This window comes from Macaca nemestrina, chromosome 13 (assembly GCF_043159975.1).
Source record: "Macaca nemestrina isolate mMacNem1 chromosome 13, mMacNem.hap1, whole genome shotgun sequence".
In the NCBI taxonomy this organism is placed as follows: Eukaryota; Metazoa; Chordata; class Mammalia; order Primates; family Cercopithecidae; genus Macaca; species Macaca nemestrina.
In genome coordinates, this window is record NC_092137.1 from 110,309,492 (window position 1) to 110,381,580 (window position 72,089).

Sequence of the window (72,089 nt, forward strand, 5' to 3'; positions counted from 1 at the left end):
GCAATATCATCTTCTCCCCTCAGGATTACAGGCAAAATATCAAAGGGGTTTTACAACTCGAGCGGTATGAGCAGTAATATCATCCTCTCCCCACCCAGATGTTAGGAACTATATCACAGGTGGCTGTACACTTCTTGCGATATTGGGAGTCATATCATCCTCTCCCATCGTGGATATTAAGAACAATATTACAAAGTAGGTGTACACCCCCTACGATATTGAGAGAAATATTATGCTCTCCCCTTCGGGATATTAGGAACAATATCGCAGGAGGTGTGTGCAACCCCTGCCATATTGGCAGTCATATCATCCTCTCCCCCTGATTGTAAGAAACAATATCACAGGAAGATGTACACCCCCTGTGATATTTGGAGTCATATCAATTTCTTTCCCTCTGGATATTCGGAACAATATCACAGTGGGTGTGTACACCCCCTGCGATATTACCACTGGCATCATCGTCTCCCTCCCAGGATATAGGAAACAATATCACAAGGTGGTGTACACCCCCTACAATATTGGGAGTAATGTCTTCCTCTCCCCCGCTGGCTATCAGGAACAATGTCACAGAAGGAGTGAACACCCCCTGCTCTATAGGGGGTGATATCCTCTCCATCCCTGAATATTATGAACAATATCACCCGACAGTGTACACCTCCTGCAATATTGAGACTATTTCTCTCGCTGGATGTTAGGAATCATATCACAGGGGTGGTGTACACCCACTGCGAAATGGGAAGAAATATCATCCTCTCCACCTTTGGATGTTAGGGAGAAGATCACGGGGGAGGTCTACACCCACTGCGATATTCGGAGTCATATCATGCTCCCCAACCCAGAATATAAGAAACAAGACCACTGAGGGGATAGACACCCACTGTGATAGTTTGAAAAATGTTATCCTATACCTCCTGGCTATTGGGAATAACATCATAGAGGGGTGTACACTTTCTTCAATGTTGGGAGTAATATCATCTTCTTCCCGACGGATATCAGGAACAAGTTTATTAATTATTAATATTAATAAATATAAAAATTAATAATAATTATGGATATTAATAATCATAATAACGATAGTAAAAATTAAAACTCGTTAAAACATTGATTATTAATATTAATAATTAATACTAATATCATTATTAATAAAATAATGATATCATCAATTAATGTCACTGAAATCATTACCAAGAGATGTTGGTAATAAAATAATGATTCTTATTAAGAATTAATATTGTTAAATGACATTAATATTAATAATTAATTTTAAGCGTGTATAATCATATACATAAAATAGTTATCCAAAATTAATAATGGTATCTAATTAATTAATAGTGTCATTGATAATTATTAAAATCGATCATTGATGTTTAATAATTAACCATATTATTACTCCTAATACCACAAGGGGTGAACACCTACCTGTGATGTCGTTCCCAATATCAACGGACGGAGATTATGATATTAGTTTTAATATCGCAGTAGGTGTACACTAAAGCTGTGATAATAATCCAAATATCTATGGGGAAAGAGTATGACATGACACCAAACATAACAACGAACAACAGCCACCTGATATTCATCCTAATAATAACGGAAGAAGCGTATGATATTGCTCGAAATAGCCCAGGGAGAGCACAACTCTTCTGTGAAATGGTTCCCAGTATCCGGAGGGGGAGAGGATGATAATAATTCCAGTGTCACAGACTGTGTACACACGACCTGTGATATTGTTATTAATACGCTGGAAGAGAGAAGATGATATGACCCTCGATAGACCAGGAGGCGTAAGCCCAGCCAGGGATAGTGTTCCTAATATTCATGGAGAGGAGAGGCTGACATTATTCCAAGTATGGCAGGGGGGTGAGCCACCCCCCGCGAGGTGGGGACCAATAGCCACCCCCTCTCCCCCCCTTGGCTATTGGGAGCCACCTCGCAGGGGGGTGAGCCACCCCCCGCGAGGTGGGGACCAATAGCCACCCCCTCTCCCCCCCTTGGCTATTGGGAGCCACCTCGCAGGGGGGTGAGCCACCCCCCGCGAGGTGGGGACCAATAGCCACCCCCTCTCCCCCCCTTGGCTATTGGGAGCCACCTCGCAGGGGGGTGAGCCACCCCCCGCGAGGTGGGGACCAATAGCCACCCCCTCTCCCCCCCCTTGGCTATTGGGAGCCACCTCGCAGGGGGGTGAGCCACCCCCCGCGAGGTGGGGACCAATAGCCACCCCCTCTCCCCCCCTTGGCTATTGGGAGCCACCTCGCAGGGGGGTGAGCCACCCCCCGCGAGGTGGGGACCAATAGCCACCCCCTCTCCCCCCCTTGGCTATTGGGAGCCACCTCGCAGGGGGGTGAGCCACCCCCCGCGAGGTGGGGACCAATAGCCACCCCCTCTCCCCCCCTTGGCTATTGGGAGCCATGGTGTTCCCACAGCCTGTTTAGAATATTATGAGTAGTAACGTCTCGTCCTCTGCAAATAATGAACTATTTCACTGACGTGTGTGCATCTTTAGTGTATTGCTCAGAAAACGATATAATTATTTATTAAATATCAATAATCAATTGTAATAATTATCAGTAATACTATCAATTAATATTTTACTGTTAATATTGATGATTTTAATTAAATGATGGATGTCAAAAATTAATTTTTAATAATTATGTCATTTATTAATATTAATTCGTAATATTAATTATTTTTTTCGGTATCACTTACTTTTGGTTTAAGTAACATTAATTGTTGATATCATTATTTTATTATTAATTGTGTTAATATTAATTATTAATACTAATATTAAAATTTTTAATCCCTATTAATATTTTTTATCTTTATTGTCATTGTTAATGTCAATGATTAGTATTAATTTTATTACATTCATTAATATTAATAATTAATGGACCGTTTCCTGATATCCGATGTGGAGAAGATGATTTTACTCCCAATATCGCAGTAAGTGTACATTCCTCTATGATGTTGTTCCTGATAACCAGGGTGTAGAGGATGATATAATTGAATCTACCGCAGTGTTTTTACATCGTTTCGGTCATTTTATTCCTTCTATCCAGGGTGCGAGAGGATGATATTACTCCCAATATCGCAAGCGGCGTGGACCTCCATTTTGATATTTTCCCTCTCATCCAGCCGGGGTGAGGAAGATATTATTAATAGCCAGCCAGGGAGAGGTAGATATCATCCCCAATATCACAGGGATGTACAACCCCTTTTGATATTGTTCCTTATATCCTGGGATGGACAAGATAATACTAGTGGCAATATCGCAGGGCTTTTACACACCCACTGTGCTTTTGTTCCGAATAACATGATATGACTCTTAGTATCACAGGGGGGGTACACCCTCCTGTGATATTGTTTTTTATATTCAAGGGGAGAGAATATTACCCCCAATATCGCAGGGGTTGTACACACCTCCTGCGATACTGTTCCTAATATCTGAAGAGGAGAGCATAATATTTCTCTCAATATCTCAGCGGGTGTACACCTCGTTTCTAATATTTTTCATACTATCCAAGATGGGAGAGGATGATAAGATTCCCAACATGCCAAGAAGTGTACAGCTGCCTGTGATATAGTTCCTAACATCCAGGTGGGGATAGGAGGATATTACTGCCCATATCGCACGAGTTGTAAAACTCCTTCGATATTTAGCCTACGAACCTGAGGGAAGAGGATGACATTACTCCCAATATCGAAGAATGTGTACACCCCCCTAAGACACTGCACCCAATATCCACGTTGGGTGACGATGACAATATGCCCAATATAGCAAGGGATGTACACAATCCCTGGAATATTGTTCCTTATATCTAGAGTGGGAGAAGACGCTATTACTCTCAATAACGCAGGGACTTTGGCTGTACACCCCTCCTGTGATATTATTCTTAATATCTTAGGCAATAGAGGATGATACTATACCCAATATCGCAGGGGGAGTACACCCACCTAGTGATGTTGTTCTTCATGTACTCCACCTCCCTCCACCAGGGATATCGTTTCTAATATCCAGGGGAAGAGAGGATAACATTATGCTCAATATTGAGGGGAGTGTACACATCCTCTGTGATGTTGTTCCTAGTATCTAAAGGTAGAGACGATGATGTTACTGGCCATATTGCAGGGGGTGTACACCCTTCTGTGATGTCATTTTTGACATTCAGTTGGCGAGAGGATAACATGAATCCCAGTATCTCTGACGGTGTACAGACCCCTGTGATGTAGTTCCTAATGTACAGGGGAAAGAGAAGAATATTGCTCTCAATATCGCAGGGGTTGTAACCACCCTGCCCCTTGTATGTTGTTCCTAATATGCAGCGGGGTGGAGGCTGATAGTACTCTCAATATCCCAGAAGGTGCACACGCACCTGTGATATAGTTCCTAATATCCAGCGGGAAAGAGGCTGATTTTACTTTCGATATCGCAGTGGGTGTACACCGCCCCCTGCCCCGGGGTATCGTTCCTAATATCCAGGCGGGAAGTAGATGACATGACTGACAATATCGAAGGGGGTGGACAACTCTTCTGTGATATGGTTCCTGATATCCAGGGGGTGAATGGATGTTATTACTCCCAATAACGTAGGAACCGTACAGCCACCCTGGGATTTTGTCCTTAATAACCACAGGGGAGAGGTGAGATTACTACCAACATTGCAAGGGGTGTACACCCTCCTGTGATATTGTTTCTTATATCCAGGAAAGGAGAAGATGGTATTACTACCAATATTGAAGAGATATACAACCCCCATGGGATATTGTTCTAAAGATACAGGTTGAAAGAGGATGAGACTCCATCCAATATAACAAGGGGTGTACATCCCGCCTGTGATGTGAATCGTAAAACCTAGAAGAAGAGAGAATGACATTGCTTCCAAAAACACGGGGTGTACACCCACCCTGTGACATCGTTTCTGTCATCTAAAGGTAGAGATGATGATACTACTCCCACCACCAGAGAAGGTACACACCCCCCTGTGATATTGTTCCTCATAACTTGGGGGAGAACATGATATTACTTCCAGTATGACAGTGGCTTGACACCCAGTCTGTGATATTGGTTCTGCACACCAACTCTGTGCCCCTCGTTTCCCATGCGTTCTCTCCACACTTTTGGAACCTCGGGGAAGGCTTTGTCTTTGGTTACAGATGAAGAGACGAAGGGTCTGAGAGGTTAAGCAAGTTTGTTACTGGAAAGTGGTTCCGATCCAGACCCCAAGAGAGGTTTCTCGGATCTCACAGAAGAAAGAATTCGGGGCGAGTCCATAAAGTGAAAGCAAGTTTATTAGGAAAGAAAAGGAATAAAAGCATGGCTACTCTGGCCGGGCGCAGCGGCTCACTCCTGGAATCCTACAACTTTGGGATGCCGAGGCAGGTGGATCACCTGATGTGAGAAGTTCGAGACCAGCCTGGTCCAACATGGCAAAACCCTGTCGCCACTAAAATACAAAAGATTAACTGGGCGTGGTGGCAGGTGTCTGCAATCCCAGCTACTAGGAAGGCTGAGGCAGGAGAATCGCTTGAACCCAGGAGGTGGAGGTTGTAATGAGCCAAGATCACGCCACTGCATTCCAGTTCGGCCAACAGAGCGAGACTCCATCTCAAAAAAAAAAAAAAAAAAAAGAAAAAAGAAAATAAAGAATGGCTGCTCCATAGGCAGAGAGGCACCAAAGGTCGCTGGTTGCCCATTTTCATGGTTATTTCTTGATCATACGCTAAACAAGGGTTGGACTATTCATGAGTGTTCTAGGAAAGGGGTGGACAATTCCCAGAAATGAGAGTTTCTGCCCTCCCTTCTGAGACCATGTAGGGAAACCTCCAGATGTTGCCATGGCATCTGTAAACTGTCGCGGTGCTGGTGGGAGTGTCTTGTAGTAGCTAATGCGTTATAATTAGCACATAATGAGCCGTGAGGACAATCAGAGGTCACTCTCGTGGTCATCTTGGGCTTGGTGGGCTTTGGCCGACTTTACTGCAACCGGCTTTATCAGTAAGGTCTTTATGACCTGTATCTTGTACCGACCTCCTATCTCATCCTGTGACTAAGAATGCTCAGCCTCCTGGGAATGCGGTCCAGCAGGTCTCAGCCTCCCTTTACCCAGCCCCCATTCAAGATGGTGTCGCTCTGGTTCACGTGCCTCTGACAAGTTGGCCTGGGTTGAGTGTTCCCTAGTGTGTGGTTGTTGGAGCTGTTCCTAGGAGTAAGAGGTATTGTCAGTAGGAAACAGGCCTCTGTTAGCCCGGGGGCTGGCACTCTGCCCCATTATATCGGCCTCATTTTAGTGGTGACAAAACTGGGGCTCAGAGACATCAACTCCCTCATCCCGAACCCCCAGACTGTCAGTGGTGGGCTGGGGTTTGAATGTGGGGCTTGAAGACCCATCATCTCCTCTGGTCCCCCAGTCTCTGCTGCCCAAGAGGAACAGGATCCCAGGATCCAGGCCCCTCATGGCACCAGCCAGGGTGGGCGTAGATGGGGAGGCAGAGTTCCAAAGCCCCCCGGACTCTGAAGCAGGTCAGGGACCAAGAGCAACCCGGACCTACGGGCCCCACTCCGAGAAGAATGGCTGCAGGCCCGGCCCAGCGGGCAGGAGGTCTGTGTCCTCAGTCAACGTGACGGCGCTTCCGGCTGCTCCAGCCAGGCCGTGCTGTCTTCACGTTTCCAATCATGCGGCCTCCCCTCCAATTCCCAAACCCAACCCACAGAGACAGCGATCTGGGGTCTACGTGAGGTTTGTCAGCAGCTCTGACCCGCTGCTTCCCGCCAGCCCCGTGGCCGGTTCTGGAAAGCTCTCTGCTGCCCCCTGGTGGGGAGGCTTAGGGTAGGGCTCTGGCTGCAAGCATGGGGTCCCAGAAGCTCCTGGCTCTGTCACTTCTGCTGGGTGAAAACCAACCCAGGACTGAACCAGTGACACCGGTGGCGCTCCCAGAACTTCCTGGCTCTGTCACCTCTGCTGGGTGGAAAACCAACCCAGGGCTGAAGCAGCAGATGGGTGCCTGATTCCTTATTATCAGAGCGCTGCCCACTGGCAAGTCTCTCTCCGGGCCTCAGCTTCTCCTTCCATTAAACGAGGGGCTTGGGGGATACCAAGGAGGGGTAACTGCTTAGTGAGGATGGGAGGTTTCTTCTGGGGAGATGAATACATTTTGAAACTAGATGGCGTGGGTGGTTGCACAGGACTGTGAATGTACAAATGCCACCACATTATTTGCGTGGAAATAGTTAATTGCATGCGATGTGAAAATCACCTCATTTAAAGTGTTTAAAAGAAGGGCCTGGGAGAGTGCAGTGTATGTGAGAATCACGTGGGACACCCACAGTCTCTGAACGTCAGTTTCCTTGCGTAAACTGGCAAAGAGACCGTGTGAACTGTATTCCCTGGGGCCAAGAGATTCCAAGAAGGAAAACCTGGGATTCCTGGGACTGGGATGAGGGCCGGGGTCCGGAAGGGGAGGGGGTGGGTGGGGACAGCTGGGGGGCAGCCCAGATAAGGCTTTCAATACTGGGTAGCAGCGTCTACACAGGCGGAGATCCCTGCATCTCACTTCCCGCAGGGCTGACCAGTGGCCAGAGGTGGGACTGGCCAGGCTCGGCCCAACCGAGTCTGGGAGCAAAGGACACTGAGTGAGGGATCCCCGGGGCCACCCTCACTGGCCTGCGGCTCTCCTGACACCACGAGAGAGGTCCAGGAGCTGACCTTGGGTCCTAATGGGGGACACCTTCCTGGCTGCAGGCTGGCAGGGTGGTGTGGTGGTCAGTGTACTGGGCTCTGCGTGTCCACCTCTACCTGCTGTGTGACGGTGGGCCAGACACCTAACCTCTCTGTGCCTCTATTTCTTCAATGGCGAACAGGGACACTAGCAGCTCCCACATCCGGGCACAGTGGCCTGAAGGTTAAAGGCAAGGGTGGCATGAGACCTACAGCAAGAACTCTGAGCAAGGAGAGCAGGGAGCTGCCCAGAGTTCAATCACCATCTCCCCTCTGGCCGCCGAGGAAACCGAGGCTCATGGTGACCTGGCCCAGGTCTGTTGGACTCACGGTCCTTGTCATCCCCAAGATCAGAGGGCTGCCACCAGGGAAGGAGCTGGCCCCTAGACACAGCCCAGGAAGCACACAGGGAAGGATGCCATGGGGACTTCGGTATGTTTTTGCAAAAAAAAAAAAAAAAAACATTTATTGCTATTTGAACCCTGCTTTTATGCTTCCATTACCCAGAAAATGAGCTACGGGAGACACCAGGAGAGGCAGGAGATCATCCTCCTTGCACAAAACCCACTCCCTCGGATACTGTCCTCAGCGAGGGTGGCTGGAGGCCAACCAGGGGGCCCACCCGCAGAGTGGCAGAGGAGGTAGGTTGACCCTGTGGACGCTGAGCTCTGTGGCGAAGGTCCTGGCCTTCTGGTAGAAGAAGAGCCACTTCTCGCAGTCCAGGAGGAAGTTGTGGGAGATGGTGGCTGGCCGCGTGTAGATCTTCAGCTGTGCCTTCTTGTTGCCCAGGTCCACGGCGGCTGCCAGTGCCAGCTGGTAGTACCCGGCTGCATCAAACGGGTCCTGAAGGGGACAGGTCATGGTCAGCAAAAGGGGGACTCGGAACCCGTCTTCCCAGAGGCCGTTCCTGTCTCCAGGTCATTCCACATGTCCTTCCGATGCTGGCTCGCCCCAGGAGCCCCGAAGCCTGTGACACTGCTGTGGTCTCAGCTGCAGGAGGTGGGGATGACCCTGACACCCCTGGAAGCCTTCCTGACTGTCCCTACGCCCCACTCACCCCAAGCCTCCTGCCCCAGTGCCACCCTCTCTGCAGGCAGTGGCTGCTTTCCCCATGGGCTGAGGTCAGGGCAGATCCTGCCTGCTCTGAGAGTTCCATGCAGGACCCGTGGCTCCAAGCCACAGCAGGGGCACGGTGTTGAGTGACCCAGGCTCCCCTCTGGCCCCTGTCCATGCTGACCATTTCCAGGCCCTCCACGGGCCAGGCCAGGTACAAAACCATCTCACAGGTGTCCTCTCTGACAATGTTCCCCGAAGTATTCACGGAGCGTGACTCCCCAGACATCCACTCCCATTGTCAATGCGTCTTTGGCTCAAACTCACCATCCCTGGGTTGGGATGCCGCCTCCCAGACCTCCTCCTTCACCCTCCCATCCCCCACCCGGCTTCTCCCCAGGCACCTCCTCCACATGGCGGTCACCCAAGGGACCTCTCTAAGACCCATGCCTGGCCTGTCCCTCTTTACCATCTCAAGATGGCTCCCAGGGCCAATGACAAAGTCCAAGATACAGCAGTCCATTCCCTCACTGCCCCGCCCCACACACGGAGCAGGGGCGTGAGAAGGCCCCGAGTCACCGCCACTGCTCATCCAATGCCCCCTGGCCCAGCCGAACACTGGACTCTGTGCTGGGTGCATGGTTGAACCTAACGTCCTTGCTTCCAGTCTGAGGGACCTGGGAGTGAACACTGACCACACAGGGTGGCCCGGGCTGTGGCAGAGGGAAGCCCAGGAGGCCCCAGACTCAGCCGGGGGTGGAAGGCAAAGGCTTCCTGAAGGGGTGGGGGCTTCCCAACTAAACAGGAAGGAGCCAGGCAATACATATGTCTCTGCGTGTGCCTGTGCATGTGAATGTGCGTGTTTGTGTTCCTGTGCGTGCATGTCCCTGTGTGTGTGCATGTCTGTGCATGTCTGTGTGTGCATGTCTGTGTGTGTGCGCCTGTGTGTGTGTGTGCGTGTGCCTGTGTGCATTTGCGTGTGCATTTCCATGTGCCTGTAGTGTGTGCTGCAGCTAATGAGTGACAGCGTGAGCCAGTGAACACTTAATCCACCCTATTCCAGGGCTCACTCTCATGTGTAGACTACAGGGGACCCCATTTTAGAGGCAATTGGCAAAGATGCTCATTTACCCCTGCTTCTCTGCCAGCCTTCCAGGTCCCATCAAGCCTGGCTTTTTCTCCCACTCCTCTGGGCCCTGGGTCCAGAGCCTCCTATACAAGGAAGAGGGTGTAGCCTTGGAAAGACAGCCGCCCTTGGGGAATTCCAAGGGGGCCTCCCTCTGGGAAGCTGGCCTGTGCTGACAGCATAGTCACGATGAGGCCCAGAGGGCTGTGCATGGGAAGGAGGACTGTACATGGGAAGGAGGACTGTGCATGGGAAGGAGGGCTATGCATGGGAAGGAGGACTGTGCATGGGAAGGAGGGCTGTGCATGGGAAGGAGGGCTGTGCATGGGAAGGAGGACTGTGCATGGGAAGGAGGACTGTGCATGGGAAGGAGGACTGCGCATGGGAAGGAGGACTGTGCATGGGAAGGAGGACTGTGCATGGGAAGGAGGACTGTGCATGGGAAGGAGGACTGCGCATGGGAAGGAGGGCTGTGCATGGGAAGGAGGACTGTGCATGGGAAGGAGGACTGTGCATGGGAAGGAGGACTGTGCATGGGAACGAGGGTTGTGCATGGGAAGGAGGACTGTGCATGGGAAGGAGGACTGTGCATGGGAAGGAGGTGAAGGAGGCCTCTGTCCCTCGACCCCAACCGTGGACTTTGGCCTCTCAGGTACTACTTGGCGCTTTCCTTTCTCCTGGACAGGCGGAGTGGGCGGCAGGCTTGACCAAGAGAGATAAAGGCCTTTTCTGGGAGGTCCGTCCCCCTGGGTCCCTGGCGAGCCCCTGAGCGGTGAGCAGCGTCCCCCTGGGCCTGATACTTGGCACCTCCCTGTCTGGCTGGGACTTGGGAGGCCACAGAAACCACGCCTGACCACCAGGTGTCGCCAGTACTGGGCGGGGGCCTCCCGGGCAGCCCCAGGCCTGCGGTGGGGTATACGGGGCAGGGTCTTAGGGCTGCCCCAGCTCCTCATGTTGTTCTAAGGCCCCCAAGATCTCGGCCCCTGGACTGGAGTGCCCTGGCCCCTCAGCCCGTAAGGAGCACTGACACGAGGCTGGTGTGATGCTAAGGAGGGGCGGTGCCTGCTGGGCAGATGGGTGGAGACACCACAGGTCTCAGTCTGCCAATCCCAGCTCTCCACCCCTGCAGGGCTGGGGGCAGAGGGAGCACAGCACCTCCCCTCGAGACACACCCGACCTAACAAGGCCTCAGCCTGGCTGGCTGGGTCCCCGCCCCACTGCACCTGCCCTGAGCTGGGGTTTCCCTGTCTGTGAACCCAATGGTAAGACACTGGTCCCACCCCACCCTTCCTGGGTGATGTGAACATTCAAGGTGTTTCGGGACTCCAGGAAGGAGTTGCTCAGTGCAGGCTGGCACCCTGGGCAGGCTTCCTAGAGGAGGCGCCAGGATTTGGGTTGGATCTTGCAACGTGGATTCAATGTGAGGATGATGCCGTCCTCTGAAATGTCACTCTCCCGACCCTGTTTTGTTAAATGCACCTTGACACTTGACTGTCAAGACTCAGCTTTGGTGTCACCTCCTCCAGGAGGGCCCCCTGACTACAATCCCCCTTCTTTACCCAGAGGCCACCATTGCCCACTCATGTGGCAGCCTCCCTGGCTGAGACTGAGTTGAGGGTGGGGCCTGGCCATCTGGGGAGCTGGGTTTTACCTGCTAACCTTGCCGGCTCCTCCAGCTGGGTGTAGAGCTCGAGGGAGGCCACTGGGCCATTCCTAAGAAAGGCTGGAACCCAGGCCTCTGGGGTCCGGGTGGAGATCCCACTCCAAGGGGGCCAGGAACACCCCGAGCCCTGCTCCTCCCCACCCACCTTCAGGTCGTAGAAGATGATGTCACCGAGCACCAGGTACACCTTCACGTAGTAGAGGGTCTCCTCGTCGAACTCCAGCGGCGAGTTGCAGAGCTAAACGGCCTTGAGGTAGAAGTGCTCTGCCAGCTTGCCATGGTCCAGCCGGTGGTGCAGGGCGGCCAGCCGGTGGTAGGCCACGCGTTCGTTCAGCCGGTCCCCTGGGGTGCAGGCCAAAGGGGCAGGTGTGAGGATGTGGCTCCCTGGGGCAGGGAGGGCACAGGCCCCTCAGGAGCAGGTATACAGATCCCAGGCAGCACACCTGGCTTGTCTCCAGGCACCTGTGGTCACCCGGGCAGCTCTGGCCATTCCCTTCCAGGTTCCCAGACTCACTTTCCCATCTGCAAAGCAGAACTAATAAGGCCTGCCCCTGTCTACTGAGAGGCTTTGGCAAAGTCGGACTTGGATGGCCCAGTTCTGTGCCTACACATAGCCACCTGCCTTTGCTCACTGGTTTTAACCAGGGGAGCCCAAAAGCCATGCAGTGCAGGTGCTCCCGGGCTCCCCGGCTCCAGGCAACCCACAGACGTGACATCCGACTCCTCCTGGGTGTGTCATGATCAGAGCCCCCTACCTTGGGGAGTCAGCTGCACACCTACTGTGTACTGGGCCACGGGGCACAAGGTGCTGGGGCATGTGGCCTGCCTAGGGTTCCCTGTCTCTGGAGGGGGACAGACAACCCTGGCACAGCACCAGGGGATGCACGGCCTTAAGGGGCAGACTGCTGGAAGGGGAACTGGGATTTTATCAGCCAGAGAACCGTGTGGTTGATGAGGGTGGGAAGGGCACAAGGGAAAGGGAATGTGCCACTCAGTCTGGCACATACAGGGACCAACGAGATGCCTGGCATGTCTGGAAGGCAGAGGGCACACTGGACGGCCCTTGTGGTCAGCAGCGGGAACAGGCAGAGGAAGTAGAGCTCAGTCAGGCAGGGAGCTCTGCACTGCGTGAGAGACCTCGGGCTGTGCCCCACAGCCGGACGGGGAAGCCAGTTGGGCAGATCTGCCTGCCTGGACAGGAGACCAGGAAAATCCAGCAGCTGTTTCAGCTCCTGGCCTGCAGACCTGGAGGCTGGGCTCTGGCAAAGTGTGGGTCCTGGCAGGGCGGGGGCTCAGGGGACTTACCCAGAGTGATCCTGAGTGCTAGGGCCATGTAAGCAAACTCCAAGTCCTCCTGGGGCTCCTCCAGTGTGGCCAGCAGTGACACCAGCTTGTTGCACAGCTGTAGCTGCAGCTCCACCTTGTGGTTGCCCGTAGTCACTGCCGGGGCAGGGCCAGGTCCTACCACACAGGCAGGTGGGGTCAGGTTTCCCGCAGCACCCACCTTGCCCAGCGCCCTCCTCAGAGCTCAAACACGTGCTTGGAGCTTCCCACACCCCAGCTACCCCTGCACCTCGACACAGCTCTGTGCTCTGGGATAACACACAGTTCAGACATCCAAGTTGGGGGCTGAAGAGTCACCTGAGGCCCATCCAGCTACACCCGATAGCCACAGACCAGCCTCTCCCACCTGGGCACCGGAGGTCTGACTGGGGGGAGCCGGCACTCCTCTCTGCTCTAAAAACACCACATTGATCTGTGCCCAGGGCTGAGCCACACCGTGAGCTCAGAGGAAGGGAGAAGCCGTCCCACTTCGGGGTGCATGCAGACCTGGGCCTCCCACTGATATGCTGTGTGTCCTTTGACATGTCCCTGTGCCTCTCTGAGCCTCAGTTTCCTCATCTGGAAGATAGGGACAGGACTTCCCACTCATGGTTGCTTGAGGTCATCAGGTACAAAGGTAGAGCCATTATCACGTCCAGGCCCCGAGAGTTTGTCCCAGGCAGGGGCATGGTCAATATCATTCCCGGTCAGACCACTTGGAAACTCATCATGTGCATGGGTGGCCCTGCCTCCATTTGGGAGGCCTCTACCCTGCCACACCTGTGCCTCAGCCCTCCAGGTGCCCCACTGAGGCCCACCCACATCAGCCCAAAGGCCAGCTCACCCAGTAGAAGGACATGCCTTCCTCCCGCTCCCAGGCCCCATTGAAGAAGATGTCTCCAGCTGCCTCAAACAGCTCCAGCCCCAGGTTGGGGTCGCCTGTGTACAGGTCCACATTCTGAGCCACCTGAGAGGAGACAGAAGTTCCCTCAAGACCCACACCTGGCGAGGTGGCTATGCGCATCTTTGCCAGGCTCCTTCCTCTCACACAGTACAGGTACACTTGAGCATTTTTCAGAACCTGTGCATGAGGGCTGCCCCCACCACTGGCATGAGGACAATGAAGTGATGCTCCTGAGTGCTAGGAAGTGACTGAGCAGCTGCAGCCCAGGAGCCCGACACCTGTGAATCCTACCACCAGGCCTAGCCCTAGCCCACTCCCCCTGCACTCAAACCAGTCTCCGTGGCCCCCAGATTGCTGGGAGCCCAGCCCCTGGCTCCTTTCTGCGTTGCCACATCCCTGCCACATCAGCAGTGTTTGTGGGTGGGCCTGGTCCCCTCTTGGCCATAAGCTCTTCATCCCTCTCCTCAGCTCAAGGAGGTATACAGCAGGTGCTCAATAATGAAAGCTTCATCAGTCTCGTGGGCTTCACAATTTGTTCCAGATCACACTGTGTTTGGGAAAGCCTCTGAAAACAGCCACTATGATAGATTCATTTTGTAAGCAGATGTGCCACATGTCGCTTGGAGCAAGTTCTTCTGTGTGTTAATTGAGTGGTCACATTATTTGAGCATGTGCTGTATACCAGCAGGTGCTGTGCACTGTGAGGGGCCGCGCCTCTGCCCTCAGGGAGAAGATGCTGGCCACCGGGGGAGGATGTGAGGGAACCAGTTGGAGGAAGGGAAAAGGCACACAACAGGTGCTCAGCAGTGGCTTAGGAATGAGTGGGTGGATGGATGAATGGATGAGGAGATGTAGACACATGGATGGATGAATGGGTGTGTGGATAGATTAATGCTTGGATGGATGGATGGATGGATGGGTGGGTGGAATGATGTGTGTATGTATGTATGTATGCGTGGATAGACAATGTATGGATGGGTGGAGGGTAGATGATGTATGTACATGTGGATGGATAGATGGTGGATAGACGAATGTATGGATAAACAAATGGAGAGATAGATGAATGCAGGGATGGATTAATAGGTAGATTGGTGGGTAGATGGATGAATGATGGATGGATGAATGGACGAACAGCTGGATGGATGGGTGAAAGGATGGATGATGGATGGATGGAAGGATGAACAGGTGAATGGATGGATGATGGAAGGATGAATGGACGGATGGATAGATGAACAGATGAATGGATGGATAGACGGGTGAATGGATGGATAAATGGATGGATGAATGAACAGATGGATGGATGATGGATGGATGGATGGATGGAAGCATGAACAGATGAATGGATGGATGATGGAAGGATGGATGGATGGATGGATGGATGAACGATGGATGGATGGAAGGATGAACAGGAGGTGAGTGGATGGATGATGGAAGGATGGATGGATGGATGATGGAAAGATGAATGGATGGATGGATGTACACATGAAAAAGTGAATGGATGAATACACGGGTGAATGGATGGATGATAAAAGGATGGATGAATGATGGATGGATGAATGGACACTGGGATGGATGATGGATGAATGGTTGGATAAATGGATGGATGGATAAATGGACGGATGGATCGATGGAAGGATGAATAGATGAATGGATGAATGACGGAAGGATGAACAGGAGGTGAGTAGATGGATGAGGGAAGGATGGATGGATGATAGATTGATGGATATATGGACGAATGGATAAATGGATGGATGAATGATGGATGGATGAATGATGGATGGATGGAAGGACAAACAGGTGAATGGATGGATGATGGAAGGATGGATGGATGAAAGGATAGACGGACGAACAGGTGGATGGATGGTTGCTGAATGGATGAACGCTAAAAGAATGGATGAATGATGGATGGATGAGTGGATGATGGATGGATGAATGGAAGGATGAACAGGTGAATGGATGGATGATGGATGGGTGGATGGATGGATGGAAGGATGAGCAGGCGAGTGGATAGATGATGGAAGGATGGATGGTGGAAGGATGGATGATGGAAGAATGAACAGGTAAATGGATGGATGAGGGAAGGATGGATGGAAGATGGATGGAGGGATGGATGAACAGGTGAATGGATAGATAATGAAAGGATGGATGGATGGAAGGATGAGCAGGTGAGTAGATAGATGATGAAAGGATGAATGGATGGAAGAATGAAGAGGTGAATGGATGGATGATGGAAGGATGGATGGAGGCATGGATGAACAGGTGAATGGATGAATGAACAGGTGAATGAATGGATGGATGGACAGGTGAATGAATGGATGATAAAAAGATGAATGATGAATGAATAAATGGACAGGTGAATGGATGGACAGGTGAATGGATGGATCATGGATGGATGGAAGATGGTTGGATGGATAGAAGGATGAACAGCTGAATGGATGGATAATGGAAGGATGGATGAAAGGATGGATGGATGGACAAACAGGTGAATGGATAGATGAACAAGTGAACAGATTAATGAATGATAGATGGATGAACAGTTGGATCGATGACAGAAAGATAGATGGAAGGATGGATGGCTGGACGAACAGGTGAATAGCTGGATAAAAAGATGGATAGATGATGGATGGATGCATGATGGATGCGTGGAAAGACGAACAGGTGAATGGATGGATGATGGAAGGATGGATGGATGGATGGATGGATGGAAGGACCCACAGGTGTATGGGAAGATGATGGAAGAATGGATGGATGGATAGTTGGTGGATGGATGGAAGGATGAACAGGTAAACAGATAGATGACGGAAGGATGAATGGATGGATAGACAGGTGAATAGATGGATGATAAAAGGATGGATGAATGATGGATGGATGAAAGGACAGATGGACGGATGATGGATGGATGGAAGGATGAACAGGTAAATAGATGATGGAAGGATGAGTGGATGGGTGGATGGACAGAGAGTGAACAGCATAGGGGCCCTCCTGCATCCCTTGCCACTCACCTGGATGTACAGGTCTACCAGCTCGCTCTGCCGCAGGAGGTAATAGATCTTCCCTGCTTGCAGCCAGGCATGCGTCTCCTTCTCTTCTGGAGGTCAATGAAAATTCCCAGACTTCGTTTGGTGTAGTCCAGAGCAGATTTGTAGGCCCTGGAATCGCTGGAATCAGACACAGGTGTCAGAACAAGGGCTCTCATCCTCCTGGAACCAGTCTGCCTCCTCCCGTGGGTCTGGTGACAGATGAATCTGGCATGTGCAGACTGGGAACGGCCCTCTTGTGTGTGCAGTGTTCTGCCCTTCCCAGGCTGCTGGGAGGGCCAGGGTGAACACACACGGCATGGAAAAGATGAAGGATATCCTTCTGAGGGAATCGAGCATCATGCTGCCCTGTGGCAGGAGGAGTGTGCTCGTCCATCTCCCCTGCCTCCCAGACATGGCCTGTGTCTTCTCCAGACGCACCAGGAGCCGTTAGTGTTCAGAGGCTATCTAGGCCGATGGTTCTCAAGGTGTGCAGACATCACAGTCACCCGGAGGACTGTCCTTATAGCTTGCTGGCCCTGCCCCCAGAGCTTCCGGCTCCACAGGCCTGGGGCAGGCCCTAGAACTCCCACTTGCCACAAGCTCCTAGGTGACATGGATGCTGCTCTGCTGGTCCAGGGACTACACGTTGAGAAGCATGGCTCTAGCACACTGGCCCATTTTCCTTCTGTGAACCTGAGGCCAAGACTGGAGCCAGTCTCCCGGGTCCCCATGGAATCTGGCCCCTTCCCTGCTCTCTCAGTAAGTCCAACACTTGAGGGGCTGTGACTGCAGCAATGTCACCAGGCCCTGTGGGTGGGGTGGCCAGGGCCATGGTTACCCCACCAGGTCAGCATGCTCGGGGGAAGCCCAGTGGGCCACATATGGGACGTGAGACCTTGAAACCCTGCCCCAGGGAAGCAGGTGACACAATTGGCTCTGTCTTCTGTGGGAGAGAAGCCACAGGTGGCTGCTGTGGTCACATTTAAGGGGACAGATGAAGGCCAGGAGTGAAGACTCGGGGAAGGCAGAGGTCAGATGACAAAGGCCACCATAGTAGGAAGAACAGCCCAGTGTGCATGTACTGTCTCTGCTGGGGTTGAGATGACCTTTGACCCAACAAGGGAGACTCAAGCTGGGACTCACAAGCCAGCAGCAGCCCTGGGACGACCCCAGACCCACCAGCTCAAAGCATCTGATGCCAAGGAACCAAATGATCCAAAGGAAAGGGGCTGAGGAGGCCCTGGGCCAGCTTCCCTGTGCCCCCCTCCCAGCCCCCCCAACCCCCTTGCCCCCCTCCACACCCCCACCACTGCAAAGCCAGCCCTCACCGCTCGGTGCCCAGGGACCGGTAGAGCTGACTGGTGGTCTCCAGGAGCTGCCCCCTCCAGCACCTTGTCGGCCACCTGGCGGGCAAGGGAGAGCTGGAACTCGTGGTAGATGACACACTGGGTCTCACTGGGCATGACGACGCTGTAGAAGTAGCACAGCCGCTGGACGGCCCGCAGCTGGCCTGGGCAGAAGACAAAATGGAAGACGTCAGCCTCCCAGCATCGAAGCGAGGCTGGCTGGGTTCGGAGGCCCCTGCTATGTGCTTGTCTCTTTCACACCTCTGTGAACCTGGGCTCCATAAGCGGGGAGCCTGGGCTCAGACAGGCCATGCACTTGTGCAAGGGCAGGCGCCGAGCACACCGTGACATGGGCACAGCTTGGTGCACATGTTCATGGTAGAGGCTGGCCTTCTTTACAACTCCCAGGGCCAAGGTCCTGGCCAGGCTCGGCCCCTGCACCAGGCCATCTATTTCTGCTTCACAAAGCCCCTCTGGCCAGGACCAGGGCCGTCTTCAGCCTGAGATGATGAGACCAGGGGCACAAGTAGCCCCTGTCGCAGATGGAACCCTGAGAGAGCAAAGCCAAGCGTCATGTCTGCCACACATGGCATCATGTTGGGGGAATGGGGTTCAAAGCCGGCCCCTGGCATTTCCACACATGCTTCTCTCATGCAACCAGGCTCCAAACCCACAGGCTCGCTGGCCTCTCCCAAAGCCAGGGCGCTGGGAACGGTGGAAAGCTTCTGATTTTCTAGTGTCAGAAACATTCCGAAGATTAACACTGGAAACCAGGTACGCCAAATGGACATCTGTCACACACGCCCCCCAACAACAGCTGAATACACAGTCCTCTTGAGCACCCATGGGACATTCCCCATGACAGACCATGTGCCAGGCCACAAAATGAGCCTCGGTGAAGGGAGAAGGACCGAGACCAAAGCAGAGGTGTTCTTCAGCTGTACTGGCACGAAACTGGAAATCGACAGTGAAGGAAACGTGGGAAATTCAAAAATATGTGGAAACTACACACTCCTAAACAACCAGTGAGTCAAAGAAGAGACCATCAGGGAAACTGAAAATTAATTTGAAAAGAATACAAACAAATGCACAGCCCGGGCCAGCACGGTGGCTCACGCCTCTCATCCCAGCACTGTGGGAGGCCGAGGCGGGAGGATCGCTTGAGTCCAGGAGTTTGAGATCAGCCTGGGAAACATGGTGAAATTCTCTCTCTATAAAAAAAAAAATACAAAAATTAGCCGGGTGTGGTGGTGCACATCTGTAATTCCAGCTACTCAGGAGGCTGAGGCATGAGAATGACTTGAACCTGGGTAGAAGTTGCAGTGAGCCAAGATTGCACCACTGCAACCCAGCCTGGGCAATAGAGCAAAACTTTAAAAAGAAAAAAAATAGCACAGTGTATCAAAAACACCAAGATGTAGCTAAGGCAGTGCTGAAGGGGAAATTTATAACTGTAAATGTCTACATTCAAAGAAAGAAGAAAAATCTCAAATCAAAAGCCTAACTTTCCACCTTGAGAAACTAGAAAATGAACTAAACCCAAAGTGAATAAAAGGAAGAAAATAATAAACGTGAGAGTGGAAATGGGAAGTAAAAATACAGAGAATGGAAAAACAAAAGAGATAATCAACAGAACCAAAAGTGGGTTTTTTGAAAATAATAACAAAATTGACAAATCTTTCACCAGACTGACCAAGAAAAGAAAGATGGGGCACAAACGACTAAAATCAGAGACTGAGCACCATGGCTCACGCCTGTCATCCCAGCACTTTGTGAGACCCAGGGGGAAGGATCGCTGAGGCCAGCATTCAAGACCCCCCTGGGAGAACATGATAAGACCCCATCTCTAATAAAAATAAATAAACAATTACAAACCCAAGTTTCTAAAATCAGAAATGAAAGAGGAAACATTATTGCCGACCTGACAGAAATAAAAGGATTCCATAAAAACACTACGAACAATTGTACACCAAGAAACCAGACCATCTAGACACAACAGCCAAACTCTTAGAAGGACACAAACTACCGAAAGTGACTCAAAAATGACCCCAAGGAAGCATGTGGGGTGTCAGCCCCGCCCTCGGTCTCCTCGACCGTTCAGCGCAGGGTGGGGAGACAGGGAAGCATGATCCCCGTTCCCTGGCCTGCATTTCCAAGTCTGAATCCCCCAGCACCCAGGGGAGGGCCTCGTAGGAGGAGGTGCCACAGGCTATTGTGCCAGGAGCCACCGGAGGCTGCAGCGGGGGCTGGGGCGCTGGGTTCCTGGAGGGTCTCCTTCCAGTCACAGAATGCCCCTGGGGAAGAAACCTGGGTCTGAACCCCCCAACCCTCCTTGGGCAGATGTGTGGGACCGGGGCCCCTTCACACGGTCCTTTCCAAAATCTCATCCCTCCTAGGGCCAAGAGTGGGTACCAGGCCTGTGCTGGGAAATGAGCACATTCAGATTTGGGCACAGCCCCTGGAGCTCTGGTCCAGGCCACAGGAGGCACCTCTGAGTAGTCTCACTATGCCATGACAAAGCACTGCAAGGCAGAGGGGAGTCAACAGTATCCCTTGTCTCAGCCATTTCCCTGCACTCAACTTCCTCATCTATTCTCTGCGGCCTACATTTCGGACAGCCCTGCCCACCTACTGTCCGTTCACTGCTCGGTCTGCACTGACTGTTCGATAGCACTCCATGGCTCCCCAGTGCTCTTGGGGAAAAGGCCAAGCCACAGCCTGAGGCCCCAGACCCTGCTTAGCTCTCCAGAAGAGCTTCTCACTATCCAGCACCCAGCCCACCTACTCCCAACTCTGCACCTCCCTGCATAAGCCCTGCTCACTCACCCCCACTCACACCCCACTCATCCCCGCTCCCACTCCCGTTCACTCACCCCCACTCACACCCCACTCATCCCCACTCACACTCCCGCTCACTCACCACCACTCAAACCCCACCCATCCTCGCTGACTCACCCCCACTCTCTCACCCCTGGGCCTTCACACAGGCTACACCACCAGCCCCTCATCCACACCTATTACTTGACTAAATCCTCTCAACCCTCTGGTCCCAGACTAAAGAGGCTTCCCTCATCCGGGGCCAAGTGCTGCCCCGCCATCACGCCACTCACCCTTTTGTGGCTTCTCTGGCCTGAAGCTCACATTCCCACGCTCAGCACCTCCCTCCCGAGGACCCCACAAGCCCCATTTGTGGGTGTGGCCTGGCACACTCAGCACAAGCTGCTTTTGCGTGAACTGCTCTGTGGCTTTGGGCAATCACCCGCCCCGTGTCCTCTGTGAAGTGGGATGACCGGTACACAGGGCTGCCGAGATTCCAAGCAAACACAGGCACAAGAACTGGCGTTCAGGGCCTGGCTCATGGAGGGGCCCCAAGTCCCAGCTCAGCACAACATGCCTTGATCCCAGGGTTATGTCTAGGGATTCCCAGTATGCAGGACTTTCCATGCTCAAGGCAGGATGGTCCCTGGGCAAACCAGGAAAAACTGGCTGCTTCAGTAGGGCACAGAGGGCCTGGCCCTGCATGGGAACGGCCTGTCTCTGAAATTAGGCCGTATAAAACTTAGAAACTAGGCCTCATAAAATAAAAAAAATAAAAAAAATAAAAAAAAAACTTAAAAAATTAACACCAGGTGGCTCTGGATAGGGTCCCACCCTGCCTCAATAGGGTCCCACCCTGATAGGGTCCCACCCTGCCAATTCCGGGAAACAACCTCATGGGGTCCCACCCTGCCAATTCCGGGGGTCCCACCCTGCCTCGAAGTTCCCGGAATCAACAACTCCAGGAAAAAACCTCATAAGGTCCTGCTCTAACCAATTAGAACAAGACACCTTGCTCAGGCCATAGACAGACCCAATTACCACACGCCTAAAGCTTTGTTTGAATTTCGCGCCCTAAGCTATGTTTGAACTTGTGTTTGCCTATATAAACAGCCTGTAACAAGCAGTCGGGGTCCCAGGGCCAACTTAGAGCTTGGGACCCTAGCGCGCTAGTAATAAATAACTCTCTGCTGTGAATCTCGTGTCGGTGATCCTTCGCGGCGACCCCTGCCCAGGAAGGAATCGACAGTTCGGTTCCAACATTCGGTGCGTTGGCCAGGAAGTGGGGTCGTCCGAGGACCCCCGACCCATCCGGCGGAGACCCATCTGGCCCAGGCCACGGACTGCTGACTGAACGGACCTACCAGGTACTTTCGTTTTGTTCTGTCTTGCCGGCTAACTCTGAACTCTGGGGAGTACTCCTTCTGAATTAAGTGGGGAAGGGGGACAGACGTGTCCAGCACCTTCCCACTTCCGCCCCGGGGGACGCCCTGGTGGTAGTCTGGGAGAAGGCTGACGACTCAGTCAGCCTCCTCAAATCTGTAGGCAGGTCGCCCCTGCCGTCTGAATATTTTGTGATCTTGTGACGCCACTCTCTGGCCGCGCGACTTCTCCTTACTTGTCTGGTCTTTGTTTTTGTTACTTTCGTTTTGTCCTTGTTATACGTGGACGAAATAAGACAGACGTTGACGACTCCTTTGTCTCTGACCCTGACTCACTTCCCTGACGTTCGGGCTCGAGCCCACAACCTCTCCATAGAAGTCCGTAAGGGACGATGGCGAAAATTCTGCTCGTCCAAGTGGCCTACCCTCCATGTTGGGTGGCCCCGAGACGGAACATTTGACCTCCCAATTATCTTACAGGTTAAAGCAACAGTGATGGATCCTGGGCCACTCGGACACCAGGACCAGGTGGCCTACATAATTATTTGGGAGGATCTGGTCCGAAATCCTCCCTCTTGGGTGAAACCCTTCCTCCATTCCCCTTCCCCATCCCAATCTACCCTCCTTGCCTTAGAAGCCCCAAAGAATCGGAATCCGGACCCGCATAAGCCAGTCCTCCCAGATGAACCCCCTTCTGGGACCTCCACCTTACGCTTCACCCTTGCCCCCTGTCTTGTCCCCAGCTCTTTCCTCTACCGCCTCGGCCCCTACCCTTTCTCCAACTTCTCCCTCGGCCCCTCCCTCCACCCCGTCTCCTTCTCCAGCCCCACCCAAACTCACCCCTCGGACGCCGCCGCCGACACCTCCTCGTCTCCGCTTGCGGCGGACTGAGGACCCAGAAGGCCCTTCCACTTAGCAATCCTCCCTTTTTCCCCTCCGTACTGTCACTGTCCAGTACTGGCCCTTCTCTGCCTCTGACCTCTACAACTGGAAAACCCATAACCCTTCCTTTTCCCAAGACCCCCAGGCCCTAACCTCGTTAATAAAATCCATTCTCCTCACTCACCAGCCCACTTGGGATGATTGCCAGCAACTCTTGCAGGTCCTCCTAACCACTGAAGAAAGGCAGCAAGTCCTCCTGGAGGCCCGGAAAAATGTGCCAGGACCAGGAGGCCTCCCAACCCAACTTCCCAATAAAATAGACGAGGGATTTCCCCTCACCCGCCCAGACTAGGACTATGAAACGGCACCAGGTAGGGAGAGTCTCCAAATCTATCGCCAGGCTCTGTTGGCGGGTCTCAAAGGGGCAGGAAAGCGCCCCACAAATTTGGCCAAGATAAGAAAGAAACCCCCGAGGAAAGGGAAGCCAGGTTAGCGAAGGAACAGATAGAGCGAGAGAATCGTAAGAACCGAGTAAAGGATAAGCATTTAACAAAAATCCTGGCGGCAGTTGTGAGAGAGAAAGGACCAGGGAGAGAAGGAGAGAAGCGGAGGCGGCCAAAAGTGGAAAAAGACCAGTGTGCCTACTGCAAAGAACAGGGGACTCGCGGAGGCGTTAAGGACGAAAGAGGGCGCGGCCAACTCCCGGGGGGACGGCAGGCCGAGAGCGCGGCGCCCGGGCCTGGCACCGAGCCTGAGCCCGCCGGACGGGAGGCGGCCCTGCCGCGGGCTCGGCTCCGGCCCCAGCCCCGCCAGCATGGCCGGCCGGACTGTACGGGCCGAGACCCGGAGCCGGGCCGAAGATGACATCAAGAAGGTAATGGCGACCATCGAGAAGGTCCGGAAATGGAAGAAGCAATGAGTGACTGTGGGCGACACTTCCCTTCATATCTTCAAGTGAGTGCCAGTGGTGGACCCCCAGGAGGAGGAGCGAAGGCGGGCAGGTGGCGGGGCAAAGAGATCCCGTGGCTGGGAACGTCGGGGCAGGGGCGCCAGTCCCCAAGGGGGTGGCCCTCTCATCCTGCTGGATCTCAATGATGAGAACAGCAACCAGAGTTTCCATTCGGAAGGTTCCCTGCAAAAAGGCACAGAGCCCAGTCCTGGGGGCACCCCCCAGCCCAGCCGCCCTGTGTCACCTGCCGGACCCCCAGAAGGGGTCCCTGAGGAGGCTCAGCCCCCACGGCTGGGCCAAGAGAAAAATCCCGGGGGCATAACTGCTGGCAGCACTGACGAACCCCCAATGCTGACCAAGGAGGCCCTGGCAATGATCCAGCAGATGCATGCCTGGACACACTTGAGTAATCGAAAGCTAAAATTACTGATTGAAAAAACTGACTTTCTAATCCCAAAGGCAAGTACCCTCGTAGAACAAGTGACATCTGCCTGTAAGGTCTGTCAGCAGGTAAACGCTGGGGCTACCCAAGTGCCAGAAAGGAAACGAACTCGTGGTAACCGCCCAGGAGTCTATTAGGAAATAGACTTCACAGAAGTAAAACCTCACTATGCTGGATATAAGTACTTACTGGTGTTTGTAGATACCTTTTCAGGATGGGTAAAAGCCTACCCCACCCGGCAAGAAACGGCACACATAGTAGCCAAGAAAATTTTAGAAGAGATCTTTCCTAGATTCGGACTTCCCAAGGTAATTAAGTCAGATAACGGGCCGGCCTCCATTTCTCAGGTAAGTCAGGGGCTCGCCAGGATATTGGGGATTAATTGGAAATTACATTGTGCCTATAGACCCCAGAGCTCAGGACAGGTAGAAAGAATAAATAAAACAATAAAAGAGACCCTTACTAAATTGACCTTAGAGACTGGTTTAAAAGATTAGAGACGCCTCCTATCCTTAACTCTGTTAAGGGCCCAAAATACACCTAACCGTTTTAGGCTCACTCCATATGAAATCCTCTACGGAAGACCTCCCCCTTTGTCAACCTTGCTTAACTCCTTCTCCCCCTCCGATCCTAAAACTGACCTACAGGCTCTGCTAAAAAGACTCCAAGCAGTACAGGCCCAAATCTGGGCCCCCTTGGCAGAACTGTACCAACCAGGACATCCACAGACCAGTCACCCCTTCCAGGTGGGAGACTCTGTCTACATTAGACGGCACCGCACTCAAGGACTAGAGCCTCGGTGGAAAAGACCCTACATTGTTCTCCTGACCACGCCCACAGCCATAAAGGTTGACGGAATCTCCACCTAGATCCACGCATCCCACGCCAAGGCTGCTCCAGAGACGTCCGCACCAACACCACTTAAGACATGGAAACTCCGACGCTCCGCGGACCCGCTCAAGATAAGACTCTCTCGTATCTAACTCCTTGCTTATTGTTTGCCCTTCTTCCCTGCGCCGTCTCTAGTGTAGTTTTTGACGCTAACCCCCCACCGGCCATTTAGCCTGACCTGACAGATAATTAATTTTAATAATCAAGAGGTCTTAAATAAGACCTCCGAGAATGCTCCTATAAAGACTTGGTTTCCAGACCTCTATTTCAACCTAAAAAAAAAAATATATATATATATATATATATATATATATATAATATATATAAATATATATTATATATATATATTTATATATATATAATATATATATAAATATATATATATAATATATATATATAAATATATATATATATATATATAGCAGGAAAGATAAAAGACACAGGCCCCCGGTTTACTGGTCCCACAGGAGTCCTATTAGAGACTCCTCAGGATAGACAAGAATAGAAAGGACAGGCTAGAAAGGTGTCCATCAGCCGCGGGAAGCCCCAACTAAAAGCTCCTCAAAGCACCTCCCCGCCCTTAATCTCCCTCACCCTCGCCGACATGTTAAGAATTAAGGTAGCGGCTAGAGTTAAGACCGGGACAGCAGCCCTAGTGCATGATAACCATCATCTGCAACAACTTAAAGTAGCCATAGATAAAGACCTTAGAGCCATAAAACAATCTATCACAAAACTTGAAAAGTCCTTGACTTCTCTGTCTGAAGTTATATTACAAAACCGACAAGGACTAGAAATTGTCTTTCTGAAAGAGGGCAGGCTCTGTGCAGCCCTGAAAGAGCGATGTTGTTTTTATGCAGATCATTCAAGAATAGTTAAAGATTCTATGGCAAAACTAAGAAAAAGATTAGACAAGAAAAAAAAAAGAGAAAATCTCAACAAAGTTAGTTTAAAAATTAGTACAACCAATCCCCTTGGCTTAGCACCCTAATCTCCACAATCTTAGGACCCCTCATCCTGCTCACGCTCATCCTGACTTTCAGGCCATACATACTCAACCGCTTACTCACCCTTATTAAAAATAAAATAAACATAGTACATGCTATAGTTCTGACCCAACAATACCAGACCCTCAGGACTGAAGAAGAGGCTCAAGATTGAGCCTCTGACACAAAAAGAGGAGGGAATGAAATTAGGCCGCATAAAACTTAGAAACTAGGCCTCATAAAAAAAAAAAAAAAAAAAAAAACTTAAAAAATTAACACCAGGTGGCTCTGGATAGGGTCCCACCCTGCCTCAATAGGGTCCCACCCTGATAGGGTCCCACCCTGCCAATTCCGGGAAACAACCTCATGGGGTCCCACCCTGCCTCGAAGTTCCCGGAATCAACAACTCCAGGAAAAAACCTCATAAGGTCCTGCTCCAACCAATTAGAACAAGACACCTTGTTCAGGCCATAGACAGACCCAATTACCACGCGCCTAAAGCTTTGTTTGAATTTCGCGCCCTAAGCTATGTTTGAACTTGTGTTTGCCTATATAAACAGCCTGTAACAAGCAGTCGGGGTCCCAGGGCCAACTTAGAGCTTGGGACCCTAGCGCGCTAGTAATAAATAACTCTCTGCTGTGAATCTCGTGTCGGTGATCCTTCGCGGCGACCCCTGCCCAGGAAGGAATCGACAGTTCGGTTCCAACATCTCCAGGGCGTTTGCCAACATCTGCTGCTGGCCATGACTCAGCACTTTCGATGGTGGAAAAACCACCACTTGTTTCCGAATCACAAACCCTAGGTGTGCCCTGACCCAAGTGGTCCCAGAAGGCGCACAGGAGGAACTGGGGCACTCACTCTCCACGTGGTCCATCTCCACGGCGACCAGAAGGGCTCACTCGTAGTAGCCCTTGCACTGCTGGGCCGGGCCCTGGCGGGTGAAGAGGTAGCCCAGGAGTATGTGGGTGGAGTCCCGGCCACACTCCCCACAGGGAAGCCTCGAGAACAGACGTACAGCCTCCAGGAGGTAGTGCTGGGCCAGCCTGCTGGCACCCGCGTGCAGGCACAAGGTGCCAAAGTTGGCCAGCAACACTGCCTGGTTCCTCCGCTGGCCCAGGTCCCAAGCCACCCATAGGGCGTGGTAGTAGCCCTCGGCTGCCTGCCTCGTCCGTCCCGTCCTCTTCAGAGCCACGGCCACCAATGTTGGCAATCACACCCTCCTGGTCCTCGCTGACCACCACTGCATCCTGGACAGACTGCAGGATGTTCAGGGCCACCAGGCTCTGCCCATGAAGCACATGCAGCCAGGCCAGGGCCACCAGGGGGTCCACAATGGCACGGACTCCGGCAACAGCACTGGTTTCCACCGACTGTGTCATGAAGGTGATGGCTGGGCCATGGTAGCCATGGTGGCTGTACGGCTGGGCCAGGCTGGCGTGGAGAAGGCCGTGCAGTGCCTGGCCTGTGCCTGGGGTTAAGGAGGCCAGCGCTCGCCTGAGGTAGTGGGAAGTCTGGGTGGGGAGGCTGTGGGGCTGGAGGGCGTTCTGGAGCACCAGGTTCACGTTCCTCAGCGAACCAGCCAGCGAGTCCTGTGTCCTCAATGAGGCCACCTTGACACAGGTCAGCACCAGGTGGGGCAGGCACTCGCGGCTGTAGATGTCAGCCAGGAGTAGGCAGCAGTCTGAGAGCCACGCAGCGTCTGGGGCTCCCGAGTCCCTGTGCAAAAACAACAGCTGCTCTAGGAAGGGCAGGGCCTCCTCAGGCTGCTTGAGGTGTACGTGGTGCCTGGCCAGCAGGAAGCAGGCCCGGGCCTAGGCCTGCTGGCTCTGGCCACCCACCGTCCACTGCAGCACCAGCTGCAGGAGCTCCCCGTCTGCCTCGGTGCTGCAGATGTGGCCGGGCGTCCCCAGGAGCAGGGCCTGGGGGAACCACCTGTGTACACTTCTCCCGGTTCTGCTTCCAGTAAATGCTGGCCAGGTTGGCGTACACAGCCACCACCAGGAACAGGTCCCCAAAGCTGCCCTCCAGGACCCCCAGTGTTTCCTCCAAGTACACCCGGGCCTGGGACAGCTTGAGCCTCCTGCTGCACAGCCGCTCCAGGAGGAAGCAGAACCTGGCCAGGGCCATGAGGAGGCCACCTTTCTTGGCCGCCCCTGGGGCCTGTGCCAGGCGCCCAGTCAGCTCCTCCTCGTCGCTAAAGCTGCTGAACATGCTGCTCAGCCATGGCAGCGCCACGTTGTACAGGCCACAGAAGCTGGCCTTGAATCCAGAGGTGTTCAGGAACAGCAGCAGTGATCTCAGGGCCTCTGGATCCTCCCAGTTGTCCTCAGCTTCCAAGCAGAAGGAGGGCTCCTCGGGGTCCTGCAAGCTCACGTTGCTGGATGCTACACAGAGACCCCAGGACGCTGGCTCCTGGGGGCAGCCTGGGCAGGTCTTGCACTGTTCCAGAACATTCTTCACCTTCGGCAGGGTCTCCTGTGGCTCCAGGCCCAGGCAAGGTGGAGGTATTTCTGCAAGTCACAAAAACACCTAGACAGATTAGAGTCCAACAGTGAGCCCTTGGTCCACTTGGGGCAGGATCCCCGCATCCCCGTCCTCTGTGTCCCTGGCGCAGCTTGCCATGAGCCCTTGAGAATTATGCGCAATGCAAACCCGGGGTCTGGAGCACGTACGAACTCCGGGGACACAGAGAACACGCAGGCCCGTGGCCCGACTCTCCTACAAAATCACCCTTCTGTCCTGCTTTGTCGCCACCTCACAGCATGGTTTTAGGAGACTATGTCAGCTCAGTGATCCCTCAGAGATGCCTTTCCCTTTAGAAAGAATCAAAGCCTTCTAACTGGACCCATGTATATGCAGCACAACAACTACAAATGTAACTTTTGTCAGCATATTGGGGCCCCCCGGTGGGGTACAGGAATCCATGAAATCCTCAACAGCCAATCAGAGCTACGGATCAGCTCGCAAAATTGGTAAAGCCACCGACGGCACAGGACAGGGGTGTTGTACCCATGTACCCAGCTCCGTGCAGGGAAACGGACCATCCCTGCAGGAAGGATGGGAAAGCTTCCAGACCCCTGTGGCCACTTTCACCTTGGATGGTCTGAAAACCTGGAGCCCACAGTTCCCAAAGGGTTAACCAAGGCCAGACTGCTCCAGCAGCCCACTGGTGTCTGCTGGCTTTGGTGGATTCCTAGCCAAAGCCCCCTCCCAGAGGTGAGCAAACAAGCGCATTTCCTGTTGGAAAACCTGGGATGAAAGGAGGCATTACTGGGAAGGAAAAAACTAGATTTAAATAGACTCTCTGTTTCAAGCTCACATGTAAAAACTATTTTCAATACAAACTGTCTCCTTATTCATCTGTAAAGCCTTGGAATTAAAAAAATAAATAAATATGATTTAGAGGCAAATGTGACTTGACTACACTAGATTAGCTAAGAAATCTCCCCCACCCGGCAGAGGCACACAGCCCCTCCCAGCCACTACCCTGGCCTCCGGGGCAGCTGGAGAGCCACGTGCCTTTGCTCCAGAGACTTTGGCAGAGAGTGGAACCACCCCCTCCCCGAGGCAAACCTACAACAGCCTTCCCTTCCCCACTGGCTTCCCGGGCCTCCTCTGGGACCTTGTGCCTGCATCCCAAATGTACTGGGATGGATCCCATTCCCAGGGAACTTCCAAGGGCCCTTGGTGCATCCACATCACCAGGCTGTCCACATGCGGGCCCTGTGTGAGGGGAAGCGACAGAGTCACACAGGGGAGACGGGAGGGCCTCCCTGAATCAGCCCCTCAGGAAGGAGCAGACCCTTCAGGGACCTCAGTCGAGGCCCCTGCAACCTAAGGCTCTGAATTCTGCTCCCCGCTGAGGGCTGTGTGGCCTCCCATCTCTGAGGCAGAGCACAGGGCAAGCTGCAGCTTCTCCAGATCATGAAAAAGGAACCCACAGCTACGTGTGGGCCCCAGCAGTGGAAAGGATGCCCCACCTCGGTCGGGGACCAGGCGGGGGTCAGCATGTTCATTGGAAGAAGTGTGGGACCCCACAGCCTCCAGTGCCAGAGTAGACGGGAGGTTCAGGCCCACCTCAGGCGACGTCCCCCAAGCCCCCAGCCCGCACCACAGAGGGGTGACTGTCGCATCCAATGCCCACTGTACTCAGCTCTGTCCCCTCCCCCGGCATTACCCCAAGGCCCAACTCATAACCAGAGGAAGCCTGAGCCACTGGCAAAACCCACCTTGTTCCTGTGGCTGTTCGGTCTCAGCTTCCTCTACTGAGTCTGGCAAGGGAGAAAAGAGAAGCAATGAACACCCCCAGCCAGCACCTCTGCTCCCATGTCAGGTTGAGCTGGTGTCGGTGTTGCAGGGTGAGAGCATTGCAGGGTGCAACGGTTGAAAGTCATATCATCCTCTTCCCTCCTGGATCATGGGAACAACATCACTGGGGGGTGTACACTTTCTGCGATATTGGGAGTAACATCGTCTTCTGTGCCTTGGAATATTAAGGACAATATCACGGGGCGGCGTGTACATCTTCTGCAATATTGGGAATAATATTATCCCCTCTCCCCATGCATACTAGGAAAGATATCAGAGTGGGTGTTCACCTCCTGCGATATGGGGATTAATACCATCTTCTCCCCTTCTGGATATCAGGAAGAGTATCACACGGGGGTGTACGGTGTCTGCGATACTGGGAGTAATATCAACCTCTCAGCCTTGGAATATTAAGAAGAATATCACAGGGTGGATGTACACCCCCTACCATATTGGGAGTAATATCAGCCTCTCCTCTCCATGGATATTATGAACAATATCCCAGGCTGGATGTACGCCTCCTGCTCTATGGGGAGTCATATCCCTTCCAGGATACTCATAACAATATCACAGGGCGGGTGAACACAGCCTGCGATACTGGAACTATTATCATCCTCTCCCCATCCGGATACTGGGAACCATATCACAGAAGAGCTGTACCCTCCCTGCGATATTGGGAGTAATATCATGTGCTTCTTCCATGAATATTAGGAGCAATGTCACCGGGTGGCTGTCCATTCATTGCTATGTTGGGAGTCATGTCATACTCTACCCCCTGGATATTAGGATCAGTATCACAGGGTGAGTGTACACCTACTGCGATATTAAAACTAAGATCATGTTCTCTGTCCCTGGATATTAGGAACAACACCACAGGTAGGTGTACACCCCCAGCAGTATTAGGAGCAATAATATGATTAATTAGTAAACATCAATGATCGATTTTAATAATTATCAGGCTGATCTCGAACTCTTGACCTCAGGTGATCTGCCTACCTCAGCCACCCAAAGTGCTGTAATTACAGGCGTGAGCCACCGCGACCAGCCAACACTTCTTGACATCTCTTTTTGGACCTCAAATTTAGCATGCCAAAAACACACTTTTGATTCCCCCTGCTATAATCCACTCCTCCCATAGTCTTCCCGATCCCAATAACAGCATCTCTAGTCTTCCAGTTACTCAGGCCAAAATCCTTGACATCATCCTGAAAACTTCTTTTTCTCTCTCTTGTCATCCAACCCATTTAAACTCTCCTTTCAAAATATATGCCAGACCTAACCACTTCTCACTTTCCTCATCATTTCCAACCAGGTCCAGCCCTCATCATAGCACTTTAAGTTACTGCAAAAGCCTCCCAATCGCCAGGCACAGTGGCTCATGCCTGTAATCCCAAGCACTTTGGTAGGCCAAGGCAGGTGGATCATCAGAGGTCAGGAGCTCAAGACCAGCCTGGCCAACATGGTGAAACCCCTCTACTAAAAATACAAAACATTAACCAAGCATGGTGATGGGTGCCTGTACTCCCAGCTATTCGGGAGGCTGAAGCAGAAGAATCACTTGAACTCAGAAGACAGAGTTTACAGTGAGCCGAGATCGTGCCGTTGCACTCCAGCCTGGGTGACAAGAGCAAAACTCCATCTCAGGAGGTTAAAAAAAAAAAAAAAGCCTCCCAACCGACCTCTCTCCTTCCACCTTTCACCCTGCCCTGCATTCTACCTTCCTCTCTAAAACATTTCAGAAGAGAAAAAAATTATATCCACAGAGAGAGAAAGTACAAATGGGGTGAAATGTTTGGGGAATCTGAGGGAAGAGTATATGGGAATTCTCCGTACTATTTTTGCAACTTTTCCATAAGTCTGGATTATTTCGAATTGAAGAATTAAACAAAGAAAAAAAAAAAAAAACACTATCTCCCTTTGTGAATCCATCCTGTCTTTCCCCTGGCAACTTAAGGACGCTCTCAACTAACACATCTATTTTTTCATGAACACTAAAAGAAATGTTGCCTAGCTTTGACTTTCTGTGCTTGGCAGTAGAAGTGTGTGTGTGTGTGTGTGTGTGTGTGTGTGTGTGTGTGTGTGTGTTTCATATATATGTGTGTGTGCATATATATGTGTGGGTTGTATGTACATATAGAGAGGGAGAAATATATATGTGTATATATAAATACATATTGTATATTTACAACGGTAATGTGTGTATATATATAAATATATGTGTGTGTGTAGATATATATAATACATACCCCATAGCCTGTCCTTAACCAGTTCTAAACTTTGTCGGAAAAATACATACCTAAGCAGAGAATTTCAATTTAATATGATGAATATTTTGATAGAGGGATGTCTTGCTATGGAACACGTTGCTAAGACACAAAACTTCCTAGATGGGACAATGAATGAACGAAGTTTTCCACCTATAGGCAACCCCTCTGATATCCCCTCAAACCTTTTTAGTTATATGCATTTGCTTCCCCCAGGACCCTCGTTTCATAACGGTTAGTCCTAGAGCCTAGCAAGTTCCTACTACAGCTGGCAAACATATGCCATTCAAGAAACAGTGGCGGAGTGAATGACGAGTTAAGAACCATTTGTCAGCCAGTGCTCAGTAATACAACATGCACTGGTATGCAAATTATATTTTTGTTGAAAGCAACAGCAGGATCACAAATTATCTTTCCAGAGAAAGCAAACCTCAAAAGCTTCTTTACCCTACTAAAGCACGTTCTAAGAAGCTCCCCTTATATAAAAGAAAACCTCCTCATTCGTTATCAATGGCATGTAAACCTAATAAGCCTCCGCCTCTGATGACATCTCTTCCATCCCCAGGGCTAGATAAAGGAGGTTCCGGAAACCCTGGTAGTTGTGAAGGTGGCTCCCAGCTCTGACAGTCTTGAACCCTGCGGGCGCGGAGGTCACACAGCAGAAGAACAACCGAGGGAAGCATCATCAGGCTTCGAGTATGTTTGAACCAGAGACGGCAAATAGGCTGCAGCCAACTGAAAACACCAGAGATTCATGGTGGCCACCTGAGAGGTTATGCTCTTAAAAAACAAAAATAAAAAATAAAAATTAAAAAACGAAGAAAGGAAGGGGTCAAGAATCCATCAGGTCTGACTGAGACGTGTATCAGTGACTAACACCCCGTATGGCAAAAGTACTGTGGTGCGCTTTGGGTACTCACAGCTTCAGCAGTATTCAAAGGCGTGTGTTTCCCTAAGACTAAGCCACGGGAATACCCCCAGCAACACTGCCAGGAGAAACGTCTCCCATGGATTTGGTAGAAACACAGTTGTCTTTAACAAATTAACACTGAATAAATCCTGACTTATTAGAGCCTGTGAGAATGGCATTCTCAATGATAACAGTTATCACTACAATCTCCAAACATCTGCGATCCTGCAGGGAGGAGCTGTGACAGTGCAGGCCAAGTGTCCAGAATGCTTCCCAGACTGCCTGTTAAAGAATAAAAGAAATGAAACCCCCTGTAAGAATGTCTTCCCTCACATTTAGCCAGTTGTTCCTTTGTGTGCATCTCTGTGCTAACATGGCCATTCTTCCCCACAGCCTGAAGTCATATGCTAAAATCAATGAGACTCACATGAAGCCAGAAACGTGCAGATGCGAGGAAACCACCACAAAGGAAATGGGCTGGAGAGTGTGGCCAGGAGGATGGTACTTCCTAGGAAGCAATTACTTCATCTCTGCCCATGAAGCAGGCAGCTGTCATTGTCCCCCAGGCCCACGCCAGCCACTCGAGGTAGGTTCTAACCAAACTACCTCCAACAAGCAATGTAAATACACCACACAATTGGCTTCTGAAAGGACACCTTGCAACCAACAAGAAACTGTTAGCACAACTTTGACAAACTGTGCAACTAAAAACCTTGGAAAGGGACAAACACTGCCACATTTTGACTCAAATACTGTTACGTGGTAGCACTGCAATAATTCACTGAAACAAAAGAATGAATGAGGAATATGTTTATATAGGAATCAGAGGAAGTATGACTAATCATTTAAAGAAATAGGTCAAGAAACTGCTACGTTCAAATGCTACCGTGAGACACTGTCAGGGCCTTAGGCAAATTCACTTCTCTTAGTCCTGTTTCTAGGTTCATCAAAACCCAGCTTTGGACTAGGGAATCTGTTGCTTCCCAAAGCCTTCCTTCTGTGATTCCAGCCCAGATTTTAGGATTTTAGGACTGCTCTCCCACTTGGTAGATGAAAGCACTTTCGATGTAGAACAGCAAGAGTACATTTCTGTGTTGAATGCGGCTTGGGACCTACTCTATGAGGAAGAATATCATCATGTAACTTTAAGCATGATGCCAAGGCACACTCTAGATAAAGATAACACATAAGATGTGGCCACACACTTGTGCGTGCCTGGCAGGGAGATGGAGAAGTCTCATTTAATGAAGCCGGGGTGCCTGTTGCACCTGAACATCCTCAGTCCATGTCAAGTTGACAACGTCCTTCTGACATCAAACCACAGGTATCACATACTTTTCCATACTTTCTACCCAAGATTAAAATATGCAGAGCACCGTGATAAAGACGCCTCCATTCCCAGCATGTTGGCTCTCATTCCGTAGAATTACATACTTTCGGTGCAAAATGGTGACCAGGTTGCAGCGGCAAGCAAGACTGGGCTCCGTGGGGACAGCAGGCCCTGCAGGAGCCACCACTCCTGTCTCCACAGTCTGATGCAGCTGCAGAGAAGCTGTGGCTGAGGCCATTCACTTTGTGAGAGAACCGCACAGGAAGGAAAAGGTAGGGAAGGTCGGGAAGAGGGCAATGTCATGCTTCTGAGCCCAAGCCGAGCCATCGCATCCCCTGTGACTTGCACTTATATGCCTAGATGGCCTGAAGTAACTGAAGAATCACAAAAGAAGTGCAAATGCCCTGTCCTACCTTAACTGATGACATTCCACCACAAAATAAGTGAAAATGACCGGTCCTTTCCTTAAGCGATTATATTATCTTGTGAAATTCCTTTTCCTAGCTCAACCTGGCTCAAAAAGCTCCCACACTGAGCACCTTGTGACCCCCACTCCTGCCCACCAAAGAACAACCCCCCTTTGACTGTAATTTTCCTTTACCTACCCAAAACCTATAAAACGGCCCCACCCTTATTTCCCTTCGCTGACTCTCTTTTTCGGACTCAGCCCGCCTGCACCCAGGTGACTAAAAAGGTTTATTGCTCACACAAAGCCTGTTTGGTGGGCTCTTCACACGGACGCGCATGACAGGTAGGTGCAGAGCCAGGGAAGGACCTGTGATGAGAACAGAAAGGAATGCGTCTCCCTGTACACACGCTCGGATTTTATGACAATGTGCGCAGGGGACTGAACTGGATGCCTGAGAACATTCCTCCAAGTTCTTTTGCTGATTTTCTAAATATTGGTGTAAAATCTGAACTCAGACAAAATTTTTTAAAATCGCTTCAATCAACATCTTTGTCTAGTGCTCAGCATCATACCTACGTGATCATCTAGAAAAGCAACTTCTCTTCTAAGGCTCACAGCCTCCTATTAATTCTCAGGGATTTTACAAGGGAATGCACCTCTCATTCGCATCAAGAACTGTGGGGAAAAGAAAGAGAGGTCAGCCTGTTACTGTGTCTATATAGAAAGAAGTAGACATAAGAGACTCCATTTTGTTCTGTATTTGAGATACTGTTAATCTGTGACCTTACCCCCAACCTTGTCCTTGCAAGAGACATGTGCTGCGGTGACTCAAGGTTTAATGGATTTTGGGCTGTGCAGGATGTGTCTTTGTTAAACAAGTGCCTGAAGGCAGCTTGCTGGTTAAAAGTCATCACCATTCTCTTAATTTCAACTACCCAGGGACACCTACAGGGCCAAACGTCGCAGGGACCTCTGCCTAGGAAAGCTAGGTATTGTCCAAGGTTTCTCCCCATTATTACTGAAACAATAATGCTAAAAGGTTTATGGAGATGTTTGCATATGCATCTCAAGGCACAGCATTTTCCTTTAAACTTATTCATGTCACAGAGATTTTTGTTCATATGTCTTACTGCCGATTTCCTCCCTACAATGATCCTATTGTCCTGCCACTCCCTTATCTTTAAGATGGTAAAGATAATTATCAATAAATACTAAGGGAACTCAGAGACCGGTGCCGGCGTGGGTCCTCTGTAAGCTGAGCGCCGGTCCCCTGTGCCCCCGCTTTTCTTTCTCTATACTTTGTCTCTGTGTCTTATTTCTTTTCTCAAGTCTCTCGTTCCACCTAACGAGAAACACCCACAGGTGTGGAGGGGCAGGCCACCCCTTCAAAGAACACACACAACTACCGTTAAAGAAATGCTTAATTTACTTACATAATTTTTTAAACACCCAGATTTGAAATACAACAGAGAAGACCACTTTTTGATAGCTCTGCTTTCCAACTGCGAACTGCGGGTGGAGAAAATAACCTGCCATGATTTCTAACCAGTCAACAACCTGTCTTCCCTGGCTGCAGTAGGAGCAATCTTTCTGAGCTCAGGATGAAAAAGAACCCAGCTGGTTAGGGGACAGACAATCATCAGTTCTCAGCGGGCTTCCCGGGTCCCAAATCCCCATGTGATACGTGGAAGTAAAAAGCTATCAATGACCAAGCATCAGAACGCTTATCCCACCTCGCCATCTGCTTCTCCTGCCATGCAAATTTAAAAATAATAAGCCTGCTATTAGAGAACAGAGTTGGTGCTGCATCTGTCTTCCTAAAATTACAGATAATTACCAGCCCACAATGGCTTCTAATCAGATTTGAGTAGTCCCTTAGACAGGAAGCTAAATTGCCTCAGCCCTAAACTGAGAAGAAAACAGAAACTGGAATGCTCTAGGTTCGATTTTTTCCCCCTTGTTCTAAAGTTGCTGTTCCCGAATCTCCTTCTACTGTCTTGTTTATAAAATGTATAAGAAACAAGGAAATTCAAAGACATGATAGAAATGGCCACTTTTTCTAGGTACAAACTTTGTGAACATTATTTTCAGCTGCTGGGCTTTTTCTCCACAAGTTGTGAGCCTGGAGTACATTTTCTCCCTCGTGGTTACACATTCAGAGTCAGGGAATGTGACTTTAGCAGTAAAGAGGGGAGTGCAGTCAGAAGTGATTGGGCACTGAGAAGGGCAGACAGGGACTCTACCTCGGTGGCCTACAGCATTCCTGGGCCTCCGACTTTACTTTTCCATCTGTACAAGGGATCTAAAGGCCAGTGATTCCAGGCCACGACAGCTCTTCATACACACATACACAAATATCACACGCCTGTGTGAAAAGCTGTGACACTTGGCTGATTTTCTGAAGAAGTTATCTTGTATCATTTCTACTCAAGTACTCCACCTCCTTCCAGACAAGTATCTGAGGATGATGGGCTATCCCACAGCCATGTGTGTAACCTCTCCTGCTTATGATCCCTGTTCACATAGCATTTTCCAAAAGCATTTGGTGGGAAGTGACAGAAGAAAGAAGAATAAGGTTCTTTCAGCCCATTCATTCATTCATTCATTCATTCAACAAATATTGACTAACTATCTACGTGCCAATCACCGGTGATATAACAGGGAACATACATTTTTGTAGGTAGAGACAGACAACCAAAAAGTATGTTAAAGAGTGATCAATACTGTAGAGGAAAATACACCAGGAAACAGGAAAGAAGAATACCCCTAGCCACCCTACACTGGGGTGACGCTAGCGTTACAAAATGGAAACAGCGGCCGGGCGCCGTGGCTCACACCTGTACTCTCAGCTCTTTGGGAGACTGAGGCAGGCAGATCACCTGAGTTCAGGAGTTCAAGATCAGCTTGACCAAAACGGCAAAACCCTGTCTCTACTAAAAACATAAAAATTAGCTGGACGTGGTGGCACACGCCTGTAATCTCAGTTACTCAGGAAGCTGAGGCACAAGAATCACTTGAACCTGGGAGGCAGAGGTTGGAGTGAGCCGAGATCATGCCACTGCACTCCAGCCTGGGTGACAGAGCAAGGATCTGTCTCAAAAAATGTAAAAATTTAAAAAAAATGTAAACAGAGAATAAGATACCAAAAGAAAGAACATGAACGATTAGTTGTAACAAAAGCCTTTGTAAGCTGTTACTTTCCTTCCTGGATCCTTGTCCCTTACAAACAGAAAAAAAAGGCGGATGGGGGTAGCATCAAAATGATGTTTTAAGATGGCTTCGGGTTTCAGATGTCTGACAGCCATACTCATGTACTTCAAGGAAAAAGCTCTAGCTCTAGAAGCCATCTGGGCAATGGTTTAATGTCTTTTTTTTTTTTTTTTTTTTTTTTCCAGAGAGTTTTAAAATACAGGAAAACGTGTGTGTTTATTTGGCTGCTCTGTGCCCGCACACGTGCAAACTGTGCTAACAGGTTTCTCCAAGTGTTGCTGAATTTGCCAGCTTGCCATAAACAGGCTTCCATGTCTTAATTGTCTATAAATAACACAAACACACAAAAATGCAAATCAAGACAAACTGTCCCTTCAACTGCTGCTGCCATGATGACAGCAAGCGACAATTGGCCAAATCAATACGTGGAGACTGAAGCTGTCCGGCAGAGAGCACAGGGTCAACTGCTTTTCCCACAGCATTTAAAGAAACAAGCGGAAACGGCTCTCCACACAGGACAGACACGTCCTTTGTTCTTTGAATCAATACTGCCAATGCCCAAAATACTTTCTCCATCACACTATCTATATGGAATTCACGTTCCTTCCAATACCATGAGTAACATCAGTGATAGACTATGAATCAGCCTGCTGGGCATCAAAAGGCTGGAGAATTCCAGTCCTAGCCCTGCTACCAATCGGTCTGGTCACTTCTCTCTGGTCCTGGTGTGGCCAACAGTTATGCACGAGGGTGAGGCATAAAAACACAGATGTCAGGCAAGCTCCAGCATCCAAAATACATAGAAATTAAAAAGCATTAAGGTGATATCAAGGAATGTATGCCATTAACCAGAAAAGTAACTGAAGTATTCCTTTTCCCATTCTTAAGAAATCAAAAGTGGAAGCAAAAAATTGAGCAATCAGCCTACCAAGTTGACTGGGGCAACAGAATACACTCACGGATTCTGTTCACAACAGCGGGAGTGACAGACCAAAAGGAGAACGGCACAGCGTCCCTCTCTCCTCTGTCCACTCATGCAACCAGCACGTGAGTGCGTCCACATGCAGCTCCCAGTCTCCTGTCCCACTGACGCCAGCGTCCACTCACCACAAGCCTACTAAGTGCCACATGTGCTAGGATGCTCCCTCATCTCATCACCATAGACATCCCTGCTGGAGGTGAGTATGTGACAGACGAAAATCACGGAGGCCTAGAGAGGTTGAGACCCGCATTCCCACTGCGGTCAGGGTGTGTTTGAGAGGGACCCCACGGCTGGGCCCTCCATGCCGCTCTCCTCAGTAATCACTCCCAGACCAGAGCAGTGAGGGAGAATTTTCTTCCTCTTACTATTTTCAGCCCCTTGGCTGACCCACCGTTCCCCAGAAAGCTATCGAGTTCTGGCAGCTCTGAGGCCACAAAGCCATAAAGGCACGGGACACACAGCCCATCTGTCTCTAACGGGTCTTTTACTTGTCATGCTCGTCATTTCTAAGAGCAGATGGGTTAAGAAAGACTTGGCAAGTTACCACGAAATGACCCCTCCACTCCTTCCTGGGGGAAGAGTGACTAGTTAGCAGTCAGGCTGCCTTTCTTCCCCCACTCCCTGCATTCCTGTCCCTAAGGAGCCACAGACAATCCCACCAAATAGAGCCAGGACACAGCCGCCTCCTTCCTACAGCTGGTGGGGGGAAGGGTCCTCTTGGGCCTTTCTAACTGCATGAAAACCAAACTGTGAGCTGTACTGACCCGGGCCTCACCCATGTTGCAGTCACGTACAACACAGGTGCCCAGTGGTATCATCAGGCAGAACTACGAATGTGCTTTCCATCGTTTTCATACAATGATTCCAGAACTGTTATCCACACAGTTCCACTTCTCACACATACGACGTACTTCACGGATTACACAGCATGTTCACCATGCCCCTCATCTGCTCCTCCCAGTAGCCTTGTGTGATCCCTTGAGTATGTTTTCCCATCTCCATTTCTTAAGAAATGGAGTTTCTGAGGTTATGAAATCAAAACTTTCCCAAGAACATCCAGCTAGTGTTAGAACCAGGATATGAGGGCTTCTGATTCTAGAACTGGTATTTGTGCCACTATTCCACATGGGCCCCTCCAGGGATTTCTGCCTGATCTTAAAATGCAGACAGCAAATCCGTCTCTCTACAGTCCTGGGGTTCCCTATAGACAAGAAGTCAAACTTCTAACAGAAAGCTTATACTTATTTGGAAGGCTACCTGGGATATTTCTTTTAAGTTAGTTTGTTCATGTTTTGGAAAGATTGCTCCAATGGCAATGCGGGGCATGAAGTGTAGAAAGGATTCCATGATGAGGCAGAGAAACAATTCGGTGGCTCTTACAACGGTTCAAATGAGGCATGAGGCGCAAGCAGAAAGGACAGAGGGAAAATGCATTGGAAAGAAATGCAAAATGAAATCCACTCAGACCCAGGATGGAAAAAAGGGGAGTAAACATAATGGTGGTTTCTAGTTTGAAAGACTGATGAACACGGATGTCATTAACTACTGCAGAGTGGTATCTGGGGCCTGGGTGCACCAGTTTGTTTAACCATTCACCTGCTGAGCAGTCTCCAGGTTGTTTCCAGTTTCTAGCCTTTATAAATAATGCTGCTATGAACAGATACATATAGGCTTTTGTGTCAACATAAGTCTTCATTTCTCTGGGATAACTGCCCATGAATGTGAGTGCTGCCTCCTATGGCAATTGCACATTGAGTTTTTTAAGAAACTGTCAAGCTGTTTTCCAGAATGGCTGTACCGTCTTCCATTCCCACCAGCCAAGTGTGAGTGATCCCATTTCCCTGCGTCCTCAGCAGCACTGGTCTTGTTACTACTTTTTATTTTAGGCATTCTGATAGGTGTATAGTGACGTGGCTTTAGTGTGCATTTTTCTGATTGCTCATGATGTTGAACAGCTTTTCATGTGCTTATATGTTATCTGAAATGTCTCTTCAGGTCTTTTATTCATTTTCAAACTAGATGATTCAGTTTCACTGCTGAATTTTGATAGTTCTTTATATATTATAGATATGAGTCCTTTATCAGACATGTGGTTTGCAAATAGTTTCTCCCAGTCTCTAGCTCCTCTTTTCATCTTTATTTTGCATTTTACATTTTAGTCCATGATCCATTTTGAGTTAATTTTTGTACTAGGTATGAGGTTTAGAGCAGAGTTCAGGTTTTTTTCCTATGAATAATCAGGTAGCCAGTAACTTTTTTTAAGAGACAAGGTCTCACTCTGTCACCCAGGCTGGAATGCAATGACAAGATCAGAGCTCACTGCAGCCTTGACTCCTGGGCTCAAGTTATCCTCCCGCCTCAGCCTCCTGGAGTAGCTGGGACCACAGGCAGGTGCCACCATGACCAGTTAATTTTTTTAGTTTTTGTAGAGACAGGGTCTTGTGCCATGTTACCCAGGCTGGTGTGGAACTCCTAGGCTCAAGTCATCATCCCACTTATATGGGGCCAGGCAGTGGCACATGCCTGTAATCACAGCACTTTGGGAGGATGAAGCAGGAGAATCACTTGAATCCAGGAATCCCAGACCAGCCTGAGCAACAGAGGGAGGCCCTGTCTCTGCAAAAAATTTTAAACATTAGCTGGGCATGGTGTTGTACACCTGTGGTCCCAGCTACTTGGGAGACTGAGGTGGGAGGATCTCTCAAGCCTATGAGGCTGAGGCTGCAGTGAGCCATGATCGCACCACTACACTCCAGCCTGGGAGAAAGTGAGACCCTGTCTCAAAAAAAAAAAAAAAAAAAAAAAAGAAAAGAAAAGCTAGAGCATCACCCATATTAAAGACAGGTATTGTCTTTTTGATAATTTAATTACAGTTATATAATGGACATGTAAAATATCCAGTTTGGAAGTTTGAAAAATACATAACTTTAAGTATTCTTACCTTAAAATTCTGATTTCTACCTAAGATATCTCATACTGTTTACATAAGTATCACAATGCCGGGACAACAACTAAAAATGTGTACGAGGGAGAAAACTGAGCATGTATGCCTATTAATTAAGGTATATTCCCCCTTATTACATAAAAAGGTCATCACGGCAAATCCCTGTGACTGTATCTAAGGCAAGCCTACAGTTTTACTTCTCTGTATTATAAAATGCAAGGCTAAAATTCAAATACTAAACATTTCCTGAAGCCAAGGGTAGTTTACTTAAAATAAATGCCTAGGGTCTATGTAAAAAATATGAAAAAGCTAGCTACTTCATAGCCATTCCAATCTAAGTTCAGTTTTTTCTTTTTTAATTGACACATAATTGCGTACTGTACATATGTATGTAGTACACATGGTGATGTTATAATACATGTATTGTAGGTGATCAGCATAATTAGCATATCCACCATCTGAAACATTTATCATTTCTTTGTGTTGGTAACGTTCAATACCCTTCCTCCAGTTATCTGGAACTATATATATATATATATTTTTTTTTTGAGACAAACTCTTCCTCTGTTGCCCAGGCTACAGGGCAGTGGTGTGATCACAGCTCACTGCAACATCTGCTTCCCAGGTTCAAGCTATTCTCCTGCCTCGGCCTCCCTGGTAGCTGGGATTACACAGGCACTCACCACTATGCCCAGCTAATTTTTGTATTTTTAGTAGAGACGGGGTTTCACCACGTTGGCCAGGCTTGTCTCAAACTCCTGACCTCAGGTGATCCACCCACCTCAGCCTCCCAAAGTGCTAGGATTACAGGCATGAGCCACCGCTCCCAGTCTGAAACTATATATTCTTGTTAACTATAGTCATCCTATGTTATAGAACACTAGAACTTATTCCTATCCAGCTATAATTTTGTATCCTTTAACAAATTTCTCCCTATCTCCCTCTTCCCCCACCCTTCTCACCCTCTAGGATCCTCTGTCTACTTTCAACTTCCATGAGATCCACTCTTTTTTGCCTTCCACATAAGAGAACATGTGCTGTGTAACTTTCTGTCCCTGGTTTATTTCATAATATCTTCCAGTTCCATCCACGTTGCTGAGAATAACAGGACTTCATCCTGTGTTATGGCTGAATAGTATGCTACTGTGTATAAAGACCACATTTTCTCTATCCATCATCTGCTGTTGGACACTGAGGCTGATTCCGTATCTTGGCTATGGTGAACAGTGCTGTAGGTAACGGAGGTGTGGATGCCCCTCCGACACTGATTTCCTTTTCTTTGGGTATCTACACTGTAATGGGACTGCTGGATCACACTGTAATTTCATTTGCAGTTTTCTGAGGAGCCTCCATACTGTTTGCCATAGTGGGTGCCTTAGCTTACTCTTACTCTTTCTCTTTTTTCCCTTCGAGACAGAGTCTCACTGTTGCCCAGGCTGGAGTATAGTGGTGTAATCTCGGCTTGCACACTGTAGCATCTGCCTCCCGGGTTCCAGTGGTTCTCATGCCTCAGCCACCTGAGTAGCTGGGATTATGGGCACCCGCCACTGCACCTGGCAAATTTTTGTATTTTTTAGTAGAGATGGGGTTTCACCACATTGGCCAGGCTGGTCTTGAACTCCTGGCCTCAAGTGACCCACCCACCTCAGCCGCCCAACAGTGCTGGGATTACAGGTGTGATCCACCGCTCCCAGCTAATTTTTGTGTTTTTAGTAGAGACGGGGTTTCACCATGTTGGCCAGGCTGGTTTCAAACTCCTGACCTCAGGTGATCTGCCCGCCTCCGCCTCCCAAAGTGCTGGGATGTCAGCGTGCGCCCCGCGCCCAGCCAGCTGCTCTAGTGTACACCCCCCTAGAGTGTGTAAGAGCTCCCTTGTCTCCATATCCTCACCGGCACTTGTTATTTTTTGTCTTTTTGGTAATACTCATCCTGACAGGTGAGATGATACCTCACTGTGGTTTTGATTTGCATTTCTCTGATTGTAAGTGATACTGAGCATTTTTCTCACATATTTTTTGGCCATTTGTATGTCTTCTTTAAACAAATGTCTGTTCTGTTGGGTGTGGTGACACAAACCTGTAAGCCCAGTACTCAGAACGCTAAGGCAGGAGGACAGCTTGAGCCTAGACCAGCCTAGGCAGCATAGCGAAATCCTAGCTCAAAAAAAAAAAAAAAAAAAAAAAAAAAGAAGAAGAAGTAGAAGAAAAAAGAAATAGCTTTGTCTGTTCAGCTTTTTGACCTCCAAAAATTAAGAGCCCATTTTGGAATCCGATGACCTGCCTGATTCAGAGACAATCTGTGTTTGGTTCTACTCTGCTACTTCCTATGTGACTTTGGGAAGTTCCCTTAGCCACTTTGAGTTCAACTTCCTCAACATTAACCAGGAATAAGTGCCACCTGCCTCTGCTGGTTAACGCTGAGGACTGAAAGGAGAACCTCCACAACGCCACTTGACAATGCCACCTGGCGGAAGCCCCTCAATGCGGGGCTGGTAGGATCATCTGAAGCTAAGTACAACTTTCCTTTCCACTTTCCCAGGCTCATTCTGCATACGATTAGCAAGGAATAGCGAATAAAGGAAACCAAAATACTTGCTTAATTTTTTATAAGAAATTTTTAAAAAGTGGGGGTGGTATAAAAATAGGAGGGAGACGAGGGGAAGGAAAAGCAGCCGGTCACAAGTTCTAGTCCAGGGCTCATCCCCGGCCTCCTCACTCAGGCAATCACCAGTCCCCACCTCCTGGAGGGGGGGGTACTTTCTCGGCGAGCTTCACCCACATGGAAGGTACTGCCACAGGTGTTCAGAAACCAGGAGCACCTTGAAATGGGCAATGTGCTTTGGGTAGGAGACCTACAATTTCCTCAAAGAAACCACGGCACAAAAGTGACCCACATAGGAGGTAACCAACAGCTGTAAATACTTGGTGGCAAAAACTGATGTCATACCTTCTGTACAGGAGACACACACCCAAATAAAACTTGCCGAAATAGCAGAGAAAAAAATACAGCAGACATCCAGTGCCATTCTGTTACAGAAATATTTATATCCCAAAGCCAGGAACCTCTCTGGAACACTGTTTATTTCCATGTTTCATGGAAGATGTTTGAGTGCACTCACGTGTGTCTCAACAAACTTCCAGTCTCTGTTCTAAACCCTGTGGCTCCTCAGCAAAACCCAAAAACAAGTATCAGTTTTCCTTCCAAATGGGAAATTTCCTGACCTAGTGAAACCAGCATCAAATCCACTTATTATGAGATAGCTGATTACAGGCGCAGCCCTCTAGTCCCAGGATGACTCCCCTCCGGCAGGAGCGGGAAGGATGGGCATAGCACTGGCCTGCCAGACCACATCTCCAGGCAGTTCTAAACCATTGCTGCTCAGGTGAACCATGATAAAAATTGAAACCAAGTATCTCTGAAAAGTGTACATGTCAAGAGCCACACCTCGAACCAGACTCAGCAGAAATGGACGTTGCAAGGTTTGTTCAGAGACCTCCACTCCATGCCCCCTCTCCCCGGCACCTCCCTCCTTGCACTAGGGGCCCAGGGCCAATGGACCGCTCCCTTACCTCTAGCCCAGTGCATTTTCAGGAACAGCTCCCAGACTCTACCAGAACCTGAAATGTATTCACTGAATGCACTATTTCTTCAAATGATCATAAATCACCTGACTATAATAACAATTGTTTTAAAAGTGTTCTCTCTCTCTGTTGGGAATCGTGCCATGAGTTTGAGCAAGCAGCTTTGCTTCTCTCTACTGCAATCCTATCATTTGCAAGATGTTAACAATTACTGTGTTCACCCATAGCATTGTTGTAAAAAGCCTTAAGATCCACTTCATGTAGTCTGCCTGGAGCACAGACCCTGTCACATGGCAAACGTCCACTGAAGGTGAGTTGTCTGTAGCTATTAGTACCTAGCACTCCAGCGAACAAAAGGAGTCGATCAGGTCTCATCGTATCACCATGAAAGGATGTCCATGTAGACTGCGCAGTGGAAGTAGGGGGACTCAGTGTTTATCAGGTACTATTTTGTTTTTTACAAAGTGTACATATATATTTGTAGGTACACTGGAAAAGATCTGGAAGGAAATACACCCAGTGTTAATAATGACTACCCCAAAGACACATTCATCCAAACACACAACAGAAAAACACTCACTATCTTTCTGTCTTCCATATCATTTGAACTATTTTCAATAAGCATCCATGGCTTTTGTAAAGTTTTTGAAAGGAATTTGTTGCAATTTTTTCCCAGAGAAACAAGCAAGAGGATGAAAAAGGTGGAAACAGAAGGTAAAATGGAATGGGACTCAATGGAATTGAGTCCAAGCCAGGCTCAGCAGGCACACGAACCACGCACCTCTCACTACAACTCAACACCAGCTCTCTCTGCTCTTGATCCAATGGCCAAAGACTTAGAGATAAAATGTTTATTGTGATCACATCAATCACACCACGGAGCTTGGAACCACCCTTCCAAACTCCTCTGGTTCTGTGTACCTGCCCGGGGCTGTTAGCTTTCCTCCTGTGTCTTTGGCTGGCCTGTAATCCCCTAGTGGTGGAAATGCACCCTGACACTTAGCCATCATCCCCACAACACTCAGCCCCGCATAGAGACCAGGGCAGTGATGTCCACTCGGACTGTGATTCTACTTATAAAGCAAAGGACTAGGGACCAGATGCGACTTGTCTTTGGTAACTCACCAGCTGTTGCTTGAACCAGAACAAACTCAGGTCTCCTGATGCCCAGAAAAGAACTAGTGCCTCTCCCACTAGAAAAGTGATGAAAATGTTTTGCTTGCTGTGAAAAGATGCACTCCTGGAGAAGATGGGTGCAAGTTCTCATGGAGCCACTCAGCCCAGATCACCAGGAAACAGGGCTGCCAGATGAGACACTCGGCCCAGATCACCAGGAAACAGGGCTACCAGATGAGACACTCGGCCCAGATCACCAGGAAACAGGGCTACCAGATGAGACACTCGGCCCAGATCACCAGGAAACAGGGCTGCCAGATGAGACACGGGGCCCAGGTCACCAGGAAACAGGGCTGCTGGATGAGACACTCGGCCCACGTCATTAGGAAACAGGGCTGCCAGATGAGACATGGGGCCCAGATCACCAGGAAACAGGGCTGCCGGATGAGACACTCGGCCCAAGTCACCAGGAAACAGGGCTGCCGGATGAGACACTCGGCCCAGATCACCAGGAAACAGGGCTACCAGATGAGACACTCGGCCCAGATCACCAGGAAACAGGGCTGCCAGATGAGACACGGGGCCCAGATCACCAGGAAACAGGGCTGCCGGATGAGACACTCGGCCCAGGTCACCAGGAAACAGGGCTGCTGGATGAGACACTCGGCCCACGTCATTAGGAAACAGGGCTGCCAGATGAGACACTCCGCCCAGATCACCAGGAAACAGGGCTGCCGGATGAGACACTCGGCCCAAGTCACCAGGAAACAGGGCTGCCGGATGAGACACTCGGCCCAGGTCATTAGGAAACAGGGCTGCCGGATGAGACACTCCGCCCAGATCACCAGGAAACAGGGCTGCTGGATGAGACACTCGGCCCAGATCACCAGGAAACAGGGCTGCTGGATGAGACACTCGGCCCAGGTCACCAGGAAACGGGGCTGCCAGATGAGACATTCGGCCCAGGTCACTAGGAAACAGGGCTGCCGGATGAGACACTAAGCCCGTCCACCAGAAAGGAAATCTGGCTGGGCAGTGGAGGGAAATTCACACAGCCCAAGGACAGCAACAGCATGAACAAAACAAGAAATACCTGACTGGAAAGCCATAGTCTGGCTAGCAAATTCAAAACAGAGCCACAATCCTAGCAGCACACATCACTGCAACACAGAGCTTCAGTCAGTGTGCGCACACTTTAAGTAGAAATGTAAAATGTCCATGTTTTTGGAACAAGTGGGCTATTTTTGTGTGTATGTGATGTCAAAGAAAACAGCTGAGAAGAAACTGTTGGCAAGGAAATAGAAATAGGCGCCCTTACACATTGACAGTAAGATAACGGTATGGCCCTAACGGAAGGGAATCCGACAACACCCATCAATATTTAAAATGCGCAGAACCCTGGATCCCACAATTCCATTTCTAGCAATGCATCCTATGAACATATCCACGCAAATATGCAAGAATTATGTACAACTCAGCATTGATTAATCCAAACGGTTGGGAACAACCTAAATACTTACCAGTGGGGAACTGGTGGAGAATCGTGTTTATCTTATGCCAACATCTGTGTTTTTAAAAACAAGACACATATGCTGGGCACAGTGGCTCATGCGTGTAATCCCAGCACTTTGAGAGGCTGAGGCAGGTGGATCACGAGGCCAAGATATCCAAAGCATCCTGGCCAACATGGTGAAACCTCGTCTATACTGAAAACACAAAAATTATCTGGGCGTGGTGGAGCACATCTGTAGTCCCAGCTACACAGGAAGTTGAGGCAGGAGAATCGCTTGAACCCGGGAGGCGGAGGTTGCAGTGAGCCGAGATCACGCCAGCCTGGTGACAGAGCAAGACTCTGCCTTGGAAAAACAAACAAACAAACAAAAACTGGCAACAGTGGTCACAGGGCAGTGATGGGAGTAGGACTGCCTTTCACTCTCCAGTACGTTTTGAATGTCGCTCATATTACATATTCAAAATATATGACTACAGCAAATATTTTCAAAGTAACTATGAAAAACTGGGAAAATAATATCTAACACACAGAACTGCTGTATAATTAAAGGATGAAAAACAGGCACTATCAGAGTTCAAAGGAAGAAAGATTAATTCTAGCTTGGATGTCAGAGCGGGGATCATGTAAAGGAAGTGAGTATTTCAAGTCTTGAAGGATGGAGAAGATTTAAAGAGGCAGAAGTGTGGAGATGATGTCCCAGATGGAGATAAGAACATAGGCGAAGACGATGTCCCAGATGGAGGTAAGAACATAGGCAAAGACGATATCCCAGATGGAGATAAGAACATAGGCGAAGACGATGAAGAGATGAGAAGGTATAAATTCTAAGTGCAGCTCTCAGGCTGGGCTTCAGAACAGGGCTTAGGCAACAAGCTGGAGTGCAAGGCTGATGGCGGGAATGGAACCACTGAAACCCAAACTTGCATATCACGCCCTGATCATGAGCCTTGAATGCCAAGCCAGGGAACCCGTCCTTGATCTTAACAATGAAAAATCACTGGGCCGGGTGTGGCGGCTCATGCCTGTAATCCAGTGCTTTGAGAGGCTGAGCGAGAGGACTGCTTGAGGCCAGGAGTTTGAAACCACTCTGGACAACACGGCAAGACTCTGTCCTTACAAAAAATTTAAAAATTAGCTAGGCAGGATAGCACACCTGTAGTCCCAGCTACTCAGGAGGCTGAGGCGGGAGGATCACTTGAGCCCAGGAATTTAGGGTTACAGTGAGCTGTCATGGCACGCCTGCATTCCAGCCTGAGCAACAGAGCAAGGGCATGTCTCAAAAATCAAATAAAATGAAATAAAATCACTACAAGTTTGTACAGACATAAAGTATAAAATCATACCATATATGATTTAATCCAGCTATATAATATAAATTAGAAGGGGAAAAGAGAAATTAGGAAGCTATTATAAGAAAACAAGACTCAACTAAGACATGAGCAAAGGCCCTGGGCTCACAGCGTTATCTTTATATAAAGGAATGAACTACCACATTTATTTTCATGGCATCACCAACTCAGATACAGGCTACAGTATTCTGGAACCATCTCTGTATCAGTCAAATCAGATGGCCATAATACCGTAGGCAAATACCATCAAAAACACCATAGGCTGTGTGGTTTAAACATTAGTTTATTTCTCACAGCTCTGGAGGCTGGAAGTCCAAGATCAAAGTGTCGGCCAACTCAGTTCCAGGACAGGGACCTCTTCCTGGCTTGCAGACAGCCACCTTTCTTCTTGTTTCCTCACACCAGGGCAGTGCAAGCTCTCTGCTTTCTCTTTTTATTTTTGAGAAAGTATCTCACTCTGTCACCAGGCTGGAGTGCAGTGGCACAATCTCAGCTCACTGCAACCTCCGACTCCCTGGTTCGAGCAACTCTCCTGCCTCAGCCTCCCGAGGAGCTGGGATTACAGGCACATGCCACCACACCCAACTAATTTTTGTATTTTTAGTAGAAACAGGATTTCAGGATGGTCTCAATCTCCTGACCTCGTGATCTGCCCACCTCGGACTCCCAAAGTGCTGGGATTACAGGTGTGAGCCACCACACCCGGCCTGGTTTCTCTTCTTCTAAGGGCACTAATCCTGTCAGACCAGGGCCCATGCTCATGACCTCATCTAACCCTAATCACCTCCCAAAGGTCCTACCCCCTAATACCATCACACAGGCAGTTAGAACTCCAGTACAAGAATCTGGGGGAGACATAAACATTCAGTTTATAACAATGTCTTTTCAATCCTGTTGAAAAAAACAACCAAATGAGTAGGCGACAAAGTACCTTATATGTAAACAAGTCAGGACTTTTCATATTTCTGCTAACACATTTAGGTCAATTTAAAATGTCTGATAACAAGAGTCAGAAGCAGAGATAAATGAAAGTTAGTTACTCTGCATTTTAGGCCCACATTGAGCTGTCTTCCAATGACATTGTGGCACAAAGAACACTGCTTTCTATTCCTGGTTTTGCCACCAAAAAAGCTGGAACATTTCCCTGTATTTCCGTTTATCTCTAAAATCACTTGGTTGACTTAGCAGACCTCCAAGGTCCCTTCCATTCACAAATTCCACAAATAACTTCCTACCAACAGAGGCTACACAAATAAACTACACTGATGAAGGGGAAAGGTAACACTAGCAAACAATGAAATACACACAAGATAAGACGTATAGAGAACTGGATCAACCACAAACTGGTGGACGATGAGCCGGCGGTGCATAAAAACACATTCCCTAACGATGAACAGAGAGGCAATGGCGCCGAGGTAGTATTGTTGAAGATTTCCTCTTTTAAATCTTCAAGATAAATAGCCCCATTGTTTATATTCATTCTGATTCAATGTGAATGTGAAAACTTCCTCCAGGGGACACAGACATCTAAAATCTTCCTAATGTATCCAATTTGTCACTTGATATTTTTACTGACAAGAAAAATGAGGGACTGAATATACAAACAGACCATGCCTGATCATATGTAGAAAGACAGAACTCAGATCACAACCTGTAGCTGCCCACCCAGGAAACCAATCCCCTATCTACAGTCAACAGCCAGGAGGCCAGCCAGGCTAGCACATCAGACAGGAAGCCAGACTGCTCTCTCTCCACAACCCAGAAACTAAACCACAACTCTGTCCCAGGTGACCAGGACTTGACTCAAAACTGACAGCCACCCTAATTTTGGCCCAGTGTTTCCAGTTAGGATCATTCAGAGAAAGTCAAATATGTCCCTACCCAATCACATAGGACACCCCACTTCTGTACAGCCGCCTCCAACCCCCACAACAGCCTCCACTGGGGGCCGTTCTTTCCATCCTGAAGCTTCCTCACTCCTCATCCGCCACTCACTTGCATGTCAGTCTCTGCCACACGCAAGTGACGGTGCCGACTCTCTTGCCACAGCAACTCTGAGAAAGTCGCCTCTGCCTGTCTCATGTGGGCGGCTTTCCTTCATTTTCCCCAAAGAATAAGTCTTAAATGAGGGGCTTCTTTCTATATGGTCAAGTTATACAATTCAGAAGCCCAGCATGGCAGATTCCAAGCCTGGAAAGACCATACACCCCTCAGGTCCTCTTTCCACAAAACACAGCTTCCTTGAGTTCTTCAGTCACTCCGACCAACCAGGGAAGGAACCACCTGTTATGGAAAGATCAAGGGCCTTGAAGTCAAACTTCTGAGTTCATCCAGTACTTCATCTTTCCACTTAAGAAATTACATGGCCTTGGCCAGGCGTGGTGGCTCGCATCTGTAATCCCAGCACTTGGGCAGGCTGAGTTGGGTGGATCACCCAAAGTTGGGAGTTCAAGGCCAGCATAACCAACACGGAAAAACCCCATCCCTACTAAAAATACAAAATCAGCGTGGCGTGGTGGCGCATGCCTGTCATCCCAGCTACTCGGGAGGCTGAGGCAGGAGAATCACTTGAACCTGGGAAGCAGAGGTTGTGGTGAGCCGAGATCGCACCATTGCACTCCAGCCTGGGCAAGAACAGCAAAACTGTCTCAAAAACAAAACGAAACAAAACAAATGATGTGACCTTGAACAATTTTCTTAACTTCTCTAAGCCTCTATCTTCATCTTCAATAACATAATTTTACCTCCAAGATTGCATTAAATGGAATCCCACATGTAAGCCAGCTGACAAATATTAGGGGCCCTACAGCTGTGCGCTGCTACTGCCGCCCCACTTTACCCCAAGGGAGAAGCGCAAGATGTCCAGAAAAAGCCTGTTGATCCCTGCACCTCAGCATCCTGTGTTCACACAAGGCGCAGTGACATTCAGACTTACCGGGGTCACCCAAATACAAGACATGGTTTGATTTTTCAACTTAGGTACACATGGCTTCTAACGTTCACCATATATGATCCATAATTTAGAAGAGATTTTCCTACACTACCCTGTGGTTCTATTTTAGTAGACTTAGATGTGCCATAATAGCTCACTCTCTTAAGCCCTCTTCAGTATCAAAAACAAAACTTTAATCTGTAACACAGTTATCAGCAGTGAAAGTGGAAAAGGTACCTAGGAGTCAAAATGATCCTCTGCCCCGCCCTGCCCCACCCTACAAAAAGCTGTTCAGGAGTATTTGGGCTGCTTATGAGAATGCTGTCTGTATTCCCAGGGACAGACAAACGCCTACCCTGGTTAGAAGCTGCGCTGCTCAGCCTCCGGGGTAGAAAGCTCCCCATACCCTCTACCCAAGGAGAAGAGAAGCAAACGGGGTGGCCAGGCTCCAGGATGTGGACTGTTTAGTGTGGTTTCTGCAGTCCAGGTCACCGCCATGGGTGAAGCTCTTCCTTCCTTCTTTTCCACCCAAGTGGCCAAGGTCCTACGGCTGCTGTAGGGCCTCTTCCCTGTGAGTCAGCCCAGGCATTCCCTTTCCCCTTCCTTCTGTTTTTTTGAGATGAAGTCTCGCTCTGTCACCCAAGCTGGAGTGCAGTGGCATAATCTTAGCTCACTGCCACCTCTGCATCCCGGGTTCAAGCAATTCTCTTGCCTCAGCCTCCCAAGTACCTGGGATTACAGGCATCCGCCAAAACGCCCAGCTAATTTTCATATTTTTAGTAGAGACATACTTTCAACTTGTTGGTCAGGCTGCTCTCGAACTCCCGACCTCAGGTGATCCACCTGTCTCGGCCTCCCAAAGTGCTGGGATTACAGGCATGAGCCACTGCGTCTGGCCGAGTCAGCTCAGCCATCCTGACTTTTTGTTCTGGTAAAATTACTCTCTTCTACATCTACCTTCCAAGTAGCTAAATCAGAGATCTGGCCCTTGGGACAGGCTTGAAGAATCCCTGTTTTTGGTCCTCAAGAGGTCCTACCAGGGTCTGGGACAATTCCAAGACTTGTGTTCTTAAAGAGGAAAGAAACCTCACATACACGGCTCTCGCAGAGCTCAGGCAGAGCTCAGGCAAGGCTTGGGAGGCGGCCCTAAGGTTTGGGTGTGCCATCTACGATAACAGCTAAGAGATCTGAAGCCAGCTGTCTGGGTTCAAACCTCAATTCCAACAGCACTGGCTGTGTGATGTTAGACGACATCCCCAGCCTCTCTGTGGTTCAGTTTCCTCACTGTAAAAGGGCCACAATAAGAGAGCTGCTCTAAAAATTAAGTCAATTGGTGCATATAAGGTATTCAGAATAATGCTTGGCATATGGGGGACTTCAATAGACACGTACTGGACAGAGTAACTTAGCAATTACTAAATATACTCATGCAGGCCAGGCGCGGTGGCTTACGCCTGTAATTCCAAAACTTTGGGAGGTTGAGGCGAGAGGGTCACTTGAGCCCAGGAGTTTGAGACTAGCATGGGCAACAGAGCAATATTCCACCTCTAAAACTGTGTGTAACATACATGTCTATATACACTCAAATGTTCACAGTGTATTTATAGTATACAAAATAGCTGGAATACAGACTTAACTATTCACAATGGTTACTTCTAGAGAAGGGGGAATGCAAATTTCAGCTTTTTACCCCACACATATATTCTTGTATCATCTGAAATATTTAAGCAAATTGTATGTATAAATTTGCCCCGAAACACATAGCAGAACAATGTAGTTTTCACTCAAAAATCTTCAAATCATGATGGAATTGTCCTGTGAAAGTAAAGTTAGAGAGGTGAAAAGTCTCCCTCCAGCCTAAATGCTCTTTCATATGACCTATATTACACAAACCAATGCAGACGCCCCAATCCTTTCCCCACTGTCATAAGAATTTTTCAGTGAACTTACAAACTAGATGATAGAGTTACCAGGCAAGAACGTGGATCCAGTTCTGCTTTTTCAAAGGCCAGTATTTCTCACATAATAGTAATGCATTCTTCAACCGGTCAACTGCCCCCAACACCTGAGCTCTCTGTTGTACACAACTCAGCGAGGCCTGGGAGAAAACAGTGCAAATTTCACTTAGTAACAACACATCCCGCCTGATTCCTCTGCTAGGTTAGTTCTCAAGTCGTCTTTTTCTAAGCTTTCATTCGGCTCTGCCACACGTACCTAGGCTGGGTAAAACACTTGACCAGGTTTTTTTCTTCGAGACGGAGTTTCACTCAGTCGCCCACGCTGGAGTGCAGTGACGCCATCTCGGCTCAGAAGCCAGCGCCCGGGTCCATGCAGCCCCCTCCGTGGCAGACGCGGGGAGCCGGGGAGCAGTGGGGACCGGCCCCTACCGGCAGGACGACCGGGACCCCCGCGCGGGCCCACGCGGTATCGTAGCAGGCGCGAAGCCCCCGGTACCACCCGAGGCCGAGACAAAGCCCAGGCGCAAGGACCCCGGATCCCGACCTCGGACCCTGCGGAACCCAGCTCGGAGCCGCCTCGCCCGGGGCAGAGACCCCCGCCCGGTCCGGAGACCTCGTTGCCCGTTCTCACCTCAGGCCGCCGCCTCGGAGCGCTCGCTCCTCGCCGCGGCGCCTGGGCCGACTGGAGCGCAGCTGAGCAGCCGACAGAGCCGAGGCAGCCTCAACCACGGAGCCCCGGGGCGGGGCCGCTGCCGCCGCTTCAGCCCGTGTTCCACGCTCAGGATCCGGCTCGGATCAAGGAGCTGCAGCTGGCGCGGGGCTGCGGCCGGAAAACACACCATGCAGGTGCACAGGGCCCCGCCTGCCGCCCGCTGCCCCGCCCCCAGCGGAGCCGGGCGCCCAGGGCCCGCCCCCCGGCCAATGGGGAGCGAGCCGCGCGGAGAGGGCGGGGCCTAGGGGAACAAATGGAGGCTGGGTGGGGCGGTGCTGGGATTGGGCGTACAGGTTTCCGCGGGAGGACGGTACCCAAGAGCTGGCCGGATCCTGGCCTCCTAGAAGACCCAGCTCTACGTCCACCTGCAGTCTGGTCTACAGGACGCGCTCATCTCAAGCCCAGAACTCAGGCTTTTAGGGCAGAGAGCGAGAGACAGGCTTGCTTTACAAAAAGTGAAACTGAGGTCCAAGGAATAGGATTGCCTGCTGCCCGAAGTCACGTAGTCCCATTCACTCGTTCACTTTGTGATTCACCAAACATTTGAAAGCACGTATGGTGGGCTTTAGGAGTGAAGTAGGGCCGGGCGCGGTGGCTCGCGCCTGTAATCCCAGTACTTTGTGGGGCCGAGGCAGGTGGGTCACTTGAGGCCAGGAGTTCGAAACCAGCCTGGCCAACAAGATGAAACCCCATCTCTGCTAAAAATACAAAAACTTAGCCGATCGTGGTGGCGCGTACTTGTGGTCCCAGCTACTGGGACCTGTGTAAAACAGGACCTGCACCCTGAAGGCACTCACTCAGGGATACTGCTGGGATGGGTGGATGCACAGTTAAGGTCTTCATGGTGGCTGAGGCTGACCTCATCCCCATCGCTCTTCCCACACACACCTGAACACTCATCACTCCCACGCTCACACCCACCACTGAAAGCCTGGCCCCTAATCTGATTTGCCTAACAAGGTCTCCAGATGAACAACACATGCTTCCCTACCTCTCCCCTGCTAGGGCCCCACCGTGTTCTGGGATGTACTCAGGGATCAGGAGAACAAACCCTCAGGGAGTGAAAGGACATTCCAGGGTGCAGGCCTCTGCATCCCCCTGCATGCCCTCACCCCTGCCTGACACACCCTCACCCCGTACCTGGCCAGCTCCTACCAACCCTTAAATTCTCACCAAGTTCAGTGGTGGCAGCCACACCCTAAAGTGGCTGACCCCCCAATAACCTATGTCCTTGTATAGTCTTCCTGACCTTGGGTACGAGCAAAACCGGTGACTGGCTTCTAACCCATAGAGCCTGGCAAAAGCAATGGGATGTCACTGTCACAGTGCATCACCTTCGCAGACTTGAGAGAAAGGTTCCGCCTGCAGGGGCTGCCGGAGGGAGATGATGTGCTGAGAAAAGACCTTTGGAGGGGCCCCGTAGGCAAGGAAGCAAAAAGCTGGGCCCTTGCCAAGCGGGTCCGAGGAAATGAATTCTGCCAGTAACCTCAGCGGATGTGGAAATGCATTCTGCCCTGGTGGAGCCTCAGATGAGGATGCAGCCCAGCTGCTTAGCGTGAGATTCCAAGCACAGGACCCGCTAAAATGTGCTCAACTCCTAGCTTGCCAAAATTGGCTTAAAAGTGTGTGTTGTTTTAAGCTTCTAAGTTTATAGTTATCGCCTGTGAAAGTGTTAAAATATGAGACAATAACTTAGGTCCCTTCCCCATCACACACATTCTTCTTTCTGGCATTCATCACAATTATAGTTATTGATTGAAAATCTCCCTCTTGACTGGGTGCAGTGGCTCAGGAGTTCCAGACCAGCCTGGCCAACATGGTGAAACCCCATTTCTACTAAAAATACAAAAATTAGCTAGACGTGGTGGTGCAATCCTGTAATCCCAGCTACTCGGAAGGCTGAGGCAGGAGAATTGCTTGAATCTAGAAGGCAGAGGTTGCAGCGAGCCGAGATGACACCATTGCACTCCAGCCTGAGTGACAAGAACAAAACTCCGTGTCAAAAAAAGAAAAAAAAATTGTCTCTTGCCACTAGCTTGAAGGTCCCATGAGAAGAAAAATGGAAACTCTTGCTCATAACAGTGCCCCAAATGCCCAGCACGGTGTAGTTCTAGGGCAGTGGGTCGATGGTGGAAGCTTCTGGTTGAAGGGCCCAGCTGGCCCTCTCAGCTGCCTTCTCTCTGGTGAGGTTCCATTATAGAGAACAGAATAGTTTCTTGCCTTTCCAGAGTCCCTCTTAGTGGGGATTGGCCAAGTGACATTGTCCTGCCCCGGGACATATAAGTGGAAGTTGGCTGAAAGATTTCTAGCCATGGTGTGCTGGGGCGATTGCAACCAGGACATGAGAGCTGACTATCCATTGTTCGGGAATTCTGCAAGTTGGTTGTTCAACACATTCAGTACTTCAAAATATTAAATAATATAAACTCGCAAATTAAAAAATGCATTAGACCAGATGCAGTGTCCCACGTCTAACACATTGGAAGCCTGAGGCAGGAAGATCATTTGAGCCCAGGAGTTCAAGACCAGCTTAGGCAAAAAAGGAAGACCCTGTCTCCACAAAAAATTTTAAAATTAGCTAGGCATGGTGGTGTGTGCATCCAATCCTAGCCACTCAGGAGGCTGAGGTGGGAGGATCGCTTGAGCCATCTGTTCAAGGCTCCAATGAGCTATGATAGTGCCACTGCACTCCAGCCTGGGTGACAGAGCCAGACCCTATCTCAGAAATAAGCATATTTCATACATCAATAAATTTATAATAAATGTATATTTATATATACATTTATGTATTACAATTATATATTTAGACGTAAATATATATTTCTTGTTTTATTTATTTATTTATTTTGAGACGGAGTTTAACCCTTGTCACCCAGGCTGGAGTGCAATGACGCAATCTGGGCTCACCACACCCTCCACCTTCCGGGTTCAAGTGATTTTCCTGCCTCAGTCTCCTGAGTAGCTGCGATTACAGGCACGCACCACCATGCCTGGCTAATTTTTGTATCTTTAGTAGAGATAGAGTTTCTCCATGTTGGTCAGGCTAGTCTCGAACTCCTGACCTCAAGTGATCTGCCCACCTCGGACTCCCAAATTGCTGGGATTACAGGTGTAAGCCACTGTGCCCAGCCTATATGTTATATTTATATATTATAATTATGTATATTAATTTTATATAATTATATATAAATATAAAAACTTTCCTTGCCTTCTCTTGTTTCTACCTACAGTCAGTCTCATGACTTCAAATACTATCTACATGTAATAATTTTAAATGTATATTTTTTTTATATATATATATATATTTTTTGAGACGGAGTCTCGCCCTGTAGCCAGGCTGGAGTGCAATGATGCAGTCTCAGATCACTGCAACCTCTGACTCCTGGGTTCAAGCGATTCTCCTGCCTCAGCTTCCCAAGTAGCTGGGCTTATAGGCTCCCAGCACCACGTCCAACTAATTTTTGTATTTTTAGTAGAGACAGGGTTTTGCCATGTTGGCTAGGTGGGTTTCGAACTCCTGACTTTAATTTATCTCCCGCCTCGGCCTCGTAAGGTGCTGGGAATACAGTGCTGGTCAAAATATTTTTCTGTTTCCAAGCACTTTACATGAGAGGAAAGCGGAGAATAAATCATCTTACACTCTACTGTAAAAAAAAAATCTTTGTGCCTCTCTTCTTTTCATCTTTCCTAAGTGTACATATTGCCAAAATGTCTTTAGGTTGAGGTCCCCACGTGAAAACTTTACAGGGTGTTGAGTTCTCAACCACCCTCCTGTCTTTTCCTAGTCCTGGTATTTTAGAACTGTCTGGGGACGACCCAGGATACCCACAGTGGCCATGTCTGTTGGAGGGTCTAGTGAGTATCAGCCCCGGGGTCACCTCATCGCCAAGGACAGCCTGAGGTAGGGGGTAGAGTCTCTCAGGAGAGTAGCTGGATGCTCTTGGCCTTAGAGGAATCTCCTGGTATAGTTTCATCTAAAATGGTGATCCCTTAGGGTTATTAAAATTTTAGGACATTAAAATGAATGGACAATACAACGTAATGTGATTAAAGCTAGGTCATTAAAACTGTTCTTCCAGCCAGAGTTTTGTTTCCTCGGAGACACATTGATGGTCTGCAAATGGGATGCTGATATTGAGAGGAAAAGGCAAAAATGGTTTCTGCTCTCTAGATTGTCACAGACTTGTGAAGAGAGAAAAACTGTCCCAAAGGACAAGGAAAACCCACCCCAGAGAGGATGTGCAACAACCTGAACATGAAAATGCACTGAAGGCGCACAGAAGGACAAAGAGCAGTGCCAGTGCCTCCTAGGTGGTCACTGAGCACTTTACTGAACAGGATGGGTGTCCCGAGGGATAGAATGGCCTGCAGTGACACTTAGAAAGGTGTTGGAGTCTGCACTGTCTCTCCCTGAATTTGTTACCTTGAAAAGGCTTCTCCACTTATTTGAGTTTCAGTTTTTCATTGACTGTAAGATACATTTTATCTGTACAGCTTGAAAGATAAACATACTATTTCCAAAGAGGCGAGGTAAAATGATGTATTTTATTTGCTAAAAATTCGTATTTATTTCTTCCCCAGAGTGAGTGTAGTAAGTTTTAAAGGTCTGTTCTTTTCAAAGGTAATTTCAAATGGAATTTTAGGACTTAGCTTTGTCAATGCTACCGCTGAAATAAAAGTGTGATAGATAAATTGATGATTTACAAAGATTCACCAAAATGTCAGTTTCCCTCTTGCAGCATGGTGAAGAATTTATGACAGTGGACACATCTGTATTCTCTTATCTGGATACCTGAGGGTTTTGTTTTTTTTTTTTTTTTTTGGAGACACTGTCTTGCTCTGTAGCCCGACTGGAGTGCAGTGGCGCCATCTCTGCTTACTGCAACCTCCGCCTCCCGGGTTCAAGTGATTCTCCTGTGTCAGCCTCCTGAGTAACTGGGATTATAGGCACCCACTACCACACCCAGCTAATTTTTGTGTTTTTAGTAAACATAGGGTATTAGGCCTGGCACAGTGGCTCAGGCCTGTAATCCCAGCACTTTGGGAGGCCAAGGTGGGCAGATCATAAGGTCAGGAGTTCCAGAGCAGCCTGACCAACATGATGAAAACCTGTCTCTATTAAAAATACAAAAAAATTAGCTGAGCCTCGTGGCAGGCACCTGTAATCCCAGCTACTCGGGAGGCTAAGGCAAGAGAATTGCTTGAACCTGGGAGGTGGAGGTTGCAGTGAGCCAAGATATTGCCACTGCACCCCAGCCCAAGCGACAATGTGAGACTCCGTCTCAAAAAACAAACAAACAAACAAACAACAAAACGACAGGGTTTTGATATGTTGGTCAGGCTGGTCTCAAACTCCTGACCACAGGTGATCGCCCTCCTCAACCTCCCAAGCTGCTGGGATGACAGGCGTGAGCCACCATGCCCTGCCCACTCTATTTTCTTTTTATTCCCTAAATTTTAATATGTTTGAGTTTGTCTGTTCCTTTGTTACTGTTTTCTTACATAAAAGAAATTCTGCCTAATCCTTCGTTAAAAAAAAAAATCTTCCTGTGACTTCTGAAAGTGTTCTGGTTTCATCTTTCACATTTGAATATATAATAAGTTGATTATGGTTCATGGAATAGAGAAGAATACAATGCATTTTCCCAAGTAGATGCCAGCCTGGTTTGTCTCATATTTTAAAATGCATGTGATTTCTTTTTCTATTCTACAGTGCCTACTCTATCATTCATCAACTTTCCATATAAATGCTGGGTCATTAACACTTTTTTTTCCCTTTGATCTGCTTGCTCATCTCTCTGCTAATACTGTGCTGTCCTGAATATTTTCGTTTGAAAATCTTAGAAGTATGTTAGACAAGCCATTACTCTTTTTTTAGATGACTAAAAATCATTAGACATTTGTCATTTTTACTACGTAAGAAAAAGTAGTTTTTCTTGCCCAAAAACAACCTGAGTTGGGAATTTTTGTGATTTCATAGGAATAACATCTGGAAGTGGTGATATATATGTCATTTTAAAAAACATGTGTCGCATTTCCTCTTATTCCTTTCTACCTTGATATTGTGCAATAGAAATTTTTAAAATTGTGGCATTAGTATTACCAAATATCAATTATTGGTTTTATTTACTACTCAGTTAAATCTAATGAGCCTACTCTGTCTTGGTGTAATCACATGGCATGGGCTCAACTCCTCAGTTAACAAGTGACAGCATTTGTAAAATATTGTCTACCAGGGAAACTCATTGAACACTTAGTGTTCAGACTGTGTTTTGGTGTCTGGTTCCCTAAGCACCACTGCAGTGACACAAAATAATAGACCTTCAGCAGAAAAAGTTTTGGCAAATATAAGCCACTTAGATGCAGTGAGTCATTCTTATTACTTGGGTTGGTGGAATCCTTTTCAAAATGTAAGTTACTAATACAAACAAAGATGGAACTTTGTGAGCAGGCGTTTTTAAGAATAAGTAGTCTCAGGACTGATAATATTAACTCTCTTATGCACATCAGGTAGGACTTTATTATGACAGATACTAGAAATGTACAAAGTGAAGTTAAATGGTAACTCCTAGCAGCACATCTTACTCCCTGGATTCTCTACTAAGATGGGAGTTTCTACTTTGCTGTTGCCTTTTTGAATAGTTCAATTCTAGCATTCGTACTGCTGTGTGGGAGGGAGTATGTGTGAACAGAGTAAGAGTTGTGACAATCAAGTCACAGAATAAATGCTTGAAATTTTAGAATCATGTAAACAGCGTATGGATTGAGTATAGATTCCCAGTGCTGTCAGTCCCACCCATCCTTCTATCCACATGTGTGGGATGTTCTAGGACCCCGTGGCTTTTGAGGATGTGGCTGTGAACTTTACCCAGGAGGAATGGGCTTTGCTAGATTCTTCTCAGAAGATTCTCTGCAGAGAAGTGATGCAGGAAACCTGCAGGAACCTGGCTTCTGTAGGTGAGAATGACAACACATTTCACTTAATTACAGAAGTATTTCCCTATCATCAGTGCTATTTGTGATTTGGAATGTGGCAAGGGAATGATTTGGTGAAGAAATCAGGCATGGGCACTCTGTACAATGAACATGAAATCTAGTAATATTTCTATAGTTTGTAATAATTTATGATAATTTTGTGGGTCTGTATTTTAGGAAACAAATGGAAAGGCCAGAATATTGAAGATCACTTTGAAAAATCTGGGAAAGAGATAAGATAATTTGCACTGAGAAGAGAAAATAAAGTCCTCTGAAGGAATCTTAGCTCGTCATGAACTTAAAAACAAGCGATCAAAACAAATAAGAGTCACTTGAAATTTATTTCTTTTTAGAAAAATTTCACCCAAAATGTAATGTGCTTCAGTGTAGCAGTCAGTGTTTGGAAAACAGTTTACTTGAAAATAGTACTACAAAATTGTGTACATGAATGTTACTAATTTGGTCATAGCCATGCAGGTGGTAGCTGTGTTTTCAGTAGTAACCCATTTACTTTCAAATAATTCAGTCATGGCAAAAAAAAAAAAAGCATTTTCCTTGGTATTGGTAGCAGTGTAAGTCAAAGACCTATTAATAAGTAGAAAGTTATTAAACCAACCAATAATAATGTGCTTGTCATTTTTTTTTTTTTTTTTTACAGAATTCATATGGTACAGAGACTGTGTGAAAGCAAAGACGGTAGTCAGTATGGACAGTTGTCAGCCAAATTCCAAAGCTTGATCTGAATGAGAACATTTCTCCTGGATTAAAACAATGTGAATGAAGTATTTGTGGAAAAGTCTTTGTACATCATTCCCTCCTTAATAGTCACATCCTAGCTCACTCAGGATACAAACCATATGGAGAGAAGCAATATAAATGTGAACAGTGTGGGAAACTCTTCGTTTCTGTTCCAGGTGTTAGAAGACACATGATAATGCACAGCGGAACTCCAGTTATAAATGTACGATATGTGGGAAAGCTTTTTATGTTCTCAATTCAATTGAAAGACATCAGAGAACTCACACAGGAGAAAAACCCTATAAATGTAAACAATGTGGTAAAGCGTTCACTGTTTCCGGTTCTTGTCTAATATATGAACAAACTCACACTAGAGAGAAACCCTACGAATGTAAGGAATGTAGAAAAACATTCAGATTTTCTTGTTCCTTTAAGACGCATGAAAGGACTCACACGGGAGAAAGACCCTATAAATGTACCAAATGTGATAAAGCCTTCAGCTGTTCCACTTCCCTTGGTTACTATGGAGGCATTCATACTGGAGAGAGACCCTATGAATGTAAACAATGTGGAAAGCCTTTAGTCATTTGAGTTCCCTTTGTAACCATAGAAGTACTCATACTGGAGAGAAAGCCTATGAATGTAAACAATGTGACCAAGCCTTCAGTCGCCTCAGTTCCCTTCACCTCCATGAAAGAACTCATACTGAAGAAAAACTCTATGAATGTCAGAGATGCGGTAAAGCCTACATTCGTTCTAGTCACCTTACTCGCCATGAAAGAAGACATGATATAGAGGCTGGGTGTAGTGACTCAGCCTATAATCCCAGCAATTTGGGAGGCCAAGGAGTGTGTATTGCTTGAGCCCAGGAGTTTATAACCAGCATGGATTAAAACAATGTGAAACAACCTGGGCATCATGGTGAAACCCTGTCTCTACAAAAAATAAAATAATGCCAGGCACGGTGGCTCACGCCAGCTACTCGGGAGGCTGAGGCAGGAGAAGGGCGTGAACCCAGGAGGCGGAGCTTGCAGTGAGCCGAGATCGCACCACTGCACGCCAGCCTGGGCGACACAGCGAGACTCCGTCTCAAAACAAATAAATAAATAAAAATAATTAGCTGGGTATGGTGGCACATTTCAGTTATCTTAGTTCTTTTTCAAGGACATAAAAAGCAATGGGGGGTTGGGGGAAAGCCCTGTGCATGCAGATCACGAGGTCAGGAGATCGAGACCATCCTGGCCAACATGGTGAAACCTCGTCTCTACTAAAAATGCAAAAATTAGCTGGTGTGGTAGCATATGGTTGTAATCCCAGCTACTCAGGAGGCTGAGGCAGTAGAATCACTTGAACCCAGGAGGTGGAGGTTTCAGTGACCCAAGATTGTGCCACTGCACTCCAGCCTGGTGACAGAGTGAGACTCCATTTCTAAATAAATAAATCAATAAACAAATAAATAAATAAAGCCCCTTGAATGTAAGAAATGTGGTAAAACATTTACTCTTTCCCATTCTCTCATAAACATGAAAAGGCTCACACTGCAGAGAAACCTTAAGAATGTAGGAAATGTGGTCAAACCTTCAGATTTTCCTGTTTTTGAAGATTTGGGAGGCCTCAGACTGGAGAAAAGCCTTTTGAATTTAAGGCCTTCAGTTGTGTTAGTTTCATTTGAAGACATCAGCTCAGTCCTGAGAAAAACCCTATGAATGTCCAGAATGTGGGAATGTTTCATTTCTCTCATACTCACTCAAGGACATATGAAAATGCACACTGTCGCTGGCTGGACCTTGTAAATACAAGAACGTACACAGGATTAAGACTCTAATAGTTTAGAAACTGCAAGAATATTTTCAGTTTTCACATTTACTTGAAAAGTCATGTGAAAACTCCCATGGGAAAGAAGCTCTATAAGTGAAGCTTTTCTAATTTGGAAAGCCTGATGCAAATTAATTATCGTGCAGTGTTTGAAAAAAGTGTATGAAATGTTACACAAGTTACAAGTATATTGTTTTTATCAGTGACTCATTCTTAAAGAGTCTTGAGTATGCATTTCACGTTGTTTTGCAGGGAAACCTTGAGGTGAGAGTTCTGTAAATGCTCTTTAAGCAGTAGTACTTGAGTTTCATAGATAATGAAATTGTTTGTTGGTAGAATTCTTGTCTATTGATTTGATAATGTGCTGGATTCATGGTTGAATTTTGATGTTTTTCTAATATGTAGGTAAGTTCAATTTTTTTATTTCATTATTATCTTTTTTTGAGATAGAGTCTCACTCTGTTGCCCAGGCTGGAGTGCAGTGGTGCGATCTGGGCTCACTGCAACCTCCACCTCCTAGGTTTAAGCGATTCTCCTGCCTCAGCCTCCTGAGTACTTGAGACTACAAGCGCCTGCCACTACATCCAGCTAATTCTTTGTATTTTTAGTAGAGACAGGATTTCGCCATGTTGGCTAGGCTGGTCTTGAACTCCTGACCTCATGATTTGCCTGCCTCGGCCTCCCAACGTGCTGGGATTACAGACATGAGCCACCGTGCCCGGCCAGGTAAGTTTCATTTGTATGTATTGCCTTGTGATTAATGGACCAGTGAATAATGATTGTGAATTGTTGAGATAGTCTTACTAGCCTCATTTGGTAAACTTTGATTATACCTTGTTCATTATACACATTCCACCTTTCTTTATTAAAGGTAAAATTACTCTTGATGTAAAGATGTTTCTGTTTTGCTAATACTGAGTTGGTATTAATTCCTAAGTACATAAAGTTTATCATAGAGTATCATCTCGTGAGTTCTTTGCATCTGTTGCCCTTTATTCTTTATTATTTCTGTCTGTTATTTGGATCGTTCACTTTGAATGAAGGAGAGAGGACTGTGATAGGACGATACGTTGTAACCAATCTGAGGGAAGAAGCATTCAGTCTCTCAGTCACATATGATAGCGTTGGGCTTTTCATCGATCCCTTTGGTATTGTAGTAGATCGTATTACACCATTAAGGTATGATAGTTTATATATTGTATTTTAGAGTATTACAGTCTTACCAGTCAGTGTCACATGATTCAGTTCCCTACCAGCCAACAGACAAACCAATCATGTTCTCCTGTAGGAACAAAGGAACATCCTCAGCCGGGCACAGTGACTCACGCCTGTAATCCCAGCACTTAGGGAGGTCGAGGCGGGCGGATCACGAGGTCAGGAGATTGAGACCATCCTGGCTAACACGGTGAAACCCCGTCTCTACTAAAACTACAAAAAATCAGCCACGCATGGTGGTGGGCACCTGTAGTCCCAGCTTCTAGGGAGGCTGAGGCGGGAGAATGGCATGAACCCAGGAGGCGGAGCTTGCAGTGAGCCGAGATCACACCACTGCACTCCAGCAAGGGTGATAGAGCGAGATTCTGTCTCAAAAAAAAGGAAAAAAAAAAAGGAACATCCTCACTTTTTTAATGTGATACCACTCCCTGCTCCCAAGTTAATCCCTGTTTGGGCCTGTGGGAGCTTACGCCATCTTCCTGTATGTAATTAATAACTGATGTCTGGCTTATCTGTTTAGTAATAGATATTATGTGTTTAACGGTGCCAGTAAACTTAGGGTGCTCATTTCTTCCTCACCAGTGGGGTGCATGAGACGCTATTGAAACAATTGGCAACGCAACACGAATGGAATGGACCAGCCCTCATGCAGGACACCTGCTCAACTTGACCTACCTGCTGTCGGCTGATGGTTCCGTAACACATCAGCAGTCACCTGAGTCAGAACCCTGAGCTGACGATGGGCCTTCCCTTTGTTCTGCACAGTGTTTTGTGGTCTTCAGGTGTTGTCATCTTCTCCCACACTAAAATGCTCTCATCTCCTAGACATGAATGCTTAATTGCACCCCAGCATGACATTTGACCTGTGCTTAACAGGCAGTTTTGAGGCCCTGGATTATTAATGCACAGAAGCACAGCACATAAGCCGACACTTAAGTCCTAATTAGCAAGAATCAGGCTGTATCTCTGTAGTCCCTGCATCTACTCTGGTCACCATCTCTGTATGTTTAGGGCAGCCATGTGAACATTATTAATTACTGTACACTCCAAGACAATAGTAATTATGTAGGCAGAAGTAGTGGCCTTGTTTGTTTCTTGTGCTGCTGCTCCCCTTGCCGCTGTCCCCTACACCCTCCTGATGAGGTGTACATCCATGGTGCCTCATGGTTCAAGAGAACTAGTAGATGGCTCACAAGAACACTCTGTCGCTACTGTCTCTGCCTCTGTCACAACAAATATCCTGATCCTTCAGTTTTAAGGGTGCAGGGCCATTTTCCTCCCTTTCTTACTGGTAGTTCTCAAGATAACTGTATGATATGCTGGGAATGCAATATCCTAATAATCAGGTGACATTGGTCAGAACAGCCCAGGCTCTGTTAGAGTCCCTGCTCGAAACAGAGTGGCCTTTAACGTTTGTGTCCAGCAAACCAGATCGTGGGAGAAAACCCAAGGTGGGCTGCTTTCTGGGGTCCCTCAGTTGTAGTGCAAGTGAAGCGTTTACAGTCAAAACTCCATCCATCTGCTCTGGGTAGCCTTCCTGATCTTGTGGTAGCGGTTCATATTGAATCCTAGGCTTCTGTTGTCTTTTGTTTGCTATTTGTAAGTAATAAATTCACTTTATGGAATTTATGTATGGATGTGTTTGGTCTCATTGTACTCAGAAAAGTTGGTAGCCATTGCACAGTGAACCCGCTTCATAATTAGTGAAAACACCTATGCCCCCCTTGTGCCTCAGCAAGGAGATTAATTCAGCCAAACATAAACTTCATGTTCCTAAAACCCTGTAGCACAATTATTACCATGTGGGAGGCCTTTAACAATGGTGATGCTGATTTGAAGAACTCTGAAGGAAGAAATTTACACAAATGGGTTGGGTACACAGGAGTCCCTCCTAACTTAAAGCAAACCTTACTCCCCTCTGCGTAAAAGGAGTAGAGAGGGCAGGCACGGTGGCTCAGGCCTGTAATCCGAGCACTTTGGGAGGCCGAGGTGGGCAGATCACAAGATGAGGGGTTCAAGACCAGCCTGACCAACATGGGGAAGCCACATCTCTACTAAAAATACAAAAATTAGGCGTGTGTGGTGGTGGGCACCTGTAATCCCAGCTACTTGGGAGGCTGAGGCAGGAGAATTGCTTGAACCTGGGAGGTGGAGGTTGAAGTGAATCAAGACCATGCCACTGCACTCCAGTCTGGGTGAGAGGGCAAGACTCCGTCCCAGGGAAAAAAAAAAAAAAAAGTGGATAAGAACTGAAACAGGTTTAAAATTTCACCTAATTGGAAATGAAAAGTTTACAAAAATAATATTTAAAATAAAATGCTAAATGAGTGCTCATTGAATTTTATGCCTCCACAAAGTAGGTTGTGAATTAACTTCCACATCTGTTGAAAGCCACCAAATTTGGGAAGCCTCCGTGTCTGAAATTCACATGTGGCTCAAATAAGAATTATACCTGGGGATACCCCAAAGTTTAAATATGGTATCCCCTGTGATATTATGAGGAATTACTGTACATAAAACAGGTTGTCTTCCTTTAACTCTGAAAATCATATTATCTTGCCTAAATTCTCCAAAACGCATCGCTCTGCAGTATCCTATAGAGGACATAGGTTTCCTGACCAATGAGCAGTAAAAGTAAGTGTGTGCGACTCACCTGTGTTCTTATCAAAATGGAAATCCCCGAATCCCACCAGTTAGAATAACATGACAGAATGTCAGGTTTTTGGAATACATAGGTTTTCTGTAAGGTTATTAGGTATTGATTCCATTTTTAAAGTAGATATCAATATTTTTAGATTACCTATTTCTCCTATGTTTTAGTATTAATAGATTGTGTCTTTTAATTCATCCAGTTGGTCTAATTTACCAAGTTTGTGGGTTATGGAGATTGTAATATTCTTTATTATTTTATCATCCATGGGCTCTCTAATATAAAGGCCTCTTTTAATTCTTCTATTATTAGGTTGGTGCCAAAGTAATTGTGGTTTTGGACCGTGAATTTTAAATTTTTATAACTAGGCTGCAACACATGTTTATTAATCAAAATAGAACCCATTACAATGGACTGGGCACAGTGGCTTACACCTGTAATCCCAGCACTTTGGGAGACTAAGTCGGGTGAATCAGGAGGTCAGGAGTTTGAGACCAGCCTGACCAATGTGGTGAAATCCCGTCTCTACTAAAAATACAAAAAGTAGCCAGTGTGGTGGCAAGTGCCTGTAATCCCAGCTACTCAAGAGGCTGAGGCAGAAGAATCTCTTGAACCCAGGAGGCAGAGGTTGCAGTGAGCCAAGATTGCACCTTTGCACTCTGGCCTGGGCGACAGAGTGAGACTAGGTCTTAAAAAAAAAAAAAAAGAAAAGAAACCATTACTTTGAACACATTTTTGCCAATGAGAAATAAACTTGTTTATTCCATGCTTTCAGGGTTTGATGAACTCTTGGAAAGCATTTTCTGCATCCTGATGGTTGTGTAAGTGTTTTCCCTGCAAAAAGTTGTCAAGATGCTTAAAGAAGTGGTAGTTGGTTGGCGAGAATTCAGGTGAATATGGCAGATGAGACAAAACTTCATAGCTCAGTTTATTCAACTTTTGAAGTCCTGGTTGTATGACATGTGGTCATGCGTTGTGGAGAACTGGGCCCTTCATGTTGACCAGTGCCAGCTCCAGGTGCTGCAGTTTTCCATGCATCTCATCGATTAACTTGGCATACTTCTCAGATGTAATGATTTCACTAGGATTCAAAAAGTGTAGTGGATCAGAAGACCGGCAGCTGACCACCAAACAGTGACCATGACCTTTTTTTGGTACAAGTTTGACTTTGGGAAGTGGTTTGGAGCTTCTCAGTCCAACCAGTGAGCTGGCTGTTGTATGAAATCCACTATTCATGGCATGTCACAATCTGATCAAGAAATGGTTCATTGTTGTTTCATAGAATAAGAGAAGATGACACTTCAAAAGGATGATTTTTAAAATATTTGGTCAGCTCATGAGGCACCCACTTATCAAGATTTTTCAACTTTCCAATTGGCTTCAAATGCTGGATGACCATAGAATGGTCGACATTCAGTTTTTCGCCAACTTCTCGTGTAGCTGTAAGAGGATCGAATTCAGTGGTTGCTCTCAATTAGTCATTATCAAATTCCGGCCCAGAGCCTGGGGCTGAGGCTGCCATGACCACCCTGTTCTCTACTTTCTGTTGCACTTGGGCCCAGAGGCTGGGGCTGAGGCTGCCATGACCACCCTGTTCTCTTCCTTCTGGGGTCCCCAGGAAGCTCCCAGGACTGAATGATCCCCACAAATACAGTGGGCAGGATGGGAGGGCTGGAGGTCAACTACCCCCACCCCGCCACCACAACCAAGAGGCCCCCATGGTGGTTGGCCCCGAGATGTGGGTCCCTGTGGAATGCAGGCTCCCACGGATACTTCAGGGGATGAGCACGGGTCCTCCTGGCTGACAGGACCTGGTGGGCACTGGGTGTGCGGGGCCTGTACAGGTGGGTTGGACAGAACTGGGCCTAACCAGGGAGCCAGAGACTGGTGTGTCTTCCAGATTTCCTATGAGATCCCCTATCTGGTCATAGATGATGGTGATTGCTCTGAATCCCTGTAAGGTGTTAGGCGCTCCATTCTTACCAAGTTTATTTTGTTACCTGGTAGTACTTGGCTCATAAAGAAGAAAATGGTGAAGAGGAGGACAGGAATCCTCATGGCTGAAGAAAGAAGAAAGTTTGGCTTCATTTCCACGAGGCAGAGAAAACTTCCGTCCGTGGCTCTCTAGCACCAGTGGAATGTCTCTGTTTGGATAAGAAGAGCCTTTCTGTACCTCATTAGGGATATTCATAGATAGAGGTGTTCTATGCATGCAAAATTGCTTTGATGGGAGGACTGATGTAGATGCACAGTTTTGGCCAGAAAACCTTGTTAAATGGGAACATAAGCTACAAACATTTTGGCAAAAGATGAAAGTTTATGAACAAACAACCATTTATATTGTTACAATAAATTAGACTATGTTGAGAAACCAGTTGCTTTCGTTAATGACCAGACATTTTGTTAGTGAACACTTCCCAGACTTTACTAGCCCTGCTAAGAATTAATCACCCCACTTGCTCCTGGTCTGAAACCCCAAAGTGTTTGTTGATGTTACAGTGCTTATGCCTTGTATGTTAGATTAGTGAATGTATATTTGCCTCTTCCACTACTGTATGAGCTTCTTGCTTGCTAGGACAAGGCTATATTCCTCAGAGCAGAGGAGGGAGTTGAATCATGCAGCCATTTATTCTCAAATCCTCTTCACCAAGTGGAACAAAACAGAACAGCGAAAGACCACT

The 72,089-nt window shown here is 48.3% G+C and overlaps 2 pseudogenes; one reads left to right on the forward strand and one right to left on the reverse strand.

Moving 5' to 3' along the window:
- Nucleotides 1-8,141: 8,141 nt before the first annotated feature.
- Nucleotides 8,142-55,645, reverse strand: LOC139357742 (SH3 domain and tetratricopeptide repeat-containing protein 1-like; annotated as a pseudogene).
- Nucleotides 23,883-25,544, forward strand: LOC139357993 (B-cell CLL/lymphoma 7 protein family member C pseudogene; annotated as a pseudogene).
- Nucleotides 55,646-72,089: the final 16,444 nt, after the last annotated feature.